This window comes from Misgurnus anguillicaudatus, chromosome 25, assembly GCF_027580225.2.
Source record: "Misgurnus anguillicaudatus chromosome 25, ASM2758022v2, whole genome shotgun sequence".
Taxonomy (NCBI): Eukaryota; Metazoa; Chordata; class Actinopteri; order Cypriniformes; family Cobitidae; genus Misgurnus; species Misgurnus anguillicaudatus.
In genome coordinates, this window is record NC_073361.2 from 17,374,013 (window position 1) to 17,446,101 (window position 72,089).

General features: G+C 38.5%; 2 protein-coding genes across 2 annotated transcripts; both read left to right on the forward strand.

Moving 5' to 3' along the window:
* The first annotated feature begins 2,650 nt into the window (after nt 1-2,650).
* Nucleotides 2,651-6,844, forward strand: LOC129445953 (uncharacterized). The gene has a single exon (XM_073863924.1). It carries the CDS (start codon nt 3,288-3,290, stop codon nt 6,519-6,521), a length of 3,234 nt encoding a protein of 1,077 aa, XP_073720025.1. The 5' UTR covers nt 2,651-3,287; the 3' UTR covers nt 6,522-6,844.
* Nucleotides 6,845-6,846: 2 nt separating this feature from the next.
* LOC129435502 (uncharacterized) lies at nt 6,847-10,261 on the forward strand. Its single transcript, XM_073863925.1, has one exon. The coding sequence runs from the start codon at nt 6,926-6,928 to the stop codon at nt 10,157-10,159; it is 3,234 nt and encodes a 1,077-aa protein (XP_073720026.1). The 5' UTR covers nt 6,847-6,925; the 3' UTR covers nt 10,160-10,261.
* The last annotated feature ends 61,828 nt before the right edge of the window (nt 10,262-72,089 follow it).

Below are 72,089 nucleotides of genomic sequence, written 5' to 3' on the forward strand. Positions count from 1 at the left end.
AAAGGCTAAAAATAGCGCTGTTCACCAAATGTTCACGCCAGAAGTCAAAAAAGACGTAAAACTTGTGTTTAATACCTCAGATTAGATAAATGGGCGGAGAGAAGGCGGTCGCGTGTGGCTGTTCGAACGCATTCAACCACATGTGCGTTCCGCAACTCCAAAGCGATCCGATCGAAAGTGGTTTCGACCACCTCTGAATGTGGTTGAAAGTGGTCGAAAGTGGACGAGCTCAAAACGTTTTGAACACCGTTTACACCTGGCATTAACGTCGTCCACTTGTGATCCGATCGACGAAAACACATGTTAATGCCAAGTGTAAACAGCCTCTTAGGTAGTCGAAAACACTTTCGATCAGATTGCTTTGTAGTGTAAACGCACATGTGGTTGAATGTGTTCGAACAGCCACACGTGACTGCCTTATCTCCGCCCATCCATCTACCGTAAAACTTCAAATAATAGCCCGGCCTTTTATTTTCCCAAAATCACACCAGGCGTCTAAAAGAGACAGGCGTCTATAAGAGACAGGCTTTTAATTTAATTGTTCCAGCATGACAGCAGGAGGTTACCACATATTACGTTTTATTTTTAATTTGAATGTGTTTAACAATTTAGTTTGTGTAATAACAACAGTCTTAAATTATTGGCAGTATAAATAAAGCAAACAAGGATATGTTTTTTTATTGGTTGTTACGTGAAATCTTACCCAGATACAACAGTGCTATTTTCTGATTGGCTATTGTGTAGCCTCTTTCTTTTTTTTGTATTGGCTCGCTCGACTACAACTCCAGGGAAGACGGGCTTGATAGAGAGAGAGAGAGCAGTGCGGCCAGATACATTTTGGGCGCTGCAGCATATTAAATATGATAAATAGTGTTTCCGCATGAGAAATACAATGTGTGGCGGGAGTGCATGCATGACAAAAGACTGAAAGCCCGGCTATTGTCAGCGGCCTCAAAACACTACCGGCCCACGGGGAAAAGTCCCGACTCTCCCGATTGCCACTTCGCTACTCTCATCATCACCTCAATCCTGGCGACGAAGCTTGTTGTGTTGTCATAGTGATCAGTAATGGAACGACTGTGTCTGTCACGTGACATCTACCAGTAAGCAAAACAAACTTTAGCGTGTTCAATCTGCACCATAGAACTGTCTTAAACAGACTATCTGACGGGTTTTAGAAGATTAAATACAACCCGAAACTAAAAAACAGACCAGGCCTTTATTTGAGACAGGCGTTTATTTACCCAAACCTGTCATCACACCAGGCGTCCAAAAGAGACAGGCTTCTATTTGGGACTCTGCTATTATTTGAAGTTTTACGGTATATGAGGTACTGAACACAATGTTTTACGTCTTTTTTGACTTCTGGCACGAAAACACATGGTGAACAGCGCTATTTTTAAACCTTTCATTGATAAAACTAAAGGGGCTGATCTCCGCAGTTTCATTTTGTAAGCGTGTGAAAGTTGCGCATTCTTATTTCATCAACTGCGCCTGAAAATTCAAAGAAGGCTCTAACATATACACGTACAAAACACTGTGCAGCATGTTTACTTACAACACAAGCATCGGACTCTGACATAATATTAGTTTGCGTCCATATAAACTCATCATTACTCCCACTCGCGTTTAAATGACAGCGACTCACCCACTCTCTTGACAGACCACCCCCTCACAGTAATCAAGAAGTGGTCAAAAGTGGACAAAAGAGATGGATTTAAATACCAGGTGTAAACGTGATGTGTCTCTCGTCCACTTGTGATCCAATAGACGAAAAACATATTTTAATACCAAGTGTAAACAGCCCCCAAGTGTGTCATGTTTTCTTGTAAATTGGCATTTTTTTCAGACTCTTAATTGATTCTGCCAACAAACCGGTATTTCTGAATGGCCTGGGACTGGGGGCTGTTTACACTTGGGATTAAGATGTGTTTTCGTCGATCGGATCACAAGTGGACGAGACACATTACGTTTACACCTGGTATTTAAATCCGTCTCTTTTGTCCACTTAACTGCTTCTGTCCTTAATACTTTGTGGAGATGGTCTGTGGAGACGGTGGGCGAGTCTCTCTGCTGTCATTTAACTTTTTCCCCGCCAATGACGAGATATCTCGTCAATCAAGAGAAAACGCTTCCACACCAATGACGAGTATTTCCGTCTTTCCGCAATACCGCTATTATCCACTAGGTGGCGCCCTTCCGCAACTTTTTAAACCCGGAGGTATTGCCCTCTGGCAAGCTGCTGCATGTCCGTGTCTGTTTTAAAGATCGCTCTGAATGGGATCTCTATGAAAAGTCCGTCACAAAAATGGAATTATCTCTGCTTTTTGCTCAAAATGTGGTTTTTGCAGAAACCTACCCATATTCAAAAGCTGATTACAAATGAACTACTCAAGGTAGGATGAAACGTTTTTTTTTTGTTTGAAAGCAGAGGGTCTGTTCTTTCATTTGGTATATTGTATGTTTATATATTTGAAGAAGAACATTTTCTGGAAGGCATTAAACTTTGATGAAAATCATGAAAAACGCTGGCGCTGGCTGGCAACTTTTTTTAAAAAATGCTGGCGGTGAAAGAGTTAAAGGCAAGCGGGAGTAATGACGAGATTATATGGACGCAAACTAATATTAATAAATATGAATGCCTCGTAAACGACTGTCATAACCAGGGCTGGAAGGCAAGGTGCTTACCTGTGGAGGTGGGGTGCAGAGGCTTTGCAGGGCAGTCCCTCTACAGGGCCTACACCGCACTCGGCATCACGGGTGAGAGAAGAAGAAGGGCTATCTGCAATAGTACAGAGGCTGCAGAGAAGGCTTCGAGGTGGCTCTGGATCAAAAGAGCAGATCCGTGGACAAACGCTGCTAGGGCACAAGCTGAGGCTTGATCAACCTCAGCTGGGTCACCTGAAGGAGGGTGTCTGATGTTTCGAAAGACCCGAAACACCCAATGAGATCAGGAACATCACTGATGATGTGCCCTAGCTTAGCATCAAACGATGTATCATTACAACTGTCAGTCTGAAGAAATCAGTGACTACCAGGAACAGGCTGGTTGACAACCAAGAAGAGGTTGGTGACTTCTGGAGAGACAGATGGCAGCTCGGGAAGACGGCAACTGGGGCGGTATGGGCTAGCACCCCTAGCCGCAGCCTCTGTGAAGAGGAAACCCAAATCTAGCTACGGATAAATTAAATGAACAACACCCCCAGGGGAGCCCGAGAGGGGGGGAGAAGGAGAACCCCAGTCGGACGGATTTAAGGTTATCGACCATTAGCAATGGAAAAACGACTATGAGTGCGGTATGTCCTTGCGGAAAGATCTGTAAAAATGCAAGAGGACTGAAGATCCATCAGTCACGGATGAAATGTCTGGAGCAACGGCAAGTACCACAATGCACAGGCCAAGTGCCTGGTGAGTCAGAGGAGGAGCAGGGCCCGGAAGCACCCCATAGAGCCCAGAGCCTCCAAGTGGTGCAAACTGTCCCTCCAGTCATGCAGCCCGAGAATAGGAAGATCAGGTGGCCTCAAGCATGTAAAGCAGCCGAGTGGCAGACGTTTGATGAAGATGTGGATAAGGTGCTGGAAGCAACGGCCAAGGGTGATGTGGAGAGGAGGCTGAAAACTATGACGGCCATCATAGTGAGCATGGCAGTGGAGAGGTTTGGTGTGGAGGAGGAGAGAGGAGTAAAGAAACCATACACCAAAAATCAGAGGGCAGTCAAAATCCATAACATTCGAACAGAGCTGAAAATCCTGAAGAAGCAGTACAAGGCATCTGGTGAAGAGGAGCGTGGGCCATTGGAAGAGCTGCGCTGCATCTTAAGGAAGAGGCTTCTTGTCCTGCGCAGAGCCGAGCAACATAGGAGGCGGCGAAGGGAGAGGGCTAGGAGGAGAGCAGCCTTTATTAGGAACCCATTTGAGTTCACCAAGCAGGTGCTTGGGCAGAAGAAAGGTGGACGCCTAGTCTCTTCGAAGGAGGAAATCGACCAACACCTTTCAAATACCTTTAGCGACCCCTCCAGAGAACAAGAGCTGGGGCAGTGTGACGCCTTGATAACACCACCAGAGCCTGTGGAGGCATTCGACCTGAGGGAGCCACTCCTGAAAGAGGTACAGGAAGTGGTTAAGAAGGCAAGGTCTAGGTCTGCACCAGGACCAAGTGGAACATCCTACAAGGTGTATAAATACTGCCCCAAGCTGCTACAGCGGCTGTGGAGGATCTTAAAGGTTATATGGAGGAAAGGGAAAACCTTAAAACAGTGGCAGTTTGCAGAGGGAGTTTGGATCCCAAAAGAGGAAGACTCTAAGACCATCAGCCAGTTCAGAATCATCTCGCTTCTTAGTGTTGAAGGAAAGATCTTCTTCAGCATAGTTGCAAAGCGTTTGGCAGAGTTCTTCCTCAAAAATGGATATATAGACACCTCTGTGCAGAAAGGTGGCATACCAGGTGTTCCAGGCTGCTTAGAGCACACAGGCGTGGTTACACAGCTCCTCAGAGAAGCAAAGGAGAACAGGGGCGATCTGGTGGTGCTGTGGCTAGACCTGGCCAATGCCTATGGCTCCATGCCCCACAAACTGGTACAGGAGGCTCTGGAGAAGCACCATGTTCCTGTCATAGTGAGAAACCTTATTCAGGATTATTACAGGGATTTTAAGCTGAGAGTTTCATCTGGATCAACAACATCAGAGTGGCATAGGCTAGAAGTGGGAATCATCACAGGCTGCACCATCTCGGTGATCCTGTTCGCTCTGGCAATGAATATGTTGGTGAAATCGGCTGAACCGGAGTGTAGAGGACCCAAATCCAAAACTGGAACACGGCAACCACCAATCCGTGCCTTTATGGATGACCTTACAGTTACAACGGAGTCAGTGCCTGGAGCCAGATGGATCCTTAAGGGGCTGGAGAGGCTGATTGAATGGGCCAGGATGTCATTCAAGCCAGCTAAATCAAGATCCTTAGTGCTGAAGAAGGGCAGGGTGGTGGAGAAGTTTCATTTTACCATATCAGGAACTCAAATCCCAACCCTGTCAGAAAAACCAGTTAAAAGCCTGGGAAAGACTTTCGACAGTAGCCTCAGGGATACAACATCCATCAGAAACACCTGTGAGGAGTTGGAGAGGTGGCTGAAGAGTGTGGACAAAACTGGGCTCCCTGGAAAGTTTAAGGTATGGGTATACCAACATGGGATTCTACTAAGAATACTGTGGCCTCTCCTCCTGTATGAGTTTCCGATTACCACCATCTCAGAACTGGAAAGGAGAGTCAGCCGCTTCCTAAGAAGATGGCTGGGACTCCCGAGGAGCTTAAGTAGCATCGCCCTTTACGGAAACACCTGCAAGCTGCAGCTCCCTCTAAAATCCATCGAAGAGGAGTTCAAGGTCTTGCGCGCAAGAGAGGTGCTGCAGTACCGCGAGTCTAGGGACCCTAAAGTCTCTGGGGCAGGTGTAGTGGTCAAGACTGGCAGGAAATGGAGGGCAGAGGCAGCAGTAGACCAGGCAGAGTCACGGCTGCGCCATGGTGTTCTGGTGGGAGCAGTGGCCAGAGGAAGGGCTGGGCTAGGAACCTTTCAAGTGCCCCGGTTGGACAAGGCTCGGGGAAAGGAGCGGAGACAGCTAGTTCAAGGTGAGGTGAGGGCTGCGGTGGAGGAGGAAAGGTCCAGCAAAGCTGTGGGAATGGCACGTCAGGGTGCCTGGACTAGATGGGAACAAGCTGTGGAGAGAAAGATCACTTGGACTGAACTTTGGCGGTCAGAGCCACACCGCATCAAGTTCCTGGTGCAGGCAGTCTACGACGTCCTCCCCAGCCCATCAAATCTGTACACCTGGGGTCTAATCGATACACCAGGATGTGTCTTGTGCCAAAGAAAGGGAACTCTTGAGCATATCTTGAGTTGCTGCCCAAGAGCTTTGGGGGAAGGCCGGTACCGCTGGAGGCATGACCAGGTGCTCAAAACAATTGCAGAGAGCATCCAGGCTACTATTAACAACCGCGGGAAGTCAAAGCACTCCAAGCTAACCATCAGCTTCATCAGGGCTGGAGAGAAACCAGAAAGATCTGCCAGGGTAACATCAGGGCTTCTGAACACTGCACAGGACTGGCAGATGAAAGTGGACTTGTGCAAACAACTTAAGTTCCCCCAGCATGTCGTCAATACCTCCTTGAGACCTGACATTGTCTTGGTATCTGAGGCAACAAAGAACCTGGTCATGTTGGAGCTCACTGTGCCATGGGAAGATCAAATGGAGGAAGCTTTTGAGCGAAAGAGGGCAAAATATGAATGCCTCGTAAACGACTGTCATAACCAGGGCTGGAAGGCAAGGTGCTTACCTGTGGAGGTGGGGTGCAGAGGCTTTGCAGGGCAGTCCCTCTACAGGGCCTACACCGCACTCGGCATCACGGGTGAGAGAAGAAGAAGGGCTATCTGCAATAGTACAGAGGCTGCAGAGAAGGCTTCGAGGTGGCTCTGGATCAAAAGAGCAGATCCGTGGACAAACGCTGCTAGGGCACAAGCTGAGGCTTGATCAACCTCAGCTGGGTCACCTGAAGGAGGGTGTCTGATGTTTCGAAAGACCCGAAACACCCAATGAGATCAGGAACATCACTGATGATGTGCCCTAGCTTAGCATCAAACGATGTATCATTACAACTGTCAGTCTGAAGAAATCAGTGACTACCAGGAACAGGCTGGTTGACAACCAAGAAGAGGTTGGTGACTTCTGGAGAGACAGATGGCAGCTCGGGAAGACGGCAACTGGGGCGGTATGGGCTAGCACCCCTAGCCGCAGCCTCTGTGAAGAGGAAACCCAAATCTAGCTACGGATAAATTAAATGAACAACACCCCCAGGGGAGCCCGAGAGGGGGGAGAAGGAGAACCCCAGTCGGACGGATTTAAGGTTATCGACCATTAGCAATGGAAAAACGACTATGAGTGCGGTATGTCCTTGCGGAAAGATCTGTAAAAATGCAAGAGGACTGAAGATCCATCAGTCACGGATGAAATGTCTGGAGCAACGGCAAGTACCACAATGCACAGGCCAAGTGCCTGGTGAGTCAGAGGAGGAGCAGGGCCCGGAAGCACCCCATAGAGCCCAGAGCCTCCAAGTGGTGCAAACTGTCCCTCCAGTCATGCAGCCCGAGAATAGGAGGATCAGGTGGCCTCAAGCATGTAAAGCAGCCGAGTGGCAGACGTTTGATGAAGATGTGGATAAGGTGCTGGAAGCAACGGCCAAGGGTGATGTGGAGAGGAGGCTGAAAACTATGACGGCCATCATAGTGAGCATGGCAGTGGAGAGGTTTGGTGTGGAGGAGGAGAGAGGAGTAAAGAAACCATACACCAAAAATCAGAGGGCAGTCAAAATCCATAACATTCGAACAGAGCTGAAAATCCTGAAGAAGCAGTACAAGGCATCTGGTGAAGAGGAGCGTGGGCCATTGGAAGAGCTGCGCTGCATCTTAAGGAAGAAGCTTCTTGTCCTGCGCAGAGCCGAGCAACATAGGAGGCGGCGAAGGGAGAGGGCTAGGAGGAGAGCAGCCTTTATTAGGAACCCATTTGAGTTCACCAAGCAGGTGCTTGGGCAGAAGAAAGGTGGACGCCTAGTCTCTTCGAAGGAGGAAATCGACCAACACCTTTCAAATACCTTTAGCGACCCCTCCAGAGAACAAGAGCTGGGGCAGTGTGACGCCTTGATAACACCACCAGAGCCTGTGGAGGCATTCGACCTGAGGGAGCCACTCCTGAAAGAGGTACAGGAAGTGGTTAAGAAGGCAAGGTCTAGGTCTGCACCAGGACCAAGTGGAACATCCTACAAGGTGTATAAATACTGCCCCAAGCTGCTACAGCGGCTGTGGAGGATCTTAAAGGTTATATGGAGGAAAGGGAAAACCTTAAAACAGTGGCAGTTTGCAGAGGGAGTTTGGATCCCAAAAGAGGAAGACTCTAAGACCATCAGCCAGTTCAGAATCATCTCGCTTCTTAGTGTTGAAGGAAAGATCTTCTTCAGCATAGTTGCAAAGCGTTTGGCAGAGTTCTTCCTCAAAAATGGATATATAGACACCTCTGTGCAGAAAGGTGGCATACCAGGTGTTCCAGGCTGCTTAGAGCACACAGGCGTGGTTACACAGCTCCTCAGAGAAGCAAAGGAGAACAGGGGCGATCTGGTGGTGCTGTGGCTAGACCTGGCCAATGCCTATGGCTCCATGCCCCACAAACTGGTACAGGAGGCTCTGGAGAAGCACCATGTTCCTGTCATAGTGAGAAACCTTATTCAGGATTATTACAGTGATTTTAAGCTGAGAGTTTCATCTGGATCAACAACATCAGAGTGGCATAGGCTAGAAGTGGGAATCATCACAGGCTGCACCATCTCGGTGATCCTGTTCGCTCTGGCAATGAATATGTTGGTGAAATCGGCTGAACCGGAGTGTAGAGGACCCAAATCCAAAACTGGAACACGGCAACCACCAATCCGTGCCTTTATGGATGACCTTACAGTTACAACGGAGTCAGTGCCTGGAGCCAGATGGATCCTTAAGGGGCTGGAGAGGCTGATTGAATGGGCCAGGATGTCATTCAAGCCAGCTAAATCAAGATCCTTAGTGCTGAAGAAGGGCAGGGTGGTGGAGAAGTTTCATTTTACCATATCAGGAACTCAAATCCCAACCCTGTCAGAAAAACCAGTTAAAAGCCTGGGAAAGACTTTCGACAGTAGCCTCAGGGATACAACATCCATCAGAAACACCTGTGAGGAGTTGGAGAGGTGGCTGAAGAGTGTGGACAAAACTGGGCTCCCTGGAAAGTTTAAGGCATGGGTATACCAACATGGGATTCTACCAAGGATACTGTGGCCTCTCCTCCTGTATGAGTTTCCGATTACCACCATCTCAGAACTGGAAAGGAGAGTCAGCCGCTTCCTAAGAAGATGGCTGGGACTCCCGAGGAGCTTAAGTAGCATCGCCCTTTACGGAAACACCTGCAAGCTGCAGCTCCCTCTAAAATCCATCGAAGAGGAGTTCAAGGTCTTGCGCGCAAGAGAGGTGCTGCAGTACCGCGAGTCTAGGGACCCTAAAGTCTCTGGGGCAGGTGTAGTGGTCAAGACTGGCAGGAAATGGAGGGCAGAGGCAGCAGTAGACCAGGCAGAGTCACGGCTGCGCCATGGTGTTCTGGTGGGAGCAGTGGCCAGAGGAAGGGCTGGGCTAGGAACCTTTCAAGTGCCCCGGTTGGACAAGGCTCGGGGAAAGGAGCGGAGACAGCTAGTTCAAGGTGAGGTGAGGGCTGCGGTGGAAGAGGAAAGGTCCAGCAAAGCTGTGGGAATGGCACGTCAGGGTGCCTGGACTAGATGGGAACAAGCTGTGGAGAGAAAGATCACTTGGACTGAACTTTGGCGGTCAGAGCCACACCGCATCAAGTTCCTGGTGCAGGCAGTCTACGACGTCCTCCCCAGCCCATCAAATCTGTACACCTGGGGTCTAATCGATACACCAGGATGTGTCTTGTGCCAAAGAAAGGGAACTCTTGAGCATATCTTGAGTTGCTGCCCAAGAGCTTTGGGGGAAGGCCGGTACCGCTGGAGGCATGACCAGGTGCTCAAAACAATTGCAGAGAGCATCCAGTCTACTATTAACAACCGCGGGAAGTCAAAGCACTCCAAGCTAACCATCAGCTTCATCAGGGCTGGAGAGAAACCAGAAAGATCTGCCAGGGTAACATCAGGGCTTCTGAACACTGCACAGGACTGGCAGATGAAAGTGGACTTGTGCAAACAACTTAAGTTCCCCCAGCATGTCGTCAATACCTCCTTGAGACCTGACATTGTCTTGGTATCTGAGGCAACAAAGAACCTGGTCATGTTGGAGCTCACTGTGCCATGGGAAGATCGAATGGAGGAAGCTTTTGAGCGAAAGAGGGCAAAATATGAATGCCTCGTAAACGACTGTCATAACCAGGGCTGGAAGGCAAGGTGCTTACCTGTGGAGGTGGGGTGCAGAGGCTTTGCAGGGCAGTCCCTCTACAGGGCCTACACCGCACTCGGCATCACGGGTGAGAGAAGAAGAAGGGCTATCTGCAATAGTACAGAGGCTGCAGAGAAGGCTTCGAGGTGGCTCTGGATCAAAAGAGCAGATCCGTGGACAAACGCTGCTAGGGCACAAGCTGAGGCTTGATCAACCTCAGCTGGGTCACCTGAAGGAGGGTGTCTGATGTTTCGAAAGACCCGAAACACCCAATGAGATCAGGAACATCACTGATGATGTGCCCTAGCTTAGCATCAAATGATGTATCATTACAACAATTATGTCGGAGTCCGCTGCTTGTGTTGTAAGTAAACATGCTGCACAGTCTTTTGCACATGAATATGTTAGAGCTTTCTCTGAATTTTCTGCGCAATTGATGTTATAAAATTGCGCTACTTTTACACGCTTGCATAATGAAACTGCGGAGATCAGCCGCTTTAATATTATCAATAAAAGGCCAAAAATAGTGCTGTTCACTGTGTGTTTGCGCCAGAAGTCAGAAAAGACATAAAACATTGTGCTCAGTACCTCAGATTAAATAAATGGGTGGAGAGAAGGCAGTCGCGTCTGGCTGTTCGAACACATTCAACCACATGTGCGTTTACACTACAAAAGCAATCCGACCGAAATGGTTAAAAGTGGTCGAAAGTGGACGAGCTCAAAACGTTTTAAACACCGTTTACACCTGGCATTAACGCCGTCCACTTGTGATCCGATTGATGAAAACGCATGTTAATGCCAAGTGTAAACAGCCTCTGGGATTAAGTGAAATTTTTAAGTGAAAGTATTTGATGAACGTATATGTAACTAAATCATTATCTTATTTTAGATGAAGGTGGCATTTAGAGGCGTTTGCATCTGAGCTCCCTAAATGTTATTTCTAAATGAATGTTGAATATTAATGTCTATTATAATACTGTTGCCATTGTTTTACGAAAGCAATAAGACCCTTAAAAACCCAGAAAGTCCTGTTCTGCCACTAAGACTTCCCTACCTGCACTTTTTCATCTAAAGCAACCTACAGTACAATCAATGTAGGCACAATCCCCAAGGAGCAAGTAAGAGTTATGTCTTTATCAAAGGTACAGTGGTTATACAGCAGTACCTCTACTGTTCCCGTGTCACCTCTATTTGGCTTGGAATTGAGTTGGCACTTAGGATAGGATTGTGGGCCGGATGATGTGACTTTAGGGAGAATAAATGGATTGATGGGTGAGTTTAGGGCTCTGGGGATCCGCTTCAGTCATATGGGAAAGCAAGATGAGAGTTCAAAGTCAGCGAATGTGGTTTTAATCTGATGGGAAGTTTACCCAGGCAGGAAATCCATGCTGGGATTCATTGACATAGCAGCAAACCAATTGGGACTTTGCATAGGTATACTTGTCATGTTTTAATAGTCTCTGTAGTGTTTTATTTACTGTAGGATAGAAGTAGATAATTGCTGGGGGAACCATATATGTTATTTTTGATTGGACCAACATTCACACCACGCTAATCAAGTGTACATTAACATTACATTTAGTCATTTAGCAGACGACTAGAAGTGTTTTTCAACTGTTAATGTATTCACGAATGTAGACATTTCTTTATTTATAAGAAAAATTAAACTACCTGAAAAGTCACCTTATGCAAAACTAGGCACTTAGAGAACCCAGAAAATCAGAACGGACTTAAACACAGAACAGCTTTCCTACTAATTGAAAGATATTGCTTTTGAGACTGTGGGTATAGAAGTTTCTCAAGATTCCTAACTGCTTTAAAAACTGTGTGGAAACGCTATTCTTTTTTATTGCTATTTTCAAACTTATTCCAGCACATAATTAATCAAATACACAGTCTAGATAGTTACTGAATGTATGCATGTGCTCTTTTAAAAATTTCATTGCTAATATTTTACTGCTTTCAACCTTATGGGTGTTGCCACGAGCAAATGGTCATATTGATTTAGCTGATCGCTGCCTCTGCAGGGTCACAGGCTAAGAGGCTCATCAGAATTCTGTGGTTTTTGCCTTTATGTCCTGCATATAAGTATTTGAACTGCAAGGTTAGCAAGGCAAATTGCTATAAAGGGGCAGGATAAAGAGAATTGATCATTCCTAAAATGCTTGTCTAAAAAAAACTAGGTAAAGTTAGTGGGTGTGGCTTAATTCTGGTTTATGCATACTATGATTAAGAGATGTGGGATACTATGGCTGCATCCAAAACCGCATAGGTTTACTCTATAGTAAACAAGAAACACTACAGAAATACGGTTCATAATAATTCACAGTGCTCATAAAAAGCTTTAGATTAAAGGGGTGGTTCAATAGTATTTCATGCTTTCTGACTTATTGACACAGTTATAGAGTTGTTTTCTCATGATAAATGTAGGCGAAGAGTATTTCTGTGCTGAATGCACTTCACCAGGGTTCGTACAAGTTTCGGAAAGTTTTTTCGATTACGCATCCAGCTGACGTTTCAGGGGTTTCTATACGTATGACTTCTTTTTATGGGCCCTTCCCCCGGAAAACCCTGCCCACCCGTCAATCAGCGGGACAAACTAGAACTTGCAAACATCACATCATGCGACAGCTTTGTTTAATTTCAAAACTAAACAATGGCACGAAAAAAGAAGTGTGTTTTTGGATGTAAGGAGAAGAAAGCCAGGCTAATGGAAACAATGGATATAGTTTATTATCCGGGGTAGCAGCGGAGTTTTGCGTGTGTGTTTGATGCGCTGGATTTCATTGAAAAGTCCCAACCGGGTCATGAGTTGCATGCGGTAAGTAAGACTTCTGTCTTATGTTGGAAATAGGTGCGTGCATATAATATAAATGACACAAACATGTAGTGAATCATAAGTTATAAGTGTTGTAGAGTGTTGCATGACTTGTACTCGCTCCTCCCGGGGTAGTAACTCCTCCTTCTTCATTTTTTCGTACATTATCAGAAAGATTCTGTAATCTTTCTTTTATAAATCTGATTAAACTAAAGACTCTTCAGAGATATAAAGAATGTAATACTACTCTATAGGTACTCCAGATTAACATAAAAAATGCCGAAACAGCGTGTGTTATGTGAGCTTTAAAATTTGCACATGCTAACTCCATTAACTCTGTACAGTACACGACTGGCTAAATTTATAATTCACAAATGCTTTGTGCCAAAACAAATGATGTTAAAACCAACCTATTATCCATCAAACACAATAAATCACTTTTAATAAGAATTAAATTGAAGCAGGCAGCTCCACAAACTCTTGATTTACAGTTGGCTTTAACAGATGCTGTAGACACGTTGAATGAATCCAGCAGATGAAGCATTTAGTTTCTGCTTATATGCTTTCTGAACACCGCGGTCCCTGTGTAACTGCCTCGAAGGCCCTACACGAGAAGATGCAACAGAAAGACAGCCCGAGTTTAATCTCATTGGTGCAAATCTCCCTGCTCTTACAGTCGGGACTGTCATCACTGATCTGAGAACAATGGGATTTAACGGAAGCTTGAATTTGAACGGCCTTTTTATCATTCCATTAAGAGAAAATATTCAAATGATGCTTTCTTAGGGGAGTTGTTTACAGGAGTGTGAGAAGCCCTCAACATCTCAAGTTACGGAGATGTGAAATTATCAAATGAGCAAATTGTGCAGTTTTTAAAAATGATGACAATTAGTATCACAGGTGCTTCACTGTCTGCTTGTTTTTATTTATTTAAATGTGTCATCAAAATAGTTTGCATTTTTGTTAATAATGCTAATAGAAGAAGTTACTAGCTATTGCGGGGGTTGTTCAACAGTATTTTATGCATTCTAACTTATTAACAGTTTAAGGGCACTATTTTAACAATCTAAGCACATTGTCTAAAGTGCACGGCGCACAGTCTAAATGAGCGTGACCAATGCCACTTTTTAAGATTGATATTAAAATATTAATTGCGTTGTTTTCATTTGTATTGAAACTTTTATTTTTTGGTATTAAAACCTTTAAAAGTCGTTTTCCTTCAGTCGTGGAAGTAAAATTATCAGGCTTTTAACTGCTGTAAATGAATGGATAGCCTACATGATCTGTGTTATCTCAAAAAATAATTTACAAATATGCAAAAAAATATATATATGCAATATTTGCATTTGTTTAGAGCAAAACATTTAATTACCAGGCAACAGGTGAAGCAGCGCTTTACGCCTTCTATCGTATCATAATCGGCACTCATTTATGTCCAAGAGACTCAATAATAATCTTTTACATTTTAATTATTTGTTTTTTCATATTTTAAAACGTTTATGTGCTGCTGCGAATCCATGTGATAAGCAAACATGCATTGTCATCCCGTTTATAGGCGCTTATTACTAACATGCTCATTAAATAACAAAAAACATATTGCGCCATAGACTTTAGACTTTAGAGCAGGTTTTAGTTGGTCAATGACGTAGTCTATTTTAGTTGCCTCAAAATAGCAACGCGCCAACAATGCACCTGAACACACCTCGTTTTCAGACCAGAACGCCCATGGGCACAAAATTGGGTGCATTTGCTATTTAAATAACGTGGCGTTAAACGTGAAAATGATAATTGAGCCGGGTTGAAACTAACAAAAGACACTTGCGTCGCGCATTGCACCGGGTGTATGATAGAGCCCTAAGAGTTGGTTTCCTCATGCTAAACAAATGCATAGTGTCAAAAAGCTGTTGGACGTGTTACAGAGTACTTCTGTGCCGTAAGTGTCATAAGTTATCCAGTCAGTGTTGTATAAAGTGTTGACTCGTGACTTCGCTCCTCCCGCAGTTTGTAACTCCTCCTTTCGAATTTTTTCGTACGTTATCGGAAAGAACCGGTAAAGCTAATCTTTCTTTTATAAATCTGATAAAACTAAAGACTCTTCAGAGATATGAAGTATGTAATACTACTCTATAGGTAGTCCAGATTAACATCAGATACGCAGAAACAGCGTGTGTTATGGACATATAAATGTTGTTAACAATTACGGTAAAAAAATATTTTTTAGCAACTTTCTTTCTATCTGTTTAACTGTCATAATTATTTTTTTCTTTTCCTCAGTGTTTGTTTAACTTTGAGAATTTCTACTAAATATTCCCTTTCATGTCCTTCGAAACCTGTATATGACTCTTTCATCTACAAAATAAGATATTTTAAAAAATGTCCAACGCCATCTTAAGGCAATTCATAAGTATTTTATGAGGTGGCTAATTCGTATGACCACATTCAAACATTTTAATTTGCCTTTGCCCGTGATGTCAAGGGTAAGCGGAGGGGTTACGTTATTGGTTTTTTATAAGAATCGTACGTTTTTGCACAAGTTAGCCAACTCATAAAATATGAATTCTCGTGAGATCAGGTTGGAAATGTCTCAGTGGTTTTGTGTCCATACAATGGAATTCAATGCAGGTCCGTTCCCAGCATTTTTCACACATTGTCCTAAAAACAGGCTGATGTCTTCCTTGTTGTATGAAGTCCCTCTTTTAGAAATACATAACGAGTTCTGATTGTGTAGCTGGTGTTGCTTAGCGCTGCTTAGCGGACTTTATCCGGAAAGGTCACGCCTGATTGAGGAAGCTGTTCTCAGCAAAGGCCAAGCAAAGGGGATTTGACTCTGGGATGAAAATAACAGCATCTCCATGGCATGGCGACAAACACTCCACTCCACTAACGCAACTTTTCCTCTTCTTTACTGTGATTTTGTTACCCTTTTTATTTTAATTTAATATAAGACAGCAATTAAACTTTTGTGTTCAAGTAATGTTGACACAGGCTTGTTTTAACATGTAAGGGATACAGCAACACGATCCCATGAGATGTTAAAGGGGAAATCCAGTCCAACAGCAATCGTAGCATCGCCATCTCAGATTTCATGCTTTATGTTGCAGAATGATTTGAAGGACAGCAATCCCCTTTGTTCTACCCTGCACCTTGCAGTCTGATCAAAAGTTTGTTCCTTTTGATGTTTTAACCCCTTCTTATCCTTGAATAAACAACCTTCCTTTGAACCATATGGTGTCCTCTTCACACTGTGAGGGGAACAGGAGAGTTGCAGCTTCCACCTGTGGTTTTAATTACAGTCTATGACGAGGTGAAGCAGTCAGGCAGAAACAGAGATATTGGAGCAGGAGTGGTGACCCCAGGTGTTTTCTCCCGAACAGCGGGATGAACAAACCAACCACCGCAAAGGGAAACACGCAGGTGACACTGTAACTTAACATCAACGTGAGATCCAAGTGATTTTACATCTTTTTACTATTTATATCCTGTGTGAGCATTATTTGAACACAAACCTTAATTTATCAGCGAGAGTTTTATTTATTTTCAATGCTTTTTATTAATTATGACTACTTTTAGCTATGTTAAAGGTCCCGTTCTTTCTGCGTTTTGAAGCTTTTATTGTGTTTACAGTGTGCAATATAACATGTGTTCATGTTTCACGTATAAAAAATGTGGTATTTTTCACACAGTTTACTTATCTGTATTGCGCTGTTTTCACTGTCCAAAAAACGGGCTGATGTCTTCCTTGTTCTTTGAAGTCCCTCCTTCAGAAATACGTAACGAGTTCTGATTGTGTAGTTTGTTTAGTGTGTTGTGATTCGATAGCAGCTTAGCTTGCCGTTAGCTTAGCTGGCGACTGACGTATTTCTGTGGGTGGAGTTTAGTAAAAAAAAACTGTTTTATTGACGTCATTCAATTGGGAAGTAGAGGGCTGTAGGCCAGTTAAAACTCATCTTTGGGCATGTAAAAGTTTTACCTGTTACAGTAATTTCTTAATGCCTTAAAACAGTTGGAATGTAACTCTGCACCAGTGCTAGTCAACTGGCGGTCTGCGGGCCAAATGCGGCCCGCCAATGATCCATATTCGGCATGCTGGTCATCTTTGTCTGGAAAAAGCTTCTCTCCCATTTTGACACAGATTTAGGATTTAACAGAAATTTCATACGACTGCCACTAGGGGACAAACTATGAGAGTCGTGTCTGAATGTCCTGTACAGTGGAAAGGCAGTTAATTACCTATATATTTTTAAAATTACAAGTACATTTTTAGTCATTAGGAGTAGACTGTATCCATATGTTGCAATAGTATGCATATGCTTACTTGAAATGTAACGATTTATAAAAGTTAAACAGTTATAAACAAATGAAGTTTTAGAGCTATACAAAAATACATTGATTATTTACCCTTACACTTTTTTGTTCATAGTTAAACTATTAACATTCAGCTCTTGCAATGTTAAACTGCAATTGCTTTTACAATACTAAAAAAGAAAATATGCATTTATAGTAATTAAAGCTGCTCTATGCATTTTCGGCGTTTTTGTCAAACAGCGACCCCTAGAATCGCTGGAGAATACTTGCAACTGTCGTAATTTTCAACTCCCACTCTCCCACTTTGAAGATAATGACCAGGTAATGTTTCACAATTTCATACAAATATTTGGCTACTGCATAGTCTACTAAACTCCAGATGATGGTAATAGGATAATAAGAAGTTTATTCCAAGTGTAGAGTGCATATATAATAAAGTAGCCTACCGCATTTGCTGGCTTATAACGTTTTTACATGATTGCAACACAATCACAGGTAAACAGTCTATAGTCTATGTCTACTGTATCATTTAATTTGTGTTCTTTTATTGTAATGTAAACATTACAAAATGCCATGACAAAGTTAACTGTGTACGTTGCATTATTTCATAACATTGGTCGTTATAATGTCACTATACATGATTATTGCTATTTATCATTATAGTTTGCAAATTGTGCATGCTTACATTATTTACAACCTCTAGGCTTATTTATGTCCTGATAATTATGTGAGATATTGACTGTTGTCATGATAATCGCATGACATACTACAAGCAAGCGCAACAACATACAAAATAGACCGCAAACAAGTTTACAAATAAGAGATTTACTTACTAGTCCATCAACAAGATCGCCAGATCAGCATCCCATCCAGTGCTGTCTTTTAGCTCACGCCAACGAGTAAAAACCCAACAGAGTGGGACTCTTGTCCGGTTCCTAACGCGATCAGATTCTCTTTTCCTTTCCCTACTTTCTTCCGAACGCGCTTTCTTAACTTTTAAATTGTTTAGCCTCACGTCTCAAATTCGCGCGTGCAGTTTGTTGTTATAGACTTGATCGACTTCATGCAGTGCTGCAAGAACCGACAGCCAGATGACATCAAAGTGCCGTCTCTGATCATTCTCGTGGTACTTTGACGTTATCCGGCGGTCGGTTCTTGCAGCACCACACGAAGTCGAACAAGCCTAACGTGTGTGACGTCGTTGCCGTAAAAAAAGTTGTAATTCTCGCGAGATTTGTCAGGGGCGGTTCTCTCAAGCTTGCATTGCTGGTTTTCCTAGCGGCATCCTCCCCGAGCTTCAAAAGGAGGATGATTCGCCCTACTATGACTTTGTTTACCACCGAAATAACTTTGAAGCTGTTATATTAAGGTAAAAATAACTGCATAGTGTGTCTTTAAAAGGAAAAATACTGGATTCACGATGTGTGCATCTTTTTGGGGTTTTAATGTGTTTAATATATGACTTATATAAAAAAGTAAAACAACAACATACATTAGCCTATAACATGGGTTTGGGACAAGGGTAAAACATCTAAGCATCTGAAAAGAATGCATGGTATAAAAGATAAAGCTAATAACTGTAGGCATCTTTAAAAATCAATGCACACAAGTTGAAGAAACACATTTTCCACTTGGCAAGAATCTTTCAGACCATCACATCAGTCTGCATATGTTGCAACATCAGGACCAGATACATTCCCTCAACATCTGAGCTGATTTGTATTCCATGTAAGTCCAGGACCTTTTCAGCACCTTTGCCATATGGATCAGTGGTTTGCTGTGAGACCTCTCCACAACTCTCGAGTAAAAGGACCAAGCTGAGCACCCATCAAATTAAGCCCGGTCCCGTCGTAACACCCTCGCTCTGCATGGCATGATCCTTATCTCCCCAACACCATGTGCCCCTGGAGTCCACAGCACGTTCCTCGACACTTTCTCAGCGTTGTTCTGACTTTTTACCTTCATCTCCAAATGCTGCTGAGAGTGCAGGCATTTCTAAACCTTGAAATATAAGCTAAAAGCAAAACCCTGAAGGTATACTGGACATTACAAAGTTACTGGGCTTTTACGACCATGCAGGGCTTGGATCTGTTTATTTCTCTCTCTCTCAATTATACAGTGTATATTTATTGTATTTGTGGAGCCAAACATGAGGCGGCTGTTTTGGAAAAATTGAATGCAAACACAATCCATCGATCTTTTCTGACGCCTCTCCCTTAATATGCGCCAGAGCTTTCGAAATATATAATGAAAGAAACATTGCTACCTTGAAACCATCTTCAAATGATGTGCTTCTGATATTTGAGGCTTATTAATTTCTAACCTGACATCGGTAATACTTTGAAAAGTCAATTTTATTTTTCTCTAATGTATTCCGTGAAATTCCTTTGAGGCTGTGACTCCAGATTTTATTCTTGGTGAGCGTTTCATATGGCTGCTGTATGTCAGATGTACGGAAGCCTGCGGGCTGTTCCCAAGAGGACTCGACAACATAAATGGGGTCGTATGAAAACCCCCATTCGCTTGCTTCGGATTAGCATTTCTGTAGCCCATAATCAGTTGACATTTATGCAGTGTTAATAAAACACTGTGGGGTGAATTTATGCAGCGGTTGCATCAGTTGTCTGCGCAGGATTTCCGTACGCGAACTGGATTATTTACTAACCACCTGCAATCCAGGTTATCCAGGCAATAAAATATGCTGCATATTGTCACTGTTTTTAACACAACGTGCCTCCTTTGTATGTAAATTATGTTCATTATAGGTTATTCCTTATTTATGAAACTCCAAGCCTGGTGGAGACAAAATGATTATAATTACAGTACATAAACACGTAGCTTAATTATTTAATGTAATTGCAAGATTATGTCCTACAAAACATCTGATGTAATGCACTTTTACCTTTATGTTACTATTAAGACAAAACTCATACTGAATGAACTATTATTACACAGTGCAATGATTCTGTATTGGCTAAACTTTCACCATAATTACCTTTAATAATCCATCAACCTGTACTGTGACTGTATTAATATTCATTACGCATTATGTGGGAGAGCAGTAGAGGATATAATAACAGGTATAGCGCACACAGCCTCTGTCGTTTCAGAACGGGGCCTTTGTCGAATGTAAGCCACCCCATTCATAGGTCATGTAAATGAGAGCATCGGTCTTGAGCTACAGTATGAAGGTCCTGCAAGTGGAGGAGGAAAATAGCGTAATTGCCGCTTGTGAGACTGATTCCTGACATGCGGTCATACCTGAGTGGCTGTTTCTGTAGCTGAGACCCTTATGCCTATCATTGGCATTCTGTGGGTGGATTGTGGAAGAGAATCGGGGGCTCTCAAGCACATAGAGACATGTCATAGGAGAGTTGTGGCTGTTCCTATCAGACATGTGTCACAGTGTAAAAGCGCTCTTTGTCATTCAACACGAACTCCAGACTGAGTGGCTGCTCACGGTGGTGAAAGAACTTCCCTGTTAAACTCTGAGAGGGATGGAGGTGTTTCACTCAATGCCCGTCGAGGACCCTTTACCAAACTTGATGGATGCTAGACGGAAACTGAGGCATCCGGATTCTTTGCGGAAGTTTAAATCAGAAAGTTTTAGTTACTTCGTGGTTTTCTGTATGCAAAAAGGTTAAATTACCATGTGAGGATCAAACGTGATAAGAAACCAGGATTATGATGGATGCGTGCCTGCTTAGATCTCCGCCCTGCTGGTGGGACAGTATGACTGCATCCCTGCCAAAGCAAAGTGTGTGCAAAAGTATTTGACCTAGTCCGAGATGAGTTTCAAAGGCAGTAAAAAGCAAAAGAGGAAATTTTCTATTGCCAGTGGAAGTACAGCAGAATTATTGAACATTTGAAGATCAATGGCTTTTACTCTTCAAAGTGTGCAGCCATTTCTTAGCTCATTTATAGTGATTGCAATCAATAGTTAGTTTGTTCATAAATATATAAAAACAAAAACAATAGAGATGTATTTGTGCAAGTGTTGTCTGTACTTCTACTACTGTAACTTCAAAGATACACTCCGGGATTTTTTTAACACAGCAATGAGTCAAAAAACAGCCGTTGAGTTGAATTAACCTAGAAAATGTTTATTTGATCCAACAATGGGTTAAAAAACTGAATTTTGGGTTTAAAAACCCAACTGCTGTGCTCTGCACTTTTTGACCCAACGCTGGTTCGAAAATAACCTAGCATTTTGTAGTATGTATGCATCACAAAATGTCACATGAATGTAAATGACTGTGTTTCACTCGTAGTTGATTTAATTATTAAGTTTTGATGACAAAATTATGCTTATTACAATTATGCTTATTTGTTTTTAATGTCCCATCTGGGTTTAATTTGTAAACCAAGCATTATGTGTTTCCCTGGAGAAAGTTACTACAAGATTGTTCCCAAACTGTGACAAACTGGCTAATGCTGGGTACACACCAAAATATTTTTTTACATCTTATAAGATTCTTTGAAACGTCAAAGACAGCACACCACAAACTAATACATTTTCAACCAGAGTCTCGTCTGTGAACACAGAACATCTCGCAAAATCTAGCAAGACTTCAGAATGAGCATGGTGGACAATATGCAGGAAGAAATTTCAATGATAATGTTTGAAATGATTTTCATAGAAAATTCAAGGAAAAAAGAAAATTGTTTGGGTGAAGTCATGGAGACAGCGGGAACTTGGTCTGTAGAAGTTCACTTTGCATCAACTTCACTTTGTGCTGCGCCATCAGCTCAATTTCGGATTGGATATTGTTTCATTTCACGTGATAATCTCAAGAGCATGCACGCGTTTGTCCTCAGGGTTCCCCCACACATCAGGATTTCTGATTGTAAATATTAAACATGTTTAAACATGAGAGAGGTGACTCCGACGTTCTTACGATCAGGTTCGGACACTCTTAACTAATGATGGGGACGAGACCACCTATGCCGAGTCCAAGTCTTTAAAGGGTTGAGACCGTTGGTTTTTAATTACAGTTGAGTCTGAGTCAAGTCTTTGAGGAAGCAAGTCTGAGTCGAGACCGAGTCCTTTAGGAGTCGAGACCAAGACCATAAAAACATTTCAGTTTTCATATTCATGATTAAACATCACCCTAGTTAATAATCAACAGTTAGGCCTACAGACTAAGCTAGATTGGGAATTGTTTAGAAGAGCAGTCTTAAAGGAATATTCTACTCATTTTCAATATTAAAATATGTTATTACCTTAACTAAGAATTGTTGATACATCCCTCTATCATCTGTGTGCGTGCACGTAAGCGCTGGAGCGCGCTGCGACGCTTCGATAGCATTTAGCTTAGCCCCATTCATTCAATGGTACCATTTAGAGATAAAGTTAGAAGTGACCAAACACATCAAAGTTTTTCCTATTTAAGTCGAGTAGTTATACGAGCAAGTTTGGTGCTACAAAATAACACGTAGCGCTTTTCTAAGCGGATTTAAAAGAGGAACTATATTGTATGGCGTAATAGCACTTTTGGGAGTACTTCGACTCGCCTGAAAAGTCCGCTCCCCTTCTCACTCTCATAATGGGAGAGGGAGGGTGTTACTGCGCCGAGTCGAAGTACTCCCAAAAGTGCTATTACGCCATACAATATAGTTCCTCTTTTAAATCCGCTTAGAAAAGCGCTACGTTTTATTTTGTACCACCAAACTTGCTCGTATAACTACTCGTCTTAAATAGGAAAAACGTTGATGTGTTTGGTCACTTCTAACTTTATCTCTAAATGGTACCATTGAATGAATGGGGCTAAGCTAAATGCTATCGAAGCGTCGCAGCGCGCTCCAGCGCTTACGTGCATGCACACAGATGATAGAGGGATGTAGCAACAATTCTTAGTTAAGGTAATAACATATTTTAATATTGAAAATGAGTAGACTATTCCTTTAACGTCTTAATATGGACTATGCTTTTACTATCATCAGAAATCGGTCTCGAGACCAATGAAGTACGAGACCGGACTCGAGTACTACATCACTACTCTTAACACACCTCACACCAATGGAAAATCTGATAAGATAATCTGCAGAACCATCAAAATAATTGTGACATAGCTAGGATTGTCGGAGGGGCCCAAAATCAGCCCAATTATCTTTTAGTACCAGCATTAGGTGCACTTTTAGAAAAAAGGTACAAGTAGGTACAAGTTGTCACTGGGACAATATCTTTTCAAAGTTCCTAATATGAACTATTTTGGTAAATATATATACCTTTGAGGTACCAATATGCTTTTTATAAAGGTACTGCTGTGACAACTTTTTCATCAGTCAATAGTTTTTAATTTGAAAAACTGTTTTCCACTCTAACTTTCCAATGTGTAAACATGACCCGTTTGGACAGAACCTGTAGGGTTGCCTTATAGTTCTGACTCAACCAATCTGACAGACAGTGCCTCTATATTGTCATCTGAAACTTTTGCTATAGAAAAACTCAGAAGCTGTGGTCTGACTACATACAGTATTCAAGAGATCAGGCAGGTCCTAGAGTCACTTTGTAGATTTTTACACACATTCCTGGGAGACATGGAGAGCTAGCACCATCTCACTTCCACCCACAGTTGGACTATGATAATCACAAATAATCTGCTGTATCTGAATAGCATGTGACAGTGTGGGAAGAGCAATTCCTGTTTCACGGCTTCAAAGATTATAAAAGCTATATAAATGTCTCAAATAAGAAGTGTGTTTTTGCAAGCTTAAGTGTGATTCAAGAAGATGATAAGTATAACTTCTGTTTTAACCTCGCCTCCCTTTAAACTATGGCTCTGATGTTATGAAATTGCCCTTAATGGTCTTCTAGTTGTGTCAGTAAGGATTTCAAAAGCAAAATCCCCTTTAAACTTTTTTTTAACCTTAGAAAAAAATGAAGCAAAATCTGAAAATGTTGTCCAGTAGTGTATTGGAGCTGTTTTCATGCCTGGCACTCAGAAAGTTGAGTCTTTTCTTAGTTTTTTTTTATTCTTTCAGATAGCGACTGCACCAAATCAAATGAACAAATGCAGCCTTAAGATATGACAGTTCATCAAAGCCTGGCGCCAGTCAAAGGGCACAGCTGGTGGGGATAGAGACAGAGCAAAAACATACTCATAAATGGAGCTCCGTGTCACTCAAACAGCGGCCACATGTGTATTGGCCTTATCGCTGCGTTTCAAGCCAACACATTTAATTTTAGATCACATCGAAGTGGAACAACAACAAACTCACACTGATCATCTGTCCTCAGTGTTTGACACTTAATTCACTGCCAAAACATTCCACTAAACATTCTGCTTATATTAAAATGGTAATATTACATTTCTGTCATGATTTACTGATCCTCATTCCAGACCTGTATGCTGAAAAAAACTTCATTCAATATTTTTTTTATCCACAGTAAGCATGACCTTTAATGTCCAAAAATGACCAGAAACAAGATTAAAGACACACTATGCAGTTATTTTACCTTAATATAACAGCGTCAAAGTTATTTCAGTGGTAAACAAAGTCATAGTAGGGCGAATCATCCTCCTTTTGAAGCTCGGGGAGGACGCTGCTAGCAAAACCAGCAATGCAAGCTTGACAGAACCGCCCCTGACAAATCTCGCGAGAATCACGACTTGCTTTACGGCATGACGTCACACACGTTAGGCTTGTTCGGCTTCGTGTGGCGCTGCGGGAACCGGCCGCCGGATGACGTCAAAGTACCGCGAGAATGATCCGAGACGGCACTTTGACGTCATCCGGCTGTCGGTTCTTGCAGCGCTGCATGAAGTCGATCAAGCCTATAACAACAACAACTGCACGCGCGAATTTGAGACGTGAGGCTAAACGATTAAAAAGTTAAGAAAGCGCGTTCGGAAGAGAGAAGGAAAAGGAAAAGAGAATCTGACCGCGTTAGGAACCGGACAAGAGTCCCACTTGGTCAGGCTTTTACTCGTTGGCGTGAGCTAAAAGACAGCACTGGATGGGATGCTGATCCGGCGATCTTGTTGATGGTCATGGACTAGTAAGTAAATCTCTCATTTGTAAACTTGTTTGCGGTCTATGTTGTATGTTGTTGCACTTGCTTGTAGTATGTCATGCGATTATCATGACAACAGTTGTCAATATCTCACATAATTATCAGGACATAAATAAGCCTAGAGGTTGTAAATAGTGTAAACATGCACAATTTGAAAACTATTATGATAAATAGCATAAATCATGTATAGTGACATTATAACTAACAACGTTCTGAAATTATGCAACGTACACAATTAACTTTGTCATTAACTTTTGTAATGTTTACTTGCAGACCTACAATCCAATCAGAGCCAGCTTTGCTGCAGTAGGCTAAATTATTTACGACAGTGGTAATGGACAATTCTGCTTCTAACCTGTAGGGGGAGCAAAGAGCAAAAACTCTTTAGTGTTGCTTTAAAGAACCTCTGATTTAAAGGTTCTTTGTGGAACCAAATATGGTTCCTCTGTGAAGAACCTTTTAGGCACCTTTATTTTTAAGAGTGTATGATTCCATTAAAAAGAACCATTGACAACTGAAGAACCTTTCTGTTTCACAAAGGTTCTTTGGAGTAGAAAAATGTTTTTTTTTTTTTTTTTTTAGGGAAGCCAAATTCTCCTTCTATGGCACTGATGTAAGGAACCCTATCACCTTTACTTTTAGGAGTGTAGAAAAACCTCCAGTTATTACGATGACATTATAAAAAGGTGGATAAGTTGTGCGTTCTTATGCAAATCGATGCTGATTGAAGAAAAGAAGCGGATTATCGGAAATCTTCCGTCACCTTTCTGCTCTTTAATTGCATTCAGCTCTGAGTCACCGCTCTCTTTTCTTGTCAGAACTGTTAACCGAGGGTCTCAGACGAGAGCTGTAGATGCAGTCAACACAGTCGACTAAATATAAAATAGTCCTGCTACCTTTTAACTCTAATGGGCCCTGCTGAATTATTCAGCCATGATGATAATAAAAAAGAAGAAAAGGAAAAAAAATGTCTTGCATCAGTACCTTATGGGTCGGGCCAGGGATGTAATTTGCTGTCAGCAGTAGTTGGCGCTTCCTCACAGGTCTTTTCCTATCTGTCTTGCTCTCTCTCTCTCTTTCTCTCTCTCTCTCTAATTGCATTATTTCAGCACTGAAGATGAAGAATAATTCCTGTGAAATTTTCATCAGTCATTATGTCAGGCTAAGAAGGGGGAGGTCTTTGGGTGGGAAGAGAGTGCGGGATGCTCTGGCACTGTGGTGTCAAGCATTAACAGGAGAGGGGAGAGATTGGAAGCAAGAGACACACAAACACACACTGACACACACACAAAAACATAAGCCGTCAGGGCCAACCGTGAAAGTATGGGTGAGATGGGGGCCAACACATTGACAGGAGGACAGTGCCAAATTGGAGACTTCTCCACATATCTTCTGTTATTTTCCTCACTCACCTTCTCTCATTCTGTCGGTCTCTCTGACCTGTCACTGAATTTGTCCGAGCTCAGTCCCCAGTGATACGAACCCTGTTTATTAATTTATAAATATAGTAACCCCATAGGTGCATGTATGTGCAAATCTGTCTGGTTTTGTTTTGTGATGTACCAGGAGCCCCCAGCAAACCATGAGATAAGGCCCCGCCCACAGGTAATGACAACATGCATGAACATTCTTATCGGGGGTGCAATCAAGGAATTTTACACAAAAATAAACATAAAGGTTTTTTACAGCGATGCCCCCAAAAAACATTCAGTTAAAGGTCTTTTTTTACCATTTCCATTACTTTGGATGTTCTTTAAAATCCATACAACCAAAAATGACTTTCTATGGCATCGTATAGCAACTTTATGTTTAAGGGTGTTATATAGCACCTAACAGCATCAGTCGAACATTTTTTTAACATTTTAGCCATTTCAGAATGACCTTTCTCTATATTTTCAATCTTTTAAATAAATTTGATATATTGTAGCTCATCTTTCTATATTTAGAGGGTAGAGCAGGTCTACTTGGGGTTAGAGTTAGAAATTTAAATCCTCCAATCATAAGATATCTGGCTTTGATGTAGATGACATTAAGTAATTCAATAGCACAGCCTTAAAAAAAAACTTCATTTCTCATCACAGGAGGTGAACTGGAAAATCTGCTGTTATAGCCTATACCGTCTGTACACAGCTGTGTCGTGACAATCAACACTGTGCATGTCAACAATTGAGTAAAATATTTGCAGTATATCGGTTTATGATACTCAGATGTCATATACACGATTCAAAATAGCTCTATTGGCACGGTAAAAAAAGGATCTTTAATTTGCCAAAACATAGAAACATATTAAAATATTAAGTAAACATATTTACAAAACAAATACACAGGTATAGAAAACATAAAGGTATATTTTACATAAGTCCATAATATCCACGAAATTATGTACCAATAGTCACGTTATTTTTTTATTATTTTTCGTGATACCATCACGAATTCCCACGCTTTTCGTGATCGTATCACGAATTTAGTTTATGTGTCATTGTCACGTATTGGTTACTCAACATGTTTTGTCCTATTTTCTTACTATTGTTGCTTCGGTTTAGGGTTAGATTTACATAAAATAACTTCCTTATCCAAACCCAACTCTAACCCTAACGCCAAGCGACAATGGTTTAAAATTTAGAAAATATTAAAAAAATAAATCAGAAAAAATAGTTTAAACCAATACTAACGCAAACACCAAACCTAGCCCTAAAACGAAGCGAAAATAATTTGAAAACAGGAAAAAGCAGTTGAGTAAACAATACGTGACAATGACACATAAACAGAAATTCTGAAAAATTCAGAAATTCTTGACAGTAGCACGAAAATGATTTATAAAATTACCTGACTATAAGTACATAATTCTGTGAGACTGGGTAGCAATATCAGATACTAAAAAGATAGGTCTGGTGGTTTTTCTGTGTTTGCATGTTCTCGTTGTGTCAACATGGGTTTACTTTCCAATTTCCTCACACAGGCCAAAATTAGGCCCACATGCAGGTTAGGTGAATTGGACATCTTTGCTCCTCCCTTAAAGGACAAGTTTGGTATTTTACACTTAAAGCCCTGTTTTCAGATTGTTTATGATGATATAGAATGTTTTTGACTGAAATTTGGACATATGATGCTGGCCTGAGAATTTTCGGGTGTTTCTTGTATCACCTCCCACCTCTACAGTGGCTGCATTGGAACAATCCTTCCTAAAATGCATTAAAATTTCGTTAACAAAGAAGTGAAACTCACCGAGTGGTCAGGGGTGTTCACTGATATGCTCACACAAAAATCGCCGCAAAAGATGCTTTCCAACAGATTTTATCATAGTTTTGTCCAACTCTATTGACTTGTATTAGATGTGCTGTGAGGTACGGTATTACTCCGCGCCGGGAACGTTGTTTGTATTCTTGCAATTGGCAAAGATGGATTATCGCCACCAACTGGGCTGGAGTGTCTATTATTCAAGCTCTCAACAGAAAAATGTACGGGTGTGAGGCGTTTGGAAAAATAGGTCCACAAGTTTACAACGAATGCTAAAACACCTGTTGGAAAGCATCTTTTGTAGGACCAGTTGACTTCTCTCTGAGCTCAACTTTTGGTGGCTTTAAGGGATAAGCTACCAAGGGTAATGTGCACTACTTAGGCCCTGTCCCAAATGGCGCTCTTCGTGTGGACTTTCTGTCTCATGGCCTTAAATTGTGCGTGCTCGCTTAGTCTATGTGTCCCATCTGTCATTTTTATGCTCCAAAATGCGTTCATCAGTGCCCCCTTTGTACCCTTGATGCGGTCTATGACGAAGCCCACTCTGCTGCAGACTTCACGCACTGTACCATTCAGCCCAGTCTCACGTAATTTCGTTATATAGTCACGTAATTTTTATATTATCACGGATTTTCGTGTTTTTTTGTGATCGTATAACTAATTACTGTTTTCGTGTGATTATCATGTATTGGTTACTCAACTGTTTTGTCCTATTTTCTTACCATTGTTGCTTCGGTTTAGAGTTAGATTTACATAAAACGACATCCCTACCCAAACCCAACTCTAAGTCTAACGCCAGGCGACATATAAAAAAAAAAAAAAATAGTATAAACCAATATATAAAGTGACATTCTAATGCAAGCACCAAATCTAACCCTAAACCGAAGCGACAATAGTTTAAAAATAGGAAAAAGCAGTTGAGTAACCAATACGTGATAATCACACGAAAACAGGAATTCATTATACGATCATGAAAAAACGCGGAAATTCGTGATAATATTACGAAAAAAGAATTTAAAAATATTACATGACTATATCACGAAACCTTGTGAGACTGGGTAGTACCATCCCAGAAGTCCTTGCGAAAGAGCAATCAGACGACGGATGGGAGGAGTTCACACTGATGGGCAACTTCTCTTCCTATTTCCGGCATGACGCTTGAGACTGTCCCAAAATTTGACTCTGGTGCGCCCTTGTGGACTCGCGTTAAGGGTCCCCAAGGTCTGCACTACATGATATATAATAATAATAATAATAATAATGTCATCAAAATGTGAACTCTGAGAAAATCCACAAGTATGGAATGTGCCATTTGGGACAGGGCCTTAGATATACATAGACAGGAAGTGCGCTTTACCCTCCCACTCTATAGGTGGCACTGAGAGGTTGGTGTGCCAAGTTAGGCACCAAACACCACAGGAAGACGTTTGCACTCATGTTTAGCAGAGTCTAGGGTGACCATACGTGCCATTCTTCCCGGACGCTTCCTGGCCAGGATTTCGGGTTAGTCTTCCGGAAGTCGTATTTGTCGACCGCATACGTCATAGAGGATTATTATTATTACAGTAAAGCAAATATGATTGTATGTCTTGTTTTTAACTGAATGGCGTATGTGGTAAACAAATACGACTTCCGGAAGACGCACCGAAATCCTGGCCACGACGCGTCCGAGAAGAATGGCACGTATGGTCACCCTAGCAGAGTCTCTGCATTTATGCTAATAATGTTGTGTGATTTATAAATTTAATACATTCGTCTGGCTTCACAAGATGTCAAAATGTTACCAGTAATCGTGGGGATTACTATTGTTTTGGATATATTAGCTTTTTAATCTCTCAAAGTGGCGGAAACGATTGACTTGCATTATATGGCTCTTTATTGTTCTACTAAAGAAAAAATTATCACCAACATATCGCATGGCCAGAGGATGAGTAAATAAACAGCATATTTTCATTTTTGGGTGAACAATATTTTTTGTTTGTAATGAAGGCTTTGTAATGGAGAGTTTGTGCTTTTTATGTGAGCGTGCAATGTCATGGCTCTTTTGTATTTTAATTATTAGTGGGTACAGCAGAAATTTACAGCCGTCAGATCTGTGCCGATCTCTCTCTCTCTCTCTCTCTCTCTCAGGTATAAAGCAATACCACACAAGTAATATTGTGTAATGGCTATTGTTGGCGTTTCAGTTGTTTGGTCATACATATCACAGTATGCCGATACAGCTCATAACAACATAGCTGTGAGTGTGATATTGCTATACAACAGTCAATAAATGTAAAGTCCTGTATTCCAGCGGTTCTCCTGCTTTGGTTTCCTTTGTCTCACCCCTTTCTCTGTCTCGGGTTGTGTAAATGTCACGGCAAAGCTCTTTTATGTTCTGTTGATTGCAGGTGTACACCAGCCACAAGGGCTTTTGGTCAGGGCTCTGTTTGTGCACACAACACCCTCTGGATAATGAGTCCAGACACTTTGTGCATATTAAGCCAATTTGTGAGGAGTGTAATTAGTATCATAGCAGGGGTTTGACATTGTCAGCACTCTGCTCTTTTAAAAGTCCTGGCCCACAGGAAGATCACATTAGAAAGTTAATATTGACTTGCATGTCTTTCTGTTCGGTGGAACAGAGAGTGAGGATCTTTACTGAACCATCTCTCTCTCTGATTTGGCATTTTTTCATATCGAGGACTTTTCGAACATTGCTCTGTTTCCCCCGGTGTGGCCTCCCAATTTCCTGTGTTGTTTTTCCGGCTTTCTCTCCTTCCTCTCCTAGAAGTGTTCCCTCCTCTTCCCATATACCTCTGAGGGAGAGCGAACATTTCTCCCTATATGCCAAGAATACCAAGTAATTTCAAGCTCTTTGTTGCTGTGAATTATCTTTACATAGTAAACACTATGAAAAATTAAAAATGGTTGGGTGATTCTCACGAAACCATTGAAACACCACAGCACTAATGATTTTAGCTTTAAAATGTGTTATATAGTAACATTAAAAAGCATCAGAATTAACACAATACTGTGTTCTACCTTGCACAATGTGTGATTTCAACATAAGAATTTATAATTGTAAATTTTATCTCATTTTCTGCTGAAATTCTCATTATCGCAATGTGTCCGGCTGTGTTTGAACATGCGTTATGTTGTAATTTAATCAAATTAACACAAAAATATTAAGAAAAAAAAAATAAATGGATGTTTTGCTAGACTACTTTACATGACAGAAAAAATATTTACTGAATATTCATGTATAATAATAATGAAGAAAAATTAGCAAAATGATGTGTCCATGCCTGATGTTCTCATCCTCCGCAACACTTTTTGAGAACAGTTTAAGCACACATACAGAATTTTAATAAAGTTTGATTTTGAGTGACCAAGCACAGTTACTTCAAGATGGCTACCAGGTAAGATCATTTTTTTACAGTTAATTTGAAATATTGTCTTGTCAGAATGCTTACATGACATTTTGATTATCATTACCGCAACAGATGCTTATTAAATGTTAATTTAATTAATAGAAGCATAATACTTTGATTTTAAATGCATGTGCAGAATCTCCAAATTATGTGCTTTCAGGTTTGTCATGTCATTTTGAAAATATGTCAGTGTTGATGTTTTCTGACTGTTGCGGTAATGAGATTTTTTAGGACAATTTTTTTAAATTATGTTACAAAAAGTGTTAAATGATAAGTAAAAGTTTTAAATTAATGTTCCCATTTACTCCAGACTTTGTTTTTCAATGTCTGGTGGGAAAAAAGTAAATGTAAGCAATTTTTACATTTTCATGCTTGACATTTTTAAAACCAAGTTTTCGTGAGAATCACCCGGTTACTCATTTTGGCATGCATCCTTTAAAAGCCATTTATTGGTTGAGTGCCTGATCATCAATTGGAGTGAGTTGCGGGAGGAACTATAGACGGTTTCATCAGACGCACGCGCGTTGTCGTGTTTACGCACAAAAGCTGAATTGAGCTTCCGGTCTGTATTTATTTATCGGGGTGGCAAGTGGCTAAACTGATCTCTGAAACAAATACCTATGGTTTGGTTTGCCTCTTTTTCGCATCGGGTCCTGATCACACTGTCAGGGCTTTTTTCTGTGATAACAACCTGCTGCCTATAGAATATCCATTTTTTTGTATGTTAGCTTTGAAATGCTAATTATAAGTATGTTTGGAAAAAATAAATTACAGGTATTTGAGCAATAAAATATAAAAATGTTTAAATACAAGCTGATATTAAAGGGGACATATCATGAAAATCTGACTTTTTCCATGTTTAAGTGCTATAATTGGGTCCCCAGTGCTTCTATCAACCTACAAAATGTGAAAAAGATCAACCCAGTTACTTAAGTAAACCATTCTCTGCAAGCATGTGAAAAAAATAGGTCATTGAAATTTGGCACCCCTTTTGATGTCAGAAGGGGATAATACTGCCCCTTAATCTGCACTATCCAACCACAGCACTACCATTTAGTGCAGAGATCTCCTTGTTTGCATTTAAAATGGCACATTTTTGCTCACACCTACAAAGTGGCAATTTTAACATGCTATAATAAATTATCTGTGGGATATTTTGAGCTAAAACCTCTTATACGTACTCTGGGGACACCAAAGACTTATTTGACATCTTAAAAAGTCTTTAAAGAAACATTTTTAGTTATGCTGGTTAAAAGTCTCCTCACATCCTGACAGCAATCATTATGTTAAAGGGAAACCAGGCAAGTCGGAGTATTATTTCTCTACGAGCTTCCCCTAGTGTCTGGAAGTAAATGCTTTTAAACACACTGTCGTAAAAACGAACTGTTGTCCCTCCCCCCTCGTAACCAGTAACAGTTTATCAGCTTATTTCCAATCCAGTTATGTCTAAGTAAGTTAGGTAAGTAATATTTCCTTTCAAAATGATTTTTTACTTTTATTGTGTTGTCATGCATAATAGTATTTTTACAGTGAACAACCGATATGAACGAGGCAAACTACTGCTTTCATGTTTTGTTTTTTATTGGGAAAGTGGGCATGAGAATAATATAATTATAAATAAATACAAACTATATAAAGACAAGCAAAGGGAAAACATAATTTGTCCAGATGAACTTATAGACCTTAATAATATAACTTTAGACAAATATTATCCTTCTACATCTATCCATCCATGTCCTGGATTTCGTTGCATCTTCCGGAAGTTGTATTTGTTGACAGCATACGCCGTTCAGTTAAAAACATAAGACATGCAATCGTAGTTTCATTCTTACCTTAAAATGTAACTGTTGCTTTTCTGTAATAATAATAATAATCCTCTATGACATATGCGGTCAACAAATATGACTTCCGGAAGACGCACCCAAAATCCGCGTCCGGGAAGAATGCCACGTATGGTCACCCTAATATATATATTAGGTCTGAAGCTCTTTTTCTTTTCTTGGAATCTTCCGTCAAGGGTTTTCGTGCTTCCTCCCCCGGCTCTGCCATTTGCAACAATCGCTACCCGTGTTTCGCTCGCCTGCCTCTGTGTTGTTTGCCGTAAAGTGATCCTGCTTCTCGCGATATCTGAGACTTTGCGAGACTGAAGGACACCGGGTACAGCGAACTTGCAAGTGGGGTATTCTTTCTACAGACGGTAGGGGCGCGCAAAAGAGTCTTCATTTGTCCGGTAATGAGTCATTTAACCATATACCGACTTACGAAGATGATTTATAAACATAAAAATGCTGCCTTGTGTCGCTTTAAGTTGTTTAAATGTATTTGTAGACATTTATGTAATCTGTGAAAGGCGTAGGACCAACAAATGTTTAACCAATCATAGCTCTCGGTCCGAACAGACGTTGCCTTTTTTTGTTCCTCATCCATAAGTAATTTGAATGCCACCACACAGCCTGTTCACGCAGACACCATACGTCATCGGCGCGTTTACGTGCGCTCACCTTCAGTCTGTAAACAGAGGGAGAATGGCAAACTTTTCTAAATTGACAACCTGCACAGGACCCAAATTAACATCTGTAACTTTACTGCTTTACCACGAGATTAGGAGGCAAAGGGTCGTTGCACTGTTTATTTTGGTAAGGTAGGTACGCGATATGTTTGTATTAAGATGGATTCAGATTCTACTTTGATGAAACATTGTGTTGCTTATGAAATTTGTGTTTGTTTACGGATTAGCGTAACAATAAAGTCACTACGTCTACACAACCGAAAGTGTGCTTTAACTAATTCTGATTTAAACCAGTTGTTTATGTTGGTTATTTTGGTAATGTTATTAACTTTGTACTGCAAAGTTTTCTCACTGAATGAGACATGAGATGTGACCGTCTGATCTGTGCGTGTTCATGTGTTTTGAACGAGGCATGACTTTGGATGGTGATTTAAATGGAGGGTGGGATTGTAATTTAATTGCTAGTCGGCTACCGTTAGCATTTTTCAAAATGTGATACCCTACCTTTAAAAGGTACATTGGCTATAAAACTTGTATGCTTCAATTCTTTCTGTTTGCCTTCCACAACTACAATTCATTGACAGAAACACAATGAATGTTTTTATTACTTTAGAAAATCCCAACATATAAAACTCAGTTTAAGCTGTGAAGAAAAATCTGATTTTGATTGCATTGTGAACGTTGTCTTAGTCCACCGACTGTATTAAACTGAGACATTCCCTCAGGCTTTAATCATTATACAGCGAAACGTCCTGCAGGCCTCTCGCTCAGATGAAAGAAGCATAAATGCTTCATAATTTACAATATTGAGATCTTAATACTAATGAGTTATTAGCAAGATTTATCTAATGATTTCAGAATTACGCAGCAGATTAATGGGACATATCTGTGGAAAATGTGTCTTTTATTATGAAGATGTAAATGCGTCCAAAAAATTAAATATAAATCTGTTGGAGGTATGTGGAGGGAGATAAACACAATGTTTGGAGATGTCTTACTATTGAATTTAAGAAGGAAAGTGTGGTTTTAATTAAACAGTTTGAAGGAATATAATGAGGAGGGATTAAGAAACTAGTCCAGTAACCCCAAAAGAAGGTGGAAAAGGTTACTGGGTTGTTGCCCTTCAAACATCTCTTAAACGGGCCTTTTAATTTAATGAAGCTGTCTGGAGTGCTAAATTATGACCTCATTTACAATTAACACTTAACAGAGAATGTCAAATGAAGTGCTTCTTTCTTTCTTTCTTCTGTTTTTTTTACAATCTTTTTTTACCTTATCCTTTCTGTTTATGACTGTAAAACAATTTAGTTTTATATATTTGTTTATTGATTCTTTCTTCCTCTGGAGAAAGGGTTCCCAAATGCAAAAATTCACCAAGGTATAATGAGACCCTTACACGGTTGCCATGGAAACCATGACAAAACCATCAAGTTTGAAAGTCTTTCATACATCTCATGTGGGGTCTGCACTGCAACTGTCAAAGAAGCACTTTAAACCGAGATCTTTTTAGCAGAGCACATTTCATATCCTGCAAAATAAGCCGGTTTTGAGAGCTGTTCTCAACGACATCCACTCTTGAGATTCAGCAACTCAAAAGAGCGTCGTGCTGAATAAATGAGAAAGCTGAAAACGAGGTGATTGTGATTCTTTGGGCGTGAGCTATTGACACACGCGATCCACAATGACTGACTTTACGTCAGCTTGAGCGAGGAAGGAAAGAGGCTTCGGGTTCGCCTTAAGTAGGTTGCAGAGCAGTAATCCAATTACGCTGTGTTTGAGATAACATAACAAAACAAATAGCATATTTTCTTGAAGGATTCAGTGAAGATCTCTTGACGGTCTTATGGGGCTGCCACTTTGAACAACAGAGATTGTGTAATACAACACTAAAATAATTGAAATTATTTGAATCTGATTCCCAGAGTTATAACTATACAAACAGTTACCACAGTCCATTATGACCTTTTACTGTATACTTGGGATACTGTCCTTTAAAAATAATGACCCTATGGGCTATTTGTGCAAGCAGCTTAATATGACGTACAGTTACGTTTTAGGGATAAGCGCACTCTAGTGGCCAGCAGCGTATTGCAGCCTGTGGTTAAGTTTTAAGGTTGTTTGTCTTATGCATCAGATCAAGACACACTAAAAGTTCTGCATTTGTAGAAATGTAGTAAAATGGTTTTAATTTTGGAGCATCTAACCCCACCCTTATCCTAAACCCAACCACTTCTCAACCATATAAAACACAACATGGAAGTAAAACTACAGTGATTTTTTGCATAAACTGACCAATAAACAACAGTTTAAATGTTTTACAAACAACTTGTGTTGCAAACCTTGTGAACTAAACCATAAGATTAGAGTATGATGCAATCGGTCAAAAGAGCCAATAGTGTTTCAAATTCTAAGCTGACGTAATTAAGCAATCCAGCCTGATCTCACAAGAATTCGTACATGTTTTACGAGTTGGCTAATTTATATGAATTCATGCAAACACCTACGATTCTCATGAAAAAATAACAATGAAACCCAACCCCTAACCTCGCACCAAACCCCAATGTTTGGTGGGGTCAAGCAAATCGTACAAAAACGAGAGCCACTGCTTTTTTTACACCAAAAAAGTATCGCTTCTTCTGGCGGCAGTTTGTATACACATCAGATCAGAGATTTACAGCAGATGGTGATCGCTTTTGCTTCTTTTTTTGTGCTGTGTTTTTATTATACAATAAGTAAATTGGTTGTTTGCTCAAAATGCCTGAATAGTGTAATGACTAATATAAATACAATTATTCCTGAAAGTTTAAATTGAAATCATATCCCATCATACATGTAATCATTCCAAAATTATACTCCAATATATAATTTTATACAACAATATATTACAGCCCACCAACCTAAAAAATGCACCTTTAACATCCTATTATTATACAAATCTATTCTTCTTTGTGTAATCTCCTTTAAACCACAACAGTCACACAAAACAGGCTGTTGGGGATCCCCTATCAATGTGATGTCACATTGATTACGCCCCACCCCTATCCGCTCACAGACCCGCCTAAGTTGAGCGCGTAGTTCAACCGTCTGTCAGAGATACATGTTTTGATTTAGTCTAAAGCACACGTGTAAGCGCTCTACCCCCTACTTTGCATACGGGGAGGGGAACAGAAGCTTTCTTTGCATTTCAAGAAATGCACACAAAACACACATTTTTATTGCAGCCACAATGGCCATGTTCAACATGTATAATACGTATAATAAGAGATCTGTGTTGTATTTTGATCTGACACTTTACAGACACATTCTGGGGAGACTATTTTGATATTGCTGAAAACACCTACGTTACTGGCCCTTTAAGTTTTATCAGCTGCCGGTATCAGCTGCCGGCTAATTTAGTGCTTCTTTTTTAGAAGCTTTATTTTTAAGAGAGTAGTAGATATTTTACTAAAGTTACAATGGTTTTAGAGGACTTTTTAGAGAGCAAGAAATAGATTTATACTTTATTTTTACCTGTCTGCTTCCTTACCATTACAATGTCATTTCCCATATGCAAGCTGGAGAACATTTGAAAATGTTGAAAAAGAAATCAATGTATACTTATTTATAGACAACCCCTAAAGCATCTTTGTATGAAAAAGCTAATTTTATGTGATTTCTACAGTATGTGCAGAGAACAAAAGTGAAAAATAAGAGTAATATAAAAATGTATTATGTCTTTAGGCAACAGCATAATGTACACAGAATGCATGAAATGGTAAAGTGGTGCTAACCAAATAAACAATATGGATTTGTTTACATTGATACACACACTCCATAAGACCAAGTTATAGTTAGAGTATTTGTTTTTGAAAAAGAAAATAGATCCATTCTTAATACATTGCAAGTTTTTCTAATGTAGTATTCAATTTTGATATTTCATTTTTATGTTGTTGTTGTTCAATTTGTATGCTTATTAAGTATGTTAAGTAATGGTTCCTTTTCTCCATTTTTTGTAATAAGTCATTCAAAGAAATCAGCCTGTACCACATGAGGTTTGCTCTCGCTTTGGCTATTGTTCACACCTGGGGGAGCAGATGAGCAAGGGAAAGCCCTTCTACTTGAATAAAACTACATGTCAATCATATTCATTGTCTGCGCTGAGCTCATGAAGCTGTGGAGAACCTCTGTTCTATAACAAAAGAAAATGCTATCAGAGATTTACATCTTAAAACATAAATAAATACAATATAATGCGATCAAGTCCCATCCACTGCATCTTTCAAATTGTTTGCTAAGGAGAAAAACTGATTTGTTAGCCAATATTTTTTTTAATTTACAACAAAATATGTCAGACGCATTTAGAGGGTTTTGCATCTAAGCTCCTTAGGTATTCCACAAAGCTGAAATTTATTACATATACATTTTTATGCATCATTTCATTAATTCATAAACGTACAAATTCTATTGTAAGTTAAGAAATAGGGTTCCTAAATTAAATCATATTAAAAAAAATGGAATATTATAAGCGAAAAATAGGTGTGCAGCTGGTGATTCCAAGAAAATATGAAAACACTAAATGAAATAATGTGTAGGAAGACAAATAACTATCAAGGGTGTGTTGAAAATGATGCTCGGTTTATTACTAAACCTTTAGAGATAGCTAATTATTTAAACACTTTTTTTTTAATAATAAAGTGAACGATTTAAGATCTACCAGGGCAATGATTTACAATCAGTGTGTAGGCCTATTTATAAAATTATGAAAAATAAATTATGAGGTTTTAATTTTAAGTCTGTTGATCAAACTACTGTAGAAGAGATGTTGCTTTCAATTCCAGATGATAAACCTTGTGGAGCTAATCAGTTAGATAGAAAATTGCTAAAAATGGTAGACAGCTTTCTCAACCAATCTGTCATATTTATAATAGGTGTTTGATTAGTGGCAAATATCCAAATCTTTGGAAAGAATATAAAATCATTCCATTATTTAAAAAGGGAAAACTGACTTTTTAGGTTCTAATTGTAGAGCAATTAGCATACTTCCAATTTTGAGTAAGCTTTTAAAAAATATTACTTTCAAGCAAATTTCACAATATTTTAGTACAAATGGATTACTTACATGCCTATTGACCAGGACACTCCACAAGTACTGCTTTTATACGCATGACGGATGAATGGTTAGCATGTCTAGATGATAAGAAACTGGTGGGTGCTGTTTTAATTGAGTTAACAGCAGCTTTTGATGTTATTGACCATGATATTCTTATGGCTAAACTAAAATGTTATGGTTTTCACCGGCAGCCCTTGATTGGATGGGAAGTTATCTTTCTAATAGAATGTTTTATAATGGATCTTTTTCAGATGCTAAAAATACTTATTGTGGTGTTCCACATAGGTCCATTATTGTTTTCTATTTTCATAAATGATTTACCATAATGTTGTTAATAATGCTAATATACTGTAGTTATGTATGCAGATGGCTCTACAATATTTTCTGCAGCACATTCATCTGCTGAACTTCAGAAAAATTTGAGTGATGAGCTTCAAACAACTTCTTAGTGGGTTCAAATTAACAAATTCATTTTAAATATAGAAAAAAACTAAATGCAGAATTTTTAGGAAAAATGCAATGTCATGTCTCTGAGATGGTGTGAAGACAAACTTTGATATTTTTAGCCAAAAATTGCAATAAAAAAGAAAAGCAAGGCAGGAGATGAAGTCATGGCTGTGAGTTTTGTTGGACATGTTGAGTGTGTATAGTGCTGTACTGTATGTATGTATGTATGTATGTATGTGTGCGTGTTTGTGTGTGTGTGTTTGCCTGTGGGGCTCAAGCCACAAGACTGCTGGGATGAGAAGACAAGGTCTTTGGTAACGCACAGGGTGAGAGATGAGTCAATCACCCCAAAGCACCTGCTCCTGCTACTAGTCAATGCTCAGACCTATTAACGCACACACACACACACACACACACACACACACACACACACACACGCACGCACGCACAAACACACACATGAATAATCCCACCTCTACAGAGAGAATGTCATATTCAATCACATCTCAACTATTCCATGCAATTCTAGCTAGTTTTGTGAGTTTCAGCTTTTTATATTTTTACCAGTGAGCGTAGGGGTGTGACGGTTATTATATAACCGTGAGACCGACGGTTATAGTTGAACACCGTCATTAGAACTCTATAACCGACAAAACCGTGTTATTAAAATATTAAAAAATATATATCATAAAGAATGTTTAAATACTAATTAAAAACAATTGTCAACTGTCTGTGTTACACGCCCCACCATGTTATAGACCAGTTCAAATGATGTAAACAACACTGGTCCAGAAACACTTCCTGTTACAGTTTGTGACAGTTATTTTTTTATTTCACATGTATTATTATCTTAAAGATGTTTGTTTAACTTCAGTTAATTCAGGTTTATATGTTCTGTTGGTTTATTTTATCCCAACGTTTATCTAGTGTTGAAAGACGGAAACAGGAAGTGCTTCTGGACCAGTGTTGTTTGCATCTTTTGAACTGGTCTATAACGTCACGCAATGAAAAATACAGAGCGGAGCAGACACTGACAACGCGCTGACATACAGGAGAGACCAGGGCACTTTTTGGTTACTTTGAGATTAAACATATTAAACAAAGTCTCACATTTCAAATCATCTCTTCCTTCTATTTAATTTATAGAATCAAATAAACATGAATGACCATAATATGTTTTAACTGCGGAAAGGCTCCGCCCCGCTTTTCAAGTTCAAATCCTCCCATGTTAATCTACTAACTCTCCTGAAAGCACATTCACTGCTAGTTGTCTTGCTGTTAATTGTAAATAAACGTAACGCAAGTAGCTAATCAGTGTCTGTCTAGTTTATTCAAATGCTGGTTTCACATCGCAAGCATGAGCACTGAGCAGCGCGTATGCGGAGAATGTTTGCCGCGCGTGGCCATTGTGCTTACACCGGCTGCGTTTGCAGCGCATATGGCGCAGTTTAATAACAGTTTAACAATCTCAAGTTTACATGACTTTATTTTACATGCATTTATGAGCAAAACCTCTTCAAGACGCTTTTTAATCCACATTGTTTTCGTGCTGTTCTGGTCCGTGTAAGACAGATATAGACAAAATTATAGACATTAAAAGTCCATGGCACAAATCTGTTTCTCTGAAGATTATTAAGATAATGATAGATAGAGGATTTCATTTATGCTGGGCAGAGAGTGACAGCGCAGTCTTCTGGCAACAGTGTGTTTTTTAAATATTTAATTGCTTTCTGTTCTCAAAGTCATTACTGTTTAAAACACACTTGGCATCACATTCATGATTTTATGGTAAAATGACACTTTCGCGTCAATCCACGAGCATTTAAACAAGCACCCCCCCCACACCCCCCCGGACGGTTATGTGACGAACCGTCACATTTGACTCACGTCATAACCGTCATCACCAAATCTGAAACCGGCACAGCCCTAAGTGAGCGTCCTATAAATTCAAACTGCATGTGAACCACTGTGTAGTGTTGCAAATGTTTGAGAATGAATAAATAATATTACTGATGGAGCAATTTATTCCTCACATATTAACATCCTTTTTTTATTTTTATTATATTTTTGCTAAAGTTTTTCGACTGAGTAAACAATGGACCGAGGCAAACGACGGGGAAGCAATTTGTCAGTGTCCCAATTCCTACTAATAGCCCCTAAATAGTATTCAAAATTAGAGTTAGTATGCTCTGAGAGAGGAGTTTAGTGATGCTTTTGTACACTTAATACATGAAATATGTGATGCTTCACTAATTAATACATTAAATTATAGTTTACACTTTATTTAAGAAATAATGATTGAAGAAAGCCTGAAATACGAGGATTTATATTTTGATGATTGTTAACAATCCCATTGCGAGTCTTGCCAACAACGGTCACTTTAGTTTTGTGTTAGCATAACTCTTGCATACTCTTTTGCTACACAAAAAATGTATATATAGTACCTTCCCATCAAAAAATAGTGTACACTTTTAGTGCACTGTATAAGTAGGCAAACAATAATGAACGTTCAAGCATCTCATACGTTGTTAAAAGTGTAAACGCATTTTGTCGCGTTAATGCCACTAGATTACGTCTAGATTAAATGCTCTAGATGTAATCTTCATTTAATTGGATCACAATGCCACCAAGGGGCCTTACATGTGTTTACAGAGGTGTTTTGTATCTTTTTTTTTTGTAGCTTGTAGTGTCACAATGACATGATACCATCAGATTCTTTATTCTGTGTATTAGCTATATTCACAAGTATGACTAAACTGTTTGATGTTAGTATTCAACACACACCTTAGATGGTTTTCAGACAAGAAGACGATGCATAATGAAATCTTTCTGCATTCTGAATAGTGCTCAGATTTAAAAATCAATTTTTTATGCAAAACGTCACTCCTGTTTTTCTTTAACAGTCAGCTGAGAAAATCAACTGGCATTTAACTGACGGGAAATGCCAAGGTCATTGAAATGTTTTTATACTGTGAATGTTGCACCCAAAACATCTGTATTGTTTAGCATAAATAGAACAATTAATTAGTGATTTAAATCTTGTCAATAAAATGTATGTTTAATATTCTGCTACCGCTGCGCAGTTATGAAATTTTAAATACTACAAACTAAAAACTCTCGTCTGGAAAAGCAGTCTTGTGAACTTTGTAATTTTTCTTGGGATTTGTAAATGCCAGTTAGATGCCAATCACTTGGAGCTGTACAATCTTACAGTACGTTCACACATAGTTTGGTTTTGGGATACAATTTTGTTTCTTATAAACGCCCGTTCAGAAAGCTGCAAATGCTTTGTATGGTTTTAAACAGCATTTTAATGTATCAGTGGGGCTGGTGATTGGCTTGTCTTGTTGATGTAATATTTCCATATTAAACCTGCGGTTTAACCACAGGCTTTGAAAAGCTGCTTGCTCATGAGCTACATGCAGTCCCATGGGATCTGAAAGGAACGTTTGCGTGCTCTTAGACCTTCACAGTGCCCTGTTCATTTTACCCTGTCACACTTGTTTCAGTAAGGGCAAGCCAGCTGTTAATTAAGAAAATGTTTACTGCTCTCCATAAATTGTATGCTTGCTACAGAAAGTCAATGAGATTCATGTCTGGCTTTTCTCTAAAGGTGAATATTAATAATGTTTTATTCTAGCTTATAACTTTTACAAGGCTTGCAAATATTTGTATTACTGTGGAGAAAAGTAAAAACATTCAAATGGGATAAAAGGTTTATAAAACGCTACACTGAAGTATAATCATTTATGTCTACACACTATGTGAGAAGATATTTTAATAACTGATAAGCACATAGCTGATTGTAACCATTGACTTCCATAGGAAAACAGGTAACACTTTACTTGAAGGGGTGTTCATAAGACTGACATGACACCTTCATAATCATGACATTACATGTGCCATGAACATGAAGGGGATTTTATGCACGTTTATGACAACTGTCAATAAGTTTCATTCATTCAATTATGTAATTTTTTAATGCAAAGATGACATGAAGATGTTAGAAATGTCTTTGTATGACAACTTGACATTACCCAATACATCATAACTTGTCATGCAACTTGACATTACCAAACAACATAACTGACCACTTTATACAGTAATTGAATTTGTCATTAAAATATCATTAAGTGTTAATACTCTGTCAAATAGTTTTATAACAGCATCATGAATATTTTTCTTGACCTCAACTACAGTGGTACAAATATAATTTGTCATTAAAATGTCATTAAGTGTTAATATTCTGTCAAATAGTTTTATAACAATGTCATGAATATTCTTCAGTTCATAATGTTTTTTAAGTTTCCTCCATGTGTTTAACAAATAAAATCAATAATTCAATAATAATAATAATTACAAATTAAAAATTAAATTAAAATAATTCAAATTGATAACATTTTTTGCATTTGGAGACAGATTCACCTAAAATTAAATGAAATCAGTACAATAATTGGTTAAGCCATGCAGCGTTGGGTCCATATCGCTGGAAAAAACAGTTAAATACATTAAATAAATTAGTTAAATGTTTTGTTAGTTTTTTCTTCTATGTCAGAAAATTTCAGAACCTCCTGTGTAAGGAAGAACAAGTTCTGTAATTGTCAGTTTTTATGTATTGTGCATATAAATGAAGTTAAAGTATTCCATTTTCTTAAAAGAAAAATCCAGACAATTTACTTATCACCATGTCATCCAAAATGTTGATGTCTTTCTTTGTTCAGTCGAGAAGAAATTATGTTTTTTGAGGAAAACATTGCAGGATTTTTCTAATTTTAATGGACTTTAATAGACACCAACAATTAATATTTAACTCAACACTTAACAGTTTTTTTTCAACGGAGTTTCAAAGGACTTTAAACAATCCCAAACGAGGCATTAGGGTCTTATCTAGCCAAATGATTGTCATTTTTGACAATAAAAATAACAAAGATCCACTTTTAAAGCACAACTTCTCGTTTAGATCAGGTCGTCATGCGCTAGCGTGACCCCACGCAATACGTCATCACGTCAAGAGGTCACAGAGGACGAACGCGAAACTCTGCCCCAGTGTTTACAAGTGTGGTGAAAGAGGACCGTTCCTACGTTGTTGTATTTCAACTGATACTAATTAATGTCTTTGTGACAGTTTATTGTTTACAATGGTCCGCAAATGTGCGTTTTATATATGTAACACGTGACCTCCCTACGTCACTACACATTTACGTTAGGTCGCGCTGGACCTGACCTAAATGAAAATTTGTGCTTTAAAAGTGTATATTTGTTATTTTTCTTGTCAAAAATGACAATCGTTTTGCTAGATAAGACCCTTATGCCTCGTTTGGGATCGTTTATAGACCTTTGAAACTCCGTTGAAAAAAACTGTGAAGTGTTGAGTTAAGTATTAATTGTTGGTGTCTATTAAAGTCCATTAAAATGAGAAAAATCCTGCAATGTTTTCCTCTTCTCAACTGAACAAAGAAAGACATCAACATTTTGGATGACATTGTGGTGAGTAAATTATCTGGATTTTTCTTTTAAGAAAATGGAATATTCCTTTAAGTATAATCTTTTTACCTGGCTTTTGATTTTGTTAAGATATTTAGAATTATTTGACATAGTATTAACACTTAGTGTCATGTTTATGACAGATTCATGACAAGTTATGATGTGTTGGTGTATGTCAAGTTGTCATAACAAGGACATCTCAAACAATATCATCGTTGCATAACATGACATAATTAAACGGATGACACTTAATGACAGTTGTCATAGATGTGCATAAAATCTCCTTCATGTTTATGGCACATGTCATGTCTTGATTATGAAGGTGTCATGTCAGTCTTATGAACACCCCTTCAAGTAAAGTGTTACTGAAAAACAAATATTATGAAAGAATTGTGATAAATTATTAAGATACTGTGATAATTGATGTTTGAGAAATGATGTTGAGAAAACGATGACATACTTTTTTAATTTTTGGGTGAACAATCCCTTTAGGCACTGCACTTAGGTAAGGATCAGGTGTTGATCACGAGGTGAAAAAACATTAGATATTTTACAACCATTATATCCCTTCAAATGATACTGCCCTTTCCAACAATAATTACTTCAAGCCTAAAAAACAATGTTTTTCCAATAATACCATAATATTGTTAAACCCACAATAAATGTAACATACTGTACAGGTATACTGTCACGGCGATGGTAGAAAATAACTGCACAGAAGCAATACACCTCCTGTTTTCTCTTCAGGCTGTGCCTCAGGCAGAGGAATTGCTCGCTGTAGTGGGTGCGAAATTGTCCACGGACCGTTTAGGGAACGTCAGGAGCTTTGTTATCTCACCAGTTTATTTCTATTTCCATTCAAGTGAGCTCAATCTTGCGGTCGTGACGTTCGCAGCCATTTCGGTACTTTAGACTGATGAAGCAACTGAACATCGAACATCACGCGGGCACTAAACACCGCGATAACCGGTTACCGACTCTAAAAAGTGCATTCTGGGTAACCACAATTTACTGGAAGCAATTTGCGACAACGTTAAGAATAGAACTGTCAGTCTGTCATTTGCCACCATGTCTGCCACTCCGGCGCTAACATAGACACGTTCGTGAAAATCCTCACACTTGGATATTACAACCCATCTGCTTTTGACAAATCTAGATGTCATATAAATAACTGTCTCAATGGTAACCATCTCAGGTTCATTTCCTTAACATACAGGTATGTTAAAGAAATTAACCTGGCGCCTGTTGTCATCTACCCCATGATAAATGGTAGTTACCGTCTTGGTAAACCGTTTTGTGTCCGGAGAGGTGAGTGATGTCCAGTTGTAATATAGTTGCTTGGTGTGATTAAGAAAAATGTCACTTCAACTCAGCAAGTGATGAAATCTGACATATGACATCAAAGCATCATTAAGTCTACACCTGCTGGAGAAGGGTCAAGGTCTTGAAGGAGATTTTAACAGGAGAGGAAGTAATAGGGGGGATATTGAACAGCTTGGAAGCATTCCTGCTGGGTTAATACAAAAACAAAACAGTATATAGGCGATGTCTTCATGAAACAGCGATGTCTTCATGAAAAGCAGCACAGATTTCGCATAGCTCACGTTTGGCTCTAATGAGGTTGATGCATTGGAAACATTTGCAGGGTTGCCCACAGGTTATGATGTGTTTGGCACAGAGCTTCACATTGTAGTGCAGGTGCTTGATTGCATATGCCAGTTCTTTGGCCCTTTACCCTCCAACTGTTAGGTTGATCTGCTAATAGCATTACATAGCACATTACGTTTCACAAAGATGAATGAATCAGTCTCAGGGTGATCGCTTTATTTCAGACCAATTATCAAATAATGAGCAATTTGGTAGCAAACAATCTGACGACAACGGATCAGCGATAAGCCTATTGTTTCAGCTTCCTTTCTCTTCCTCTCTTTGAATGCAGATCAGTGGCTTGTCGTAACAGGAAAGAGGGTTGCAAAAAAAGATGAATGCATTGCAGTGTTTCTGTATGCTGCATGCACTGTATGCTCCACATGCTTTTGCAATGGATTCTCCAAATGATCTGACTTTTTTTAAAGACATTAATTATAAATGACACGCAGTGTAATACATATGGAACACCAAGAGTCATTATTAACAATTATGGTATGATTTGAATTAGATGAGTAAGTGTAGAGGCACTATAGAAAATAAATTCATTTCAATGCTTGGTGTGAATAACAATTAGGGCTCTCTTTGACACGTGATCTAGAAAGGTCAGGATCTGTTGACCCAAGTATTGGCCTTTTTAAAAGGAGGGCATTGCAGGATCTAACTCATTAATGCTGGGATATGCGTTTATTTATGTCTCTTATCCTAGCTTAATATGCAGATGTACTTTAAGCCATTTTTTTTCTTGATTTCCCAAAAAAAAGGAAACATTGGGGCTCAGCGGTGGTAGTAAAACATTGCTCCGTTTGTTTGAGCGTCTCAACCAGCCTGATACAACAACATTAACCAATGGCGGAACTAATTACTTAACGCTTTAGATTATTTATTACTTGCAACAGATTGTTCTGTTTTTCTGATTTGTCTTCCTTGATAATATAGCTTTTTTTAAAGAATGCTAATTAAAATCAATTCACAAGAAAGGTTTCATATCAGAGTAGCAGTTGTGTACTAATAGAGAAAAAAGTGGTGGGGTAATACAAAACAAAACACAGGCTATGCTTTATCATGGACATACCAACCTATTGTCCAACCCATACGACCATTCAAGTCGTTTATACCAATGCTGTATTCTGATTGGGTGAAAAAAATGTTCTATGCGTGTTGATTATTTTTCTGTAAAACGCACACCTGACCTGTCAAATGTCTTTAAATAACCACAAGAGCAATGTCTTAGCAATTTCTGTGGTCAATTATTCCTTACTTATCCATTACCCCAAATGATACCCAGTAGTGTTTTCTAAATTAGCGCTGAAACTTATTAGCCTACACTAATTATAATATTTTATATTGGGGTATAATTTTGCAATGATGACATATGGGAAATGTTTTTAAATACCCGTGACTGTTCTTTTACTTGTGTTGTGTTTTATATAGTTTAGGGTTAGATGCTTCAAAATATATTTAAAATGAGTAATTGTTTATGAAATTGTTTATTTTTACTTTTACAATGCAAAGAATTAACTCTTTTGCCGCCAGCGTTTTTTATGATTTTCACAAAAGTTTAATGCCTTCCAGAAAATGTTATATAAACATACAATATACCAAATGAAAGAACAGGCCCTCTGCTTTCAAAAAAAAAAAAAAAGTTTCATCCTACCTTCAGTAGTTCTTTTGTAATCAGCTTTGGGTAGGATTCTGCAAAAACACCACATTTTGAGCAAAAAGCAGAGATAATTTCATTTTTGTGACAGACTTTTCATAGAAATCCCATTCAGAGCGATCTTTAAAACAGACATGGACACGCAGCCACTTGCCGTAGGGCAATACTTCCGGGTTTAAAAAGTTGTGGAAGGGCGCCACTTGGTGGATAATAGCGGTATTGCGGAAAGCCGGAAACACTTGTCATTGGCAGGGAAGTGTTTTCTCTTGATTGAAAAGATATCTCGTCAATGGCGGCGAAAGAGTTAAATGCTTCTAATCTGAAGCATAACGTTGCTGTCCGATGAAAACCAACTATGTCCATTTTGCCGATTGTGAGATTTTTCGATGGATTGAATGTCCAGGTTCATTTCCGAGTACAGTATGCTTCACATATCTAAATGGCCAATGAAAAGTTGTGAAATCATGTCATCTGTTTTTCACGTACATCCATTTGGTGTCGAAGCTGTCAATCATGCCACATATCTCCCGCCCGGTGGAAGCGTCTCGCCTGTCTAGTGAAGTTTCATCGAAGCTCAGCACTGGATATAGCCGAATAAACATTGCCTGTGAGACAATGACTTTCCTTCATCGAGGTAAACGTTTCCCCCCTGACGCCCGACGTACGTCTAGGAGTGACAAAATTACGGTAGGACTGTGCAAACAAAGTATCTGTCAATGCATTACCATGTCCGTGTATTGATTCATTGTCCCTTCATAGTTTACAAGAGACATTTAATAAATGTATAATTAATATTAAATAAACTAAGCGTATTTAATAAACTAAGACGTATGCTATTTTATAAACTGAGCGTATTCTTCAGTCAATATGAAACGCGACTTGGCCATTCTAATTAATGATCGGAAGAACGCGTATCAACCACCGTTACTGTAAAATATGCACGTATGTCCATTTAAACTCAATTTTGGTCAAATGTGGATTATATCATTACACTGGCAAGAATATAGTTACATGTAAAGATGCCGTACCAAGTATGACAACGCTACATTCAACTGCTTTTGAAATACTGTGTATTTTTCACTTCCTGAAAAGTAACCGTTTTGGACATACGTGATTTTCATCGGGCAGCGACGATAAGACAAACAACCTTAAAACGTAGCCTACAAAAGTACAGTAAAGTTTGTAATATGCTAACGGCAGCTAGAGGGCGCTTATCCTTAAAACATCATTGTATGTTGTAATAAGCTGCCTTGCACAATCAAATTATGAGGTCTTTTTGGAAGACATTATTCGACAATACAGCACTAGCCTCGAGAACCTTATTGCTTTTCTAAAACACTTACCACACAATTTAAATAGTAAATTAAAAAATACATATTAAACCCATTTTGACTAATTTTGGTAAAAACTAGTTTTCTATGCCAAGAAAGTGACAAAATGAAAACCACTATTTTTTGTTACGAACTTTCACATAGCATTTTTAGGTTATAATAACATTAAAAATTCAAATCCATAATTTGATTTTCAAAGATTTATTATAAAAACTGATTATTTTTTTCCAGAAAATGCAATGGCAAGTTTTTTTTTTCAAAATGCTACAAATCTATTAAATCAATATATAAATGTGCATTTATCTTTGCTATTTTATATTCATTTAGTTGACTAGTGGTATACACTGATAAAAAACATTAATGGCATTAATCAAAACACTTACTTTGTCATATTAATTACACTTTCATTGCTGCGGTTATACTTGGGACATCGTCGCTTAACATTTTTCACTGCGATCAGCGATCACCACAGGTTTATCAATGCCATCAAAATTACTATTTTGTTTTTGTTTGTTTGTTAATCATATAGTACAAAGTAAATAAGGAAAACTAGTATTCCGTGTGAATTAAAAGTGCCGTCATAATTGTTTACAATGCGTGGAATGGTGCGCTGTGATTGGTTTAGCGTACTTATTGCATTCTGCAGAGAAAGAAGACTGGCATTTCTCATGGTTTGGGAAAAAAGGGAGAAAAGATGACAGAATAACACGGTGGATATCGGATTTTGCGGAAAATGAATGAAGAATTTAATTTTTAAGACTGACCTGATACAATACTGATTTTGGCGGTAACAATTTTTAAAATGTATACGTTTATCGCATTATGGAACCAAACTCTTCAAATAGTCCCTGACTGACCGTGAACAGTAACAAGATATTTCCCATATATTTAAGGATGGCTGTGCAGTTTGACACAGAAACATTATTGAGTCTAGCAGTCATAGCTGTGATTTATCATCAATAAAACACAACTATTGACTAATCAGAACTAAGCACTATAAACAAAATATAATTATATAAAATCAATGCTATACATTGATTTTAATCTATAATTTTTTTCTTTGATGATTAGTTTTTTATCAAAGAAGCAATGCAACAATCTTAATTCCCAATATTTAGTTTGTTTGTGTGTTTGTTTGAATAATAACAATAGCCTAATGATTCCAGACTTTCCCAATTGAAAAGACAAATTAATACATTCCCAACAGAAATACATTTCAATTCCCAAATATAATAAGCTGCTGTTTTCAGGAAGAGATTGTCTTTTTTACCTGCTATCTGTATAAATTCTCTCTGCCATATAAAGTCCCTGTACACCACAGAATAGCCCAATGGTTGTTTCTCCACTCTTTCTTTACCGAAGGTTTCTCTTTATCAATTCATTCCACTGCTTTCCACTTACCCCTTCCTCTTTTTATTGCTTTTCCAGGACACATTGTGCTGGGGAATCGGAGGGGAGATACAGTCCACTTCATTTCCAAAAATTAATAGGATGCTCAGCTTCTTACGGAAATGAGACGGATAATCTTGTGTGTCCATAAGGTGGTGCGCAATCATGTTTGTAGTTTATTGTGCAGTTGAAGGCTAAATAGCTGATATCAGCTCTGGAGTTTATAACAAAAAGTCAAAGGGTATATAATTTATTAAACTGCTATGATTGTCTGTTATTATTGAAATACGATTTTTCACAAAAAGGCAAAACACATCCGACTATCCATAAAAACGTTTTTTCTGACCTAATAAATAAACAGTCCTTGCAAACTGCCATCCAATCCCTCTATTTAAAAAGTATAGACTCTTCTCACAAACTGAAAAGCAGTGTTTACTCGAATGGCCTGTTTGCTTGTAGATCTGTATTCTCAAATCATTGCTTTTGCAGTTGCTTTGATTACAGGCATTGTGAAACTATTGCTGTCTGAATTGGGGTTGAATGGTAAACTAAAGGGATGATTATGAAGCTTCAGCAGGAAGACATTGTTATTATAGTTTTGACAATGAAAGAATAAAATAGAAGTGAATCCCGGAGGCACTCTGTATTGTTCAAGGAGAATATTGGTGGTGGATGTATTATAATGCGTTATTTTTGTGTGGATATCCTTTGATTTAATCTGGGTCAGAGGCTTTTCTTAGATGTATATGTTGCAGTTATATTGCCCCCTTAAGGGTCTTTTAGAAAGACTCTCTAACCACTTCATAGCTCTTGAAATAACAATCAGAGCCCTATTACAGCCACGCAATGTTGACATGAGAAGAATTGACATTACTTCTAATGTATGACCATTTCAAACACTGCAACAGTACTTGTAAGGTCAAAAGGAGAAAGAAATCATGCACACACATACAACAGGTCCCTGTAGTGTATAAAGAATAGGTGTAAAGGACCAGAGGCCAAATCTGCCCTCAGGGCTCAATAAATCTCCAGTCAACTTTCACGCTTAGTCCCAAGATGAGGTTTAAATCACATTCTTTACCATCACATCTCACATTCTCTTCAGAAAGCCGATTTGCCCGATGGCGGGTTTTTGAAAGCAGACCGCAGTCGTTCACTTGTCATCAGAGCAGGTAAAGCGTAGTCAGTCTGAAGCGAGGAGAGAGAGAGAGAGCAATAAAAGCAAAAGGCAGTGAAAGAATGGGAAAAGTGTATTATAATGGGTCACTTTGAATGCTAGAATAAAGAAGCGATCATTAGGCTGTCAGGTAGAATTGGTTCAGGTAGTGCAGAACTACTCTTTAGTCTTTGTGAACTGAAGTAGATGAATTGAAACACCCACACGCACACCGTATACTACAGTATAACTAGTATAAAAATCAGGAAAATGCAAATCCCAAGTGGACTTTTTGACCCCGCTGTATAGTCAATTGTAATCCATGTCATGCATTTTGATTACTCTTTCTAACCACTTTCATTTGACAAGAAACTTTATGCTGCTTTTTCTTTTGACTGACATTCATGATTGGCTTGCTATCTTATTCTGCTTTTTAAAGATAGAAAATGTTATGGTGTATATCCATTGCATTGCCTCCAGGCAACTTAGCCTACTTTAGTATTTCTAAATAAATTGAGATTCCCATTTAATTGGTCAATGCTATCTCAAGAAGGTACACTGAAATACTGTTCAATAAAAATGCAAAGAAGTGGTCACGTGACCCACAGAGGCACATTTTGTTTCCTCTTGTAAAATGGCGCCATGTTTTCTCCAATTGAAACTGCATTTATTTTTGTCCATATAATTGCATACAAAAAAACCTGAATCAACTTTATCGGCATGTAAAGATGTTTTTAAAGGGCACCTACGGTTCCGATTCACGATTTTACTTTTACTTTGGTGTGTAAGTTTGTATTAGTACATGTTAACGATATGCAAAAGGTACAAACCCCAAGGTAAACGATGACGCGAGTTATTGTTTCCAACGTAAATCTCTTTTTTTTTGGACTACAACAAACACACGGATTGTAGGCAATAGTTTACTTCCTGGGATTGGTGATGTAGTAAAGACCGACATTATCATAATTCTTCCCGCTAGGGCTGTCACGGTTATGACATTTGGCTGATGGTTAATTGCCTAATAAATTGTGGCGATTGTGGCGATTAATTGCCTGTTTTAGGGCTTTAACGATTATGACAATTATTTGTCTATTTTATTACATTGACATGTATTTCTTATACATTTTTTCTTTGTTTGTGAAATAATTTTCACATACTGTTGTGACTATTTAAATGAAATCTTTTGCAAGGTTTGCCTGGCAGTAAATATTAATACACATAACGCATATTTAAAAGTAATCTGATACTGTCTCGTTTATACAGGCGCTGCAGCTCCCCCTTGAGTTTTTAGAGAGATGTGCAATCATTGCGGTGATCTGAAATCATCACAATGAGGTCAAACAATCGCAATGAGACGATTATTTAATCATTGTGACAGCCCTACTTCCCTACTCCTGACCGAATCTTTCAAACATGATAAGGAGCCTCACATTTCCTGCTGATGTCAGAAGTATTCAGGCCAATCACAACGTACAGTTAGCTGGCCAATCAACACAGTGCTTTTCAAATCGATGAGTTTTGTACAAAATCAGTGCGTTTCAGGAAGACTACTGGAGCTACAAAAATGTACGGTATGTGAAAAATAATATGTTTTTTAACCATAAACACAAAATACCATTGTTTTTTAGCAAATAAAAAAGGTGCCTTTTAAAAGAACTATACATTATATATCATCAAGTGTATCATAGTAAATAGCAAAAAAACTGCATTGTACTGATGGAATCACATAAAGCCATATATTAGGGTGTTTTTGCCTTATTTAGTTCGGTTAAATCGTACCAGAGTTCGATTGCTCACTTGGTGTGCACCAAAAGCGGCCCAAACAAGTGGACCGAGACCTTCTTGAAGAGGTGGTCTCGGTACGACCTCTAGAGCGGTTCGTTTGTGATGAGAACACGATCCGAGATTGAGCCGACCTAACTGCAAAAGCGCATTTTGGACTAAACTAGCTGCAGTAGTCAGCTGCACAGTGCATTATAGACCTTTTCAGCAATAACAACATAAACAAGCAGCTGCACGTAACTTCCGGTAAACTCCGCTAAGAATAAATAACAACAAAGTTCTTTAAACGTAGACTATTTATATAACAAGCAAAAAAAACAACACATAGATTACCTAGGAAACCAATACATTTGTTATTTTCGACGAAGCATTTGTTCAAGAGATCAGTTTAGCAACTAGTCAGACCTTAAAAAAACCGAAACCGGAAGTAAGGTTCGGATCCAGACGTGTATCACGTGCGTCCGATGAAACGGTCTATAAGATGAGGAAGTGTTTGTTGACAGTTTCTATTACCAATATTAGCACAATGACAGATTGCGGACATACCTGGAGTAGCGAGGAGGTGCGGGCGGAGCCTCAGAAATTTGGTGTCTTTGCCGTTTATAGTGCGTTAAAAAGTTTTCAAGCCGAATCCGCGATTCATTCTGGAAATGAACAGTTTGTTTAGAGCGCTGTATACAAACTATATATAACTGGTGTGGACCAGAGTAATCAGTATAGTGTGAAAAGCTCTTTTTTTGCTTTTGGTCCAGACCAAATGAACCAAACTACAGATGTGAAAACACCCTTAGGCATACTAGGTTGGAATACAAGTGTAGTTTATTTGTAAAGAAAACAGAATTATCTAAATATTTTTGCATGTTTTTTATGCATTTATACAAATAGTAATTAACATACCATATCTGCATACATGATTTAATGAATAAGATGAATCCACACTTTTTCATTTCGAAAAGGTAGAAAGCTCAGGAAGCCTTGGCAGATGAGGAAAGTGAGGATGAGGTGTCATAGTGATGCGGAAGATGAATTCATAGCAATAACCCGGCAGGTAGAAATTGGGAGCCAGAATGGAGATAAGGATGAAGATTTTGTATGTGCATTTACATTGGATGCATATTTAGACATCTGATAATGTTAAAGTCATTTACTGATATCGTTTCATGTATGTTTACACATAATGCCCGTATTCATAAACGATTTGTAAGTTTATTGTGACCATGCATGCAAGAATGATTTTATTAGCACAGAAATTCAAACTGTGCATATTTTTAATAAGGGCCTGAAGGGGACGTCACTACATGAAATGTTGTTACATTTACTCGTTGTCTTTTTTAAAATCACAATTGAACTTCAAAATTCTAATGAAGGCGTAGAAGGATATAGGCAGCTAGGGAGATTTTTAAGCGCTTTTATAATTCATAAGGGCTGAGCTGTTGGATGAACTGTTTTCTTCTGGGTGGCATGAGTACTCTGTCATTTAAAATTTTATTGTAAAGTTAAAAGCCACCACATCTTTTCTCTTGTTCCTCTTGAAGTGTAACTTGTATTTCAGAACATATTTCAAGGAGATGTCTCGCTGAACAGTTTAATGAGATCATTATCTTACAGCTCTTTGTCTTTTTTAACTTCCCAACCATCTTTAGAAATAAAGTTGTCATGGTTTATTACCCGTCAAGGTTAATTTAATAAATACGGCTCTTCCTGATCATTGCTGTACTTCCACAAAGGATTTCAATATAGACTGAGTAGATTTGGTTGAACATCTTACAACATCACGCCCATGCTTTTGACAGAATAAAAACATGTTTTTATGCCTCAACAGTGCTTTTAACTGTGCTAAGTACAAGTATGTCGATGTAGAGAGTGGTGAGCAAAAGCGTCAGTTCAGATTAATATATACAAGACTTAAGTGGTCTTGTTTTAAACTCCCTGCTGGTCTGTTCTCAAAAGGTGGTTAAAGTTTGCCAATCTGGCTTTCTTTTGTTCTCTATGGAGAGTTTCCCACCAGCTGAAGCGCTGTTGTTTTCTGACGCAATCTTTTGGTAAGAATGCTTACGCTTCAGGCTTTATCTGAATCCAGTTTTGAGAAGTGTGACACAGAGACATCTGATTCAAGATTCTCATCTTGCATTCTGAAGAACTTTCTGCTGTGAGGAGCATCGACGTTCTACCTCACTCTTCAAAGCGAATATTACCCAGGAATATTTTACATCAACAAAGCTCCTCAATATTTCTCTCATGCATTGACTCGAGAGCTTCAAGTGTCACTTCATAAAGAAATAAGAAGGTCATTGTGCCCTTTAAACGTTACATCATCAGTTTTATTAAGGCAGATGACGCATTATTTTTTTTTCAATTTTGTAAAATATTTGACATGATGACGTCTGAGTTATTGTACTCAGATTCAAACAATCTTAAACAGTCGTTTATCAAATGCATACAGCTTTGTATGACCTCATATTACCAGAGAGATTGCATGTAACTAAAGGGATAGTTCATCATTTACTCGTTCTTGTTGATATAAACCTGTATCAGTTTCTTTATTCTGCGGAAAACAAAAGGAGATATTTTTTGATAAATGATGTAACTACACAGTTGAAACTACCCATTGACTTCTATAGTATTTGTTTTTCTTGTGTTCAGCATAATAAAGAAACACATATAGGTTTATAACAACATAAGGATAAGTAAATAATGACAAAATGTAAAATTTTGGGTGAACTTTCCTTTTAGGGATCATTTAAAATAATTTTCATAAGACATAATTGTAATTACATCAATAAAAAAGTGACTGTAGTCATGATTTCATAGATACACTTTTCTTATACATTCAAATAATTAAATATTTGGTAAAACTTTACAATGAATGGACATTCCACTTTTTTGAAAATATGCTTATTTTCCATCTCCCCTAGAGTAAAACATTTACATTTTACCGTTTTGGAATCCATTCAGCCGATCTCCGTGTCTGGCGCCAGCACTTTTGGCTTAGCACAATCCATTGAATCTGATCAGACCATTAGCATCACGCAAAAAATTATGATATTACGCACTGCGCGAAAATAGTCCCCTTGGTTACTTTCAATAGCAAGGGACTATTTGCGGGCAGTGCGTAGTATCACTACACCTGCTGCAGCCATGTTACAGCAGCAAAGTCATTGATTATTACGCCAGAATGAGAGTATAGTTCCTAACCATATCTGCCTAGAAAATTGCAACTTTTAATTTTCTTAAAGTCTTAGTACACAATGTAACTACAGAAGGGTCAAGTTTTAAATAGGAAAAATATTGAAACTCTGGTTATTTTTAGCGCAATGCTAATCAGAATCAATAGATTATGCTAAGCTATGCTAAAAGTGCTAGCGCCAGACCCGGAGATCAGCTGAATGGATTCCAAAACGGTAAAAATCAAATGTTTCAGAGCTGGAAAATGAACATATTTTTAAAAAAAGTAAAATGTCCCTTTAAGGTTCATTTGTTAACATTAATTAATGTATTAACTAACATAAACAAACCATGAGCAATACATTTGTCACAGTATTTATTAATCTTTGTTAATGTTAGGTAATAGAAATAAATATTTTATTTATTTGTTTGTATTAGTTCACAGTGCATTAACTAACGTTAACAAGATTTTAATAAAGTATTAGTAATTGTTGAAATTACCATTAAATAAGATTAATAAATGCTGTATAAGTGCAGTTCATTATTAGTTTTTTTTTAAATCAAAAGACACATTATGTGTTAGCTCCATTTGGCGAATGGAAAAAATATCTTGGATAAAATATTTTGATAATTTAAATTAAAATAAAGCTGCATATGTGATCTTTTTTATTTTATGGGTGTAAACTATTCATATGTTTCTATTATCATTGAGTAAATATTGAGAAGGAGGTGATTTATCTTTATTCTTCAGTACAGCGTTTATTTAAAATCAATCACAATAATCAGCATTCACATATGTGCCACTCTGAGCATTATTAATAAACCATAATTTGTTGAGTTTACACTGCCTGTGATGTGTAGTCCTGTCAATACAAATGCAAACACTGTATCAATTATGTATTGGGTTGTTAATGAGATTAACTTTATTGAATGGAGGATACATCTCTTTTCCTTAAGAGAGAAGAGCCATTTGATTTATGCAAATTAAATATAATGTCATCATTAATGAAAAGGCAATACTCTGGTAAAAGCTCATTAGAAATAAATGATATATGCACAGTCAATTAGAAATCTGGAGAATGACTTTAGTTGAATGCATAGAGACCCACTGCATTCAGATAACAACGCAGTCCTATATAATCAACATTTATAAGGCACATATGTGGACAAAATCTGACCCTATAAATGTAAAGTACATTCTGTGAAAATATAACCTTGATATCTTTAATATTGACTAAGGTCATGTCAAAGTTTAAAATCATGATAAAATCACTAAACTTTTATGCTCCTCAATTAGATTATGAGACTTTTGCTTAGATTTCACAGACAGCGTCACCAATGATTCATTTAGCTACAGTGCAAGTTCAACATTTACAAAACCCACACTGTGTTGATACTGACACTGCGGCTAATGTGTCCAAAAACCCAACAGTAAAATGAGTCCATTTACCCATTAAGGCGGATCTCATTTGTCATTTGTTCTTGATAAATCATGAACACATGGTCAGCCACACCTCATTAAAGACCGTGGCCAGCATCAGTGCCTGTGCCAAATCACACTAACAAACAGATGTCTATGGCAAATCCACCAACCAATCACATAGTGGACAGCACGACACAGGAGTCCCAAAACCTGGTGAGGTCCCCGCTGCTAACTGCCTACTTAGTAGGGGTAGTAATCTGTAATCAGTAAGTAATAACCCCCTAAGAGTTTCCTATTTAAAACTTTTTTCACAACCTACGCTGGTTTGTTGTGGTAAGCTACGGTTGCTGCTCTCCTACAGAAATGGTCAAGAAATGGTCCCTAGTTGTCACTAGGGCAGCAACCTTTCAAAAAGTACACATTTGCACCCAAAGAGTGCATAGTAGTACCTCCAATGTACATACTTCTATCAAATGTATACATGATACCTAAATGGTACATATTAAGACCATTTTATACTGTACTGGTGACAGGTACGGACCATTTTTGACCATTGTAGGGCTAAGCTGGCCTTACTCGCTCTAGATTACTCGCTGAATTTAATGTCTTGTCATGAGAATTTTTCACTCTAGGTAAATATTTTCAACTTGGGCGAAGACGCGTTTCAGGCGAATGCGTCGTTCATATTGCATCATTCGCATCGCCCCACGTGATGACACATCTGATCGCGTCTTTGCATTGACTTTGTATGTAATCTACTAGTTTAAATCGTTGAACTCGCGTCTGGTTTGAACCCACAGTAACTGTCCAAGCTGACCAGCTAAAGTTAGTTAAAAAAGTTGTTTTATGGTCAGGGAGCGAAGACAGTTTCTATGTCATGTGAGTGGTGCGGAGGGAGCCATGTTTCACTTCATCAGGGATGTATCGTTGTCATTAGTATCATTAACAATTGATTAAAAAGATACTGGATGTCCAACTGGATGCATCTTTTTTTGAGTAATGGTGCAGTACTGCTAGATACATTATACGGCCTAATCTCTCATAAGCCCATTTGTGTGGCCCTTCCCTCAGGTTATCCACACCATCATCTCATGTTGAAGAGAATGACCCCTCCAAAGGGAACCAAAGTCGTGCAACACAGGGTCATAAAACACCGAATGTATCTCCAATAACAAGCTAGCGTGTGTCAGGATCAAGCAATGTAACAACCCTAGTACATAAAATATTTACACCTAAGTATGGTATTGAAATCCAAAAGGCTAGTCATTTGTATCTTAATTAGTTATTAGCACCAGAATGCTTGCTGAGATGGTTGGCATGAATAATAGAAGATAGTTTGAAGGTCATTAAACGCAAGGCAGTTCTCAGTCGAGCAGGGGGAAAGCAGTTTGAATTGCCAAATGCTTGCAAATTAACAATGCCATTGCTCGGGCTCCCCACGCTCAAGCGACCAGTAAAGGCAAGGTGGGGGTAATTTGTCAAGTGCTCTAGCGGGGCCATCTGTGCTACAGACTGACAAATGTCCCCCTTATTTGTCATAAGGACACATGTCGTACAAGAACTGAATTAATTCCCCCTTTTACATACATTTATTTGTCACTGAGGTATTTAACTGGCTTGCGTTGCACTGTATTATGGGAGCAGAAGCGGTGGCACCATGAACGCATCATGCTATTCCAAGGTACATACAACAGGAACTAAATCTAGTGATCACAAACCCAACTAAAAAACCAGTGTAAGATGTTTTATTGCTGGTGGTCCAAATTGGGTTTGTGGTCCAACGCTGGTTTAGTGGACCAATTTGCACTTACAACAAGCACCCTAAGGTGGTCAAGTGGCCATCATGGCTGGTCGATCAGCCAATGACCAACTTTGACCAACTAATGATCGGTTTGGACCATCTGGAGTTACAATGTTCATAACAAAGCCACTACTTTAAACTGAATTTTCCAGTAGGGTGTGATTGTGTAAATCAAGATACAACGTTTTAAAGTTGTTACTCTCAAAAGGACTGTTAAACAAGTGTGTGATGAAATCTCTCGTTGTTTGCACTGCAATAAGAGCAGACCGATCTTTGAATGTTACCGTTTTAACAGCACACCCCCGAGAGCCTTGACGGCTTTGTTGTGTGACTATTTTATCTCTTCCTAAGCAGTCTGCAAAAAATGCCATTTGGTAAATATGATGTAGTGCCATTAGATCAGGTCATGGCCAGTAATCTCCTAATCTTATCCTGAGCAATATGACGCTTTCCAAGTGAACTCCCTCAGTCTGTGGGCCTTTCAACTGATAAGAGGACAAGATAGCAATTTATTTGAAAAGCTCTTTCCTGGTGAATGGCATGTTTGTACCTTATTCACTACAGGGAGGTATCGTGTGTGCTTTATTATTGGCTTTTTATCTATGGCATTTGATGATGGCCTATAAGTGCAGCAGGAAAAATGTTATACTGTAGTAGCGCATGTTGACCCAGAACTGGGTGACATCAGTGTCATTTTACTGCACATATAGCTGGTTACTTTTTTCAAGACGTGAAAGATGCTGAAGATATATGTTGTGTTTTAATATTTATGATTGGATGATTTGTGGATTAGGTGTAGCTCAATTCGTGTTCGCTGAGTAGACAGCCAATCAAAAATAAACGTCAGTCAAAAATGATTCTGAAATAGAAATATATTTGTGCCAGATTGAAATCAATTATGAATATCCTGGAAAAGGGTGCAGAGAGCAATCTTCAGGGAATAAAATCAGAGATTGAATGCAGATGAATTGCTGTAGATCCACGTAAAGATGGTTTGCAGCTGATTACAAGAATAATCATCCAATATGGATCTTAATCTTTGCTAACATTTTCCAATTTCAGACAAATTTCAGGGCACTACCTAAAAATTAAATAAATGGGATTATTGTCCCACTCTTCATTTAGAAAAACACAAATGTATGGCTTTCCATTGCATTCTAGTGATTTTTTGGGAAACGACTTTCTCTTGTGAGGCATTGTTTACTGGCTAGTTTTTTTTTTTTTTTTATGGCTATATATTCATGGCACCTTTCCATAGCTCAAGGTCACTTTTCATAGCAGTACACCAAAATTACAACTTCCAAAATGGAAATACATCTCATACAACACAAATACCATAAATATTACAGTTTGTCCAAAATACAGGTTAAAGTTTTCAGCTTGAAGGAAGGACAGAGATGACTGTTTACGGAGTGTTAGTGGTAACAAATTTCACAGTTTGGGGGCAGCACTACTAGGACCTGACAACTACAGTGGACAAACAGTAACGAGGGACAGACACAAAACCCTGTTCATCCGATCTTAGGGAACTGGCAGGAGAGTACATGTGAAGTAATTCAGAAAGATAAGGAGGTGAAAGACATTTTAATGCCTTAAATGTAAGTAGTAAGATCTTAAACTGCATACATGAAGCCACCGGTAACCAATGAAGTACAGGAGATGTGTGGTGTGGACGTGATGTGATTAAGACATGAATGAGTATTTCAGTATTGATTTGAGTTAAATAAGTTCGAAGACGTGCAATATTTCCAAGATGAAAAAGGAAGTTTAAACAACAGCAGAAATGTGTGAGGCAAAAGAGAGAGATGAGTCAAATAAAGACACCAAGGTTACGTACAGAGTTAGATGGCTTAACATGAACATTGTCAACTTTAAGGGACAAATCCTATTTACTGATTTATCAGACCCAATCAACAATATTTCAGTCTTGTTATTATTTCATTTAAGGAAGTTCAAAGTTCAAAGACAGTAATTGCTTGATGTCCCCGATACAGGAGGTAAAGGAGTCAGGTAGATGTGGATGATAGGATTAATAGTTAGATACATTTTGGATATCGTCAGCATAGCAATGGAATTGAAGTCCATGCCTGTGTAGTATGTCACCAAGTAGATATATGTTTATGATAAACAGTAGTGGTCCAAGGACAGAACCTTGAGGAACACCATGTGAAACTGGAGTTATGTAAAGAAGATCTAAGATTAAAAAATAATGTTTTAACAACAGCAGAAATGTGAGAGGCAAAAAAGAGAGATAAGTCAAATAAGATACCAAGGTTACGTACAGAGTTAGATGGCTGTATATGAACATTGTCAACTTTAAAAGAAAAATCTATCCTATTTACTGATTTATCAGACCCAATAAGCAATATTTCAGTCTTGTCGTTATTTAATTTAAAGCAACACTATGTCGTTTTTTACCTTTAAATAATGTCTCTAAAATTATTTCAGTGATAGAACAACTTTTAACTGGACAAATTGTACTGTTGCTGCAACCTGAGCAGCCTCCTAGCTGCTAGAAAACACACTCTGAAAGGGTAGGAAACACAGCTCCGCCCCTCCCCCTGCCTGCAGAAGAGTGTCTGATACCAGGCACGGTTGCGCTTTTCAACCACATGGGGGAGCTGTAAGTAATTTTTTTATGGAAACTACATAGTGTTGCTTTAAGGAAGTTCAAAGACAGCCAATGCTTGATGTCCTTGATACAGGACGTAAATGAGTCAGGAAGATGTGGATGATAAGGAATTGATGGTTAGATAAATTTGGATATCATCAGCATAGCAATGGAATTGAAGTCCATGTCTGCGTAGTATGTCACCAAGTAGATATATGTATAAACAGTAGTGGTCCTAGGACCGAACCTTGAGGAACACCATGTGAAACTGGAGTTATGTCAGATTTATACACCTGTATGGTGATATTATTACTTTATGCAATTTAAAAAACAACTGAACTTGATAAACCGTATGCGTTAAAAGTTCCTCTCAATAGAAAAAAATGTGTCAGTTCTCAATCAATTCTAGATGCATTGTACAACATCCTGCATACTGTAAATAACCAGTAAAAAGACAGACACTGAATAAATGATTACTTATTATTCCAAGTAACTAAACTTCTCTGTGTATTTGAGTTATAGTGGGAGCTGCTGTCACAGAAGATGTATGAGTTTGTCCTTCAAAGTATAATGTTCATCAATGACTAAGCATTGGTATAGCGTAACTGTACACAGTGTACCATAGAATATTACACAATTCAAAGAAACCACATGTATTTGTTGGTTCATATCTTTTTATGGTGCTATTAAATCATTGCTCCCTCTTTGTAAAAGTATCCAACCTGACATACCAACGGTCAAGGATGGAGGAAGAATTTGGACAAACCATGTATTGCATTTTAATAAGCCACAAATAAATGCACATTTTGCATATTTAAACTGTGACAACCAGCAACACCATGTGCATTTTCCGTATTTTTCCTTCTTCAAGCCACATGTCTTTTTCCCACCGTGAAAATTGATTCTTGTTTTGGGCCATGCCTTTGGGCTTTATTAAATCAAAATGTAAACTCGCTCTCCTCTAACAAACAGCAAAGAAAATGCCAGTGGCCAGTTCCCTCCGGGCCTTGACTCAGATTACTCTGACAAGTTAACTACCAAATAAGCTTCCACTCCTGGTCTTTTATTCAGTTAGGTGAGGGAATACTCTACATTCCTCCGATATTACAGCGAGGAGACTGGGGTGTCACCCGATGCCTTTCATTGAGTTTACAGGCACTGTAATGGGTATTATATGATTATATTGCAACAAAGGTGTCCAGTATAGACTGTGAATAACCAGTGGAACATAAACATTTTTCCGAGATGCATGGTGTTACAGTACCTTTTGCACACGCAAGCATTCACCTTGATTGATTGACAGCAAAGTCCGGGGCGAGGATGCTGTTGGTAGATGTCAAAAAATACCATCTGGCCTCCATATGGATAAAGGCTAATATCTACCTGTTATCATTAGTCGACACTTTGGCCTGTATTAAAGGTTAGCGGGACAAACTTCGCCCACATGCATTTTCTAAATAACCTTATTTGCTTTATTTCAACACATCAGCACTATCCCACTGATGCTTTCCTAAACAAACATGATGTGCAGTTTTTGGTAAATATATATTCAACAAATTACAGTAGTATTAGGTATTTATTGCTTGATTGGATGATTATTGTACTTGCTGTGAGCAGATCACCTGCTATAAAACGCACCCTTGAGCTTTTTGCTCCTAGACGGTACGCTTCCTGAAAATGTGCAAATGAAATCCTTTGGCACATTGAATTGATATAGAGCATGTGTGCACTTCTTAAGGTGTTTAAAATTCACACTCCGAGGCAGGGATAAATGCATGCCCTCATTAAATCTCGGGCAAGGATTTAACACGGCTTGTTACACCGGAGACTTCAAGCCACTTAGCACCCCGATTAAACACGAAAACAAAACGTTTGCGATGACTTTGATAGGGCGCATTTGTGAGGAGCGTCGCAATTCTTCAGCTTAAGTAAGTGTGAGGCAGGTGTTTAAATGCGTTCCTAAAATTAGCTCGTGTCGAACTTCGCCTAATGTGTTGACTTGTTTAGCTCGCACGGCAAAAAGTACATCTACGTTTTTATGCAAAAAACATGCAACGTTTTTTTTTTGTAGTTAATGGCACCTTTGTTTTATCTATCACATGCTTTGTTTACATTGAGTTGAAAAGTTCACGGCACAAAAAAGATGCATTTCTTAGTTTCTGCCTTGATGTAGTTCGTTCTGAAGATCCGTGTGTCTCAACAGTGCAGTTACAGGCCCACATCCTCCATCTCACAGCGGCCATCAGAGCCACTGTACTGAATGTGCAGCATTTGACTGCAGATCAATCACAGCGCTGTGTGTTAATTAGGGAGCAGAGCAGTGATAAACTGATGATTTAAATGAAACATCTTGTGTGTTTATCTGTCATTTGGGACGGTGGGAGGAGCAGAATGATAGGCAGATGGAGGTGGCTTATGTCTGCTCCGTTGCATGCTGGGAGAGAAACAGGAATGGCGCCAAACTCTTCTTGCCCTCTAATACACAACCCAGCCCAAGCCCACACGCAAAAACCCACACACGCTCACACTATATAGTTTGTGCATCTGTCTCTGACTGTCTGCAATCCTGTTGAGATGCTTCTATCATTATCTAAAATTAGCAGCTTTCCATAACGTCGTTAATGAGTCGGGAGTGGTAAATATGGATCCCAAAGGCCCCTCTGGTCACATTTCCAATATCAGTGACGCTTTATGACAACACTGACAATGGGATGTATTTAAACCAAGCTTGGGATGTGCCATGGAGTTGTAGATCTGGATTAAGGGCTGTTCACACCGACAGCTGGAAGATGCCAAAATCGCTGTGCTGTTGACTGATAGTAAGCATTTTTAATACAATATCTGTGTCTATTGTCTTTGCTCCAATTGGTCATCGCTTGCATTTGTGCATTTACAACATAGCTGCGCAAAGTCATAGCTTTAATACTTTTTGAGAAAATTAATTCACATATGGCTTGGTTATACTATACACTAAGTATTTAACAAGTATTTAGAAAACATTATTCAAACATTATTCATATTTTCAAACCATTTTCGCTTCGGTTTAGGGTTAGATTTGGTGTTTGCGTTAGTATGTCACTTTAACTATTGGTTTATACTATTTTTTCTGATTTATTCTTTTATATTTTCTAAACTTTAAACAATTGTCGCCTGGCGTTAGGGTTAGAGTTGGGTTTGGGTAGGGATGTCATTTCATGTAAATCTAACCCTAAACCGAAGTGAAAATGGTAAGAAAATAGGACAAAACAGTTGAGTAACCAATCCGTGAGAATGCCATGGAAAAATGAGCACAAAATTCCGTGACTATGCCACGGAAATTCGTGAGATCAGGACGTAAAGCACATTTTACATCCAGACTAGTCTTACAAACAGGATTACACTCAGCTGGTTCAACCGACCCTTGATGCATTGCTTTATTTGAAATCATTACAGTGTTTTTGTTACACGTTACATGTCATTACTATACTATGGTAATAACTATGATAACTATTGTAATAAGTAAATTATGCATAATTACATGCAATTAACCCTAAACCTAAGGCCTTCATTCCTCTAAAGTAAGTAAGTAAATGTTGTTAATCATTATTACTTAGTACTTAAATATTGAATTACACTGTAACAAGGACAACTTTAAATAAAGTGTAACCAAATCTTCCAAGAAATAAGGATGTATATAAAACAGTGCATAATCAAAGTTACTTTTGCAGAGACTCAGGACAGATAAATTGGCACATTGCTTTGTTTCCTCCAAAAAACGTTATTTATTCAGTAGTGCGGCAGGTTTTATTATTTTGCAAGGCAGTTGAGATTTGGAAAGAGACAGGAAAACAAAAACAGAAGGCTGTATTACAGCACCCAAGCAACAAATTTAAAGCTTAACACTTTGCAAAAGAGCACTGGAGGTTTGGACTGAAAAATTGCAGGGAAAGTATTAGTAGTTATATGATATTTATACTAATGCTAGGGGAATTCAACAACCATCTGTTACCCAATATGCACTGCTATTAACTATTAACACATAAAGATTTATTGGTTTTAGATGTTTATATTACTCTACAGAGTGCCTGTATATTATAATATTGTTTGTATTTAACCTCATAATGACAACATGTGATATTTTACATGAGCTGTTAAAATGATCATACAGCCGCATGTTATAAATATCATGCTCAGTAAAATTAGATTTCATGTTGTTTGGAACTTAAGGTCATTGAAATGACATTTTCTTTGCAATAAACGTATTGCACTAAACACATTGCAGAGGCAGCTCTTCCGTATTGTTTTTTCCATCAGCATTTTATTTTCTCCAGTTTTTATGAACATTGTAAATATGCAACATATTGTGTCTAAAACTATTGATTCAAGTTTTTTAGATAATTTAAAATCCATAAATTTGATTTACGCCAGACAAAACTGCTCATTGTGTCCATGACTAGCGTGAATAATTCAATTAGAGGTTCCTGTTCTCAAAATAATGTGATTTACAATCTTCGTCACATCGTGCCACAGACATTAATTTAAATTTCTCTGCAAGTGCAACATTCTGAGCTATTAAACTAGCTTATGTGATTTGTCGAATCCATCAGTCCTAAGTGTTTCTTGAATCACAAACAGTCTGGGAGGGCCTGACAGTGGAGTCTTAAACTCCCGGACCGTAGAGTGAGACAGAGCGATTTCATTTATTTCATTTGTTTCTGTAAAAGAGGATTATAGCGTGACCTTTCTGTGAAGTTGGACCCGGGATCATCATTCGCACTCATTATGCAAGAACTGGATGAGATTGAACCTGACACCTGCCTCCTAAGGGTGCAATTAGATAGTGAATGAATTCTCTACAACTTTGTAAACTTACTTTGTGTCTGTGGCTTGAAAAGTGCAAGAAGGGGGAAAATGATGCCAGTTTCCTTGGCCACTGCTGATGTGAAGTAGAATAACTGTTTGATTTAATTAAAGAAAGAACGAATGGGAAATTTATGCACAATTCGACAAATGAATGGAACACAGTGCCTTTATTTTGTCTGTCAATCAAGAAACCAAAAATTACCAAAACCCTGAACAACATAATTGAGCTTTCTGTGACATTGTTCTTTTATTTGAATTGACATTTAAACCAGTTTATGATGAATTCCAAGATTAAATTGCTAGCTAGCAAAACATTAAAATTACTCATAAATTGCATATTTTAAATCGAGTACGGTTTAGTGCTTGTGTTGGTGCATGCATCATTTCGAAATGAATTGCTTGTTTTACGTGAAACAACTAATTCAAGAGACAAAACAACACTACAGTTGTTTTTCTACTTTACGTTCATCTTTCCAGGATGCCGACACCTCGTTCCACTACTTCAGTGAGTTTAAAAAATTTATGAGAGCGTTTACAACCGGCTCTATAAGAATGATGCAGATGGGTTTGAAAATGCTATTTGGCATAGATTAAAGTTTAATTTTTGTCCTAGATTACACGTCTTGTTTGCAGCAATTATTTACCAGAGACACTCTTTCTTTGCGCATAATTGCGACTTAAAGCAGAGCTATGGCTGGCACCACCAGTAATGCATTGTTCATGTCTATTTAATAATGAGGTGTAGTCCAAAACACATGTGCTGCTAAAACTGAAGACATGCTGTTTTGGCTTTTTTGCAGCTTGAATTACTGCAACTATGGATGAATTTAGAGTTTGAATCGTCAGAGGCGTCATGCCCATTGAAACTGAGGGGGCACGTGCAAAATATTATCAATTCTGTGCTGCATCCTTGTCACTTTTTTAGAGATTTTTGCCGTTTTGATAGTGTTTTGATCATGTTACATTACTTTATTCTGGCGGCAGGCACTGCAGTCAGCGCAACCGCAGACGTCAGCGTCTGAGCGCGCTCACAAGCTTTGCTGTTGCTGCTACATTTGGCTATCTGAGGAATTAAAACGTGTAAGAAACGCTCACAACATTTTCAATCCCCAGTACGGTAATGTGCAGTTAACCTCCTCTGTGTAGAAAATGTATGGCTTAAAATGTGACCGTCTCAATGTTATATTAGTAGATATTTCTAGATTCATCTTCAAGTTCGCCAGAGTTCACGTGGGCACGGAATCACACATGCTCACATATGAGGTCAAATTTAATGCAAAAATCCGTTCCTCTAATAATTTTATCTAAACATATTATTTAAAATCATTATTGAACATTAAAATCAATCACGTGGCGATAGCTTATGTCATTTTCATTGTTTATATACTTTATGGATTTAAAATTACATTAATTTCATAGGATAATGCAGTTGTTGTGCAAAATGCATTTATGACACAATTAAACAAGTCTTTAAACAAAATGTAAATAAACAAAACATGCCGTTTCAGATGTAAATATGATGCCAATATGTCATTATTCCGATTGAATGATATTTGATAAGTTAGTCAACAGTTTATTTTGATTGTTAGAAATGTAAGTGCCATGGAAAAGACTGAAAGCTCTATATTTAGTTTGATGTCTGTGTATGCACAAATTTCTGTGAGCTGTGCACACTGTGCCCCCTTAAAAAAATATTGGTGCATGACGCCCCTGTGAATCGTAATCACTAAAAGTTCAAGTTTTTTTTATCAATTCTGCCACATGTGCAGCACATACAGAGAATCGAAAGTGTGCTACTCTCACGCCCTATGTGTATACAGATGACTTTAAACACTACACAGTAAACACTATAATATTAAACACTAACAGGAGCATTTTAAACAAATTACAATTAAAAAACAGCCAATATGTACAGATAAAAAAATGTAATATAAAAATACAAGGCACATGGCAAATAAAGTGTCAAGTAGGCCTAACATTTCAAAAAACCGTGCAAAAAAAAAAAAAAAATGGGTAGGGGAGCCCGGGGTTGGTTGTCACAATTTTTACTCATGCATGAATTGCTGATCTTCAAAAAATCTTTCAGCAGTAATTCCTACATGAAATGAAACTTTGGAGTCTTGGCTTTAAATGTGTATACGTTTTACTTTTCGATTGTATTGTAACAGGAAGTAATTAACCATCAAAGACACTCTGACACAATGTGACAACCAACCCCATCACGGGGTTGGTTGTCACAGGGTATGGGGTTGTTTGTCCCTATAGTGATTCAATAGGATTTTAGTGATAAAATGGGATCTGAAAAGATAATGTGTAACTTTTTAGTTTTTTAAGATAGAAACAGCAAATAAGTTTTAATATGAATTCACCCCTATGATAGTTGTTATTAATGCCCCTTATGTTTAAACAATGGGATTAAAGTGGGTGATCAGTTACTTGAATAGGCTTTATGCCCAGCTGCACTATGAACTTCAGCCAGTTCCTTGTTTCCTGTCTGCCATTATTGGACAAACTGATTAATCCAGGTGTGTCTGATTATTGTTATTGTGACTACTGAGGTCAGGCACACCTGGATTAATCAGTTTGTCCAATAATGGCAGAAAGGAAACAAGAAGCTGGCTGAAGTTCAGGAAGTAGTGCAGCTGGGCATAAAGCCTATTGTCTACTTTGTTGAGAAATAAAATGAAATAATTTTTTAGTGTTAAAACCTCTTTATTTAATGCTTTATTTTATTTTAACAGCAAACGAAAACAAACAAACAGTCAGACAAACAGTCTTAAAAGGTCTACATGTCCAATATTCTTATGTGACAACCATCCCCAACTGACTTCCTGACAAACATGATAAGCTAGCTGCCACACGGCTTTAACTTGATCGCTAAAAGATGACTCAAAATAAAGCTACTACTTTTAGCTTTTTAATGAGTGTTTTGTTTTTGAATGACTAATATCCTACAAGATCTCAACACAAAAACAACACCAACATGAAAATTTACTCTGACCCATAAAAATAAAAAATTGTCTCCTAACCTAAATGTTTTGTGTCTGCTCAGCAAAATTTCAAGTGCAAATGAGTAAGCTATTAAAGGCTAACAAATTGATATCAAAATTGTACCACAGTGCCATGTAGTATGTCTGGAATAGGCAGTGTGACAACCAACCCGTGAGACAACCAGCCCCGGTCTCCCCTATATGGCCTATAAACTATTTTTCAGAAAAACATTTTAAACGATAATGTTATAAACAGAAACATATTTTTGCTGTGGTCAATAACTTACAAGTGTTGTCTATCAATACCAGGTGGAATTTTGAAAAAATGTAAAACAACTTCAGTATAATTTCGTTTTAAACATAAGTAGTGAATTGTTACTTTCGACCCCACGAGTTATAAGAAAAAAGACCGCTTGAGGAATTTACTTATCATGATTGAAAACAGCTTTGGGTGGATCTAGACGCGGAAAACGATGAGTAAATAATGCCTCCCCTACTTCAAAATGTGGTCACCCTACATCAGGGGTGGGCATTCCTGGTCTTGGAGGGCCACTGTCCTGCAAAGTTCAGCTTCAACCCTAATCAAACAAACCTGAAAGTCATCCTGCAGCCTTTGATTACATTTTTCAGGTGTGTTTGATTAGAGTTGGAGCTACACAAAAACTTTTTTCCAAAGTTGCACATTGGTTAAAGTTTAAGAGAAAGAGTTCAGTTGTGTAACCTTCTTTACAAAAGTAACATTAACTACAGCAGTTCATAGAGAGTAACTATTGAATTTCATTATCTGTGAAGTTATTCACAGAAGGTCTATAATATAAAAAATGTCTTAAATTCGTACTCCGCAAGACACCTGCAAGGTGTTTCAATAAAGCCGACGCATTGCTCTTGCCAAAAACTGTACTTGACACAATGATGAAAAACAAATCCAGGCTGTTTTAACTGGGTTTTAAAACATAATTGGGAAACTGTAGTCCTGGGGTTTCTGTTTCATCACAGACAGATCAATAATTCCTTGGAGAAAACC

What these genes read in the sequence shown, in the direction of transcription:
- LOC129445953 (XM_073863924.1), top strand. Translation starts at nt 3,288, where the DNA reads ATGAGTGCGGTATGTCCTTGCGGAAAGATCTGTAAAAATGCAAGAGGA.
- LOC129435502 (XM_073863925.1), top strand. Translation starts at nt 6,926, where the DNA reads ATGAGTGCGGTATGTCCTTGCGGAAAGATCTGTAAAAATGCAAGAGGA.